Source organism: Nicotiana tomentosiformis, chromosome 2 (genome assembly GCF_000390325.3).
Source record: "Nicotiana tomentosiformis chromosome 2, ASM39032v3, whole genome shotgun sequence".
In the NCBI taxonomy this organism is placed as follows: domain Eukaryota; kingdom Viridiplantae; phylum Streptophyta; class Magnoliopsida; order Solanales; family Solanaceae; genus Nicotiana; species Nicotiana tomentosiformis.
Genome location: NC_090813.1, coordinates 128,586,469 through 128,658,557, shown reverse-complemented (window position 1 = coordinate 128,658,557; position 72,089 = coordinate 128,586,469). Strand labels below are relative to the sequence as shown.

The 72,089-nt window shown below is 38.9% G+C and overlaps 4 protein-coding genes, 1 non-coding gene and 1 pseudogene across 5 annotated transcripts; 3 read left to right on the top strand and 3 right to left on the bottom strand.

Annotated features, from left to right (window-relative positions):
• The first annotated feature begins 606 nt into the window (after positions 1 to 606).
• On the top strand, positions 607 to 4,740 carry LOC104091108 (protein trichome birefringence-like 19). The gene is made up of 2 exons (XM_009596382.3): positions 607 to 1,315; positions 3,744 to 4,740. Exons 1-2 carry the CDS (start codon positions 695 to 697, stop codon positions 4,512 to 4,514), a joined length of 1,392 nt encoding a protein of 463 aa, XP_009594677.1. The 5' UTR covers positions 607 to 694; the 3' UTR covers positions 4,515 to 4,740.
• An 8,561-nt stretch (positions 4,741 to 13,301) lies between these two features.
• Positions 13,302 to 13,407, bottom strand: LOC117275491 (small nucleolar RNA R71). The gene has a single exon (XR_004505673.1). It is a non-coding gene; the product is annotated as a small nucleolar RNA R71 (small nucleolar RNA).
• A 25,845-nt stretch (positions 13,408 to 39,252) lies between these two features.
• LOC104091110 (protein trichome birefringence-like 19) lies at positions 39,253 to 40,900 on the top strand. Its single transcript, XM_033654766.2, has 2 exons — positions 39,253 to 39,599; positions 40,527 to 40,900. The coding sequence occupies exons 1-2, from the start codon at positions 39,253 to 39,255 to the stop codon at positions 40,882 to 40,884; spliced, it is 705 nt and encodes a 234-aa protein (XP_033510657.2). The 3' UTR covers positions 40,885 to 40,900.
• A 7,366-nt stretch (positions 40,901 to 48,266) lies between these two features.
• LOC104091111 (uncharacterized) lies at positions 48,267 to 48,830 on the bottom strand. Its single transcript, XM_009596386.2, has one exon. It carries the CDS (start codon positions 48,828 to 48,830, stop codon positions 48,267 to 48,269), a length of 564 nt encoding a protein of 187 aa, XP_009594681.2.
• Positions 48,831 to 51,423: 2,593 nt separating this feature from the next.
• On the bottom strand, positions 51,424 to 53,989 carry LOC138905592 (uncharacterized). The gene is made up of 4 exons (XM_070194113.1): positions 53,885 to 53,989; positions 52,953 to 53,069; positions 51,958 to 52,119; positions 51,424 to 51,891 (listed from the first exon to the last, which is right to left on the bottom strand). The coding sequence occupies exons 1-4, from the start codon at positions 53,987 to 53,989 to the stop codon at positions 51,424 to 51,426; spliced, it is 852 nt and encodes a 283-aa protein (XP_070050214.1).
• Positions 53,990 to 55,982: 1,993 nt separating this feature from the next.
• LOC104091112 (S-adenosylmethionine decarboxylase proenzyme-like) lies at positions 55,983 to 68,561 on the top strand (annotated as a pseudogene).
• The last annotated feature ends 3,528 nt before the right edge of the window (positions 68,562 to 72,089 follow it).

Below are 72,089 nucleotides of genomic sequence, written 5' to 3'. Positions count from 1 at the left end.
CAGTCCAAAGCAATATATCATTATTATTGTCTTTAAGCTCTCTTATTCTTCTGTGTCTTGATACCGATTGAAGTGCATTCGGCTCAAGGGTGGCTAACCTTCCAAGGCTGAAATTATCCAATTCGTGTGGTTTGCATTTACTTTATCGTTATTTATTTCATTTGCAATCTAATTTATCATTTTGTGTCAAGTTAATCCACGTATCCTTAAAACCACTTACAAATTCAATTGTTATCCGATTTTGAGGGTAAACACAAATAACTATGATTCTAAAAGAAAAATTCAAACTGATATATAGCTTCATAATATAATAAAATAATAATATATATTTAAATATGCAAAAATTAAAGAAAGGAAAATATCCCGTATGATCTATTTGTTCGACCAATAGAACGCATGCTCTTTCTTTTAGTCTAATAAGAAAATGATATTTTAGAAATTCTTTAACTACTTTAAACTTAATCTTTTTAAAATAACAAACATGTGATATTATAAAAAATTAGAAGGTAGGTAAGAATTTCCCGCCTTGGCCATTCTGTGTAACTTTTAGTCAAGACATGGCCATCATTTGCTAATAAATTTAGCAAAACATGCACACTAGCAACTTTTAAAAGCTCTCTTTCTTTCTAATGCTTCTTCACTCACAAGTCACATCTCTATTTCTTCTTTCTTCTATCACTCTCTTAATTTCTCCATGAATTTCCAAGATCTTGAGCTTTCATTAGGGAAACTACAAACACGAAAGAAGAATGCTACAAAGATTGCTCCATTCGTTGCCCTCGCTATTTTGTTCACTCTCATCCCCATTTATTATCCTTCTATGCACCCTAATAAACTCTCACCAGTTCTTTCTTCTTCTTTGGTACCGCTTCCAGATAACGTATCGCAGAAAAAGGAATATTTGACCAGTAGAGAAGAACAACAGGAAAAAACCATAATATCATCACAAGAAAAAGATGAGAAAAGTCTACAAACTAATGTGACCAAAAGTGACTCATATCATTTAGTGGCGCCTCAAGGAATAAATGATAGTACTAAAAACTGCGACTTATTCTCAGGGGAATGGGTAGCAAATACAGAAGGGCCCTACTATACAAATATGACGTGCTTTCAAATTCAAGAACATCAAAATTGCATGAAATATGGGAGGCCTGATACTGGATTCTTGATGTGGAAATGGAAACCAGATGATTGCGAGCTGCCAATATTTGATCCTCGTCAATTTCTGGAACTTGTTAGAGACAAATCTCTGGCCTTTGTTGGAGACTCTGTTGCAAGAAATCATATGCAATCATTGATATGCCTCTTGTCCAGGGTAAGTTCTCGATCATCGCCATCTTTTGTCATTTAATAACAACCCTAATTCTGTAGAGTACTCTTCTTTGTTTTGTTTTGCTTTTTTGTTTGGTGGGGTTGGCCGGTTGGTTAATTTACTAAGTATTCCCTATGTTTAGTTTGGTCCAAAAAAATGAAAAGCTTTCTAACGGGTGCCTGGTTGTCCTTTTTAACTTTAATTTTTTTGTTTAACCCTTAATCAACAATGAAGCTAAAGATAAGGAGGGATTTAATTGCATCTTAATTTTTTTTGCCTAAAAATTGTATTACGCAAGAAGGGCAAGAATAATTATATATATTTGAATTGTTGAATCTCACTACATAATGAAGTAATTTTTAGCGTAGTAGCAAAAATGATTCAAAAGTTATTTTAAAACTTACATAGCTTCAGTTTCCACAGGCAGTGAGGGTTTGATACTTATATTGGAAGTAATTAATAAGATCTGAAATCTTGCATGTCAAAGCCTCGTTAATATGGTGCTTATTTACGCCGCTAGATAATTAATGTGCAAATTCTTGCCTTTTCTACGGCCGACAAGAATTCAAGATTGGATCTTTGCAATTAAATATAACATATATAGTAAATACAGCAAAAATGTAATAATTAAAACTTAGTAAGGTAATCTATACAGTATGTTTTTGCTATAACATTCAAGCTTATGACTTTAATTAGTTATGTTTTGATTTAATTATCCTAGAAGTTCTGTTCTGCATTAATTTACACGTTGTGCATCCTACGAAGTGAGGAATCAAACATTAGAAAATCAATGAAAAGAAACACATGGGGTTGTTTTTAAGGATTAAACAAGTCTATGCTGATGTCAGATTTCGATTATTTTCTTCCTGATGAGTTGGAAATGACATTAGCTTATGCTTACACAACTTAGAGTTGACAATACCTTTCCAGATCCAAGAAACCCTAATATACGCAGTAACACACGGATCTAGAACTATTTAGAATTCCTTTTTTTTTAATCTAGATTTCACCTTATATATTTTCCTCACGTTGACTTGAAATTTTGAAAAGAAAAGCTATAGCCTAATTAAAATACTACTATGTTGCTTAAGAACAAACCAAAAACTTATTCACTTACACCTAATTATACACTATCCTAATTATATTCTGCGCATTAAAGATATATTCAATTTTTATTTGGGTATCCAAGACTTCCCCCACGTACTAGTGTTTTTAATAGACTAAAAGTTGTCATTTATAACTTTTAATAAATTGTCCAAAATTCCCTTACAACAATAAGAATTTTAAAGTAAAATTTGATTAAATTAAAATATTACATCCTTTTACTCCCACAAACAAAATAGAAAGAAACAAAGAAAAAGAAAGTATAAGGAAATATTATATTTCACTAATGTCTTTTTGGACTGAGTGAAACTTTCTCCTCAAGTCTTTCTTTTAAATTTATCTGAAATAGAAGCGATGAGAAATAAAGATAGTACTTGGCTTGTATTTTGCCTCCATAATTTACAATTTTCACTGTAATTTCTTTGGCTAGAAGGGATGAACTATAATATGATGGAGTAAATAAAAAGGCAAAGCTAGATAGTGGAGTAATTGTTACTAGGTTTGAACTAGTGACATATGGTTTGAATGGTGATGATTTCTTGGCCATTGAGGGACGTAGATTTGGTTATTGTCCTTAAAAAGGTCATTGTAATTAAAGTAAATCAGCGCTTGCAAGATCAACGTACATCGGTTTTAACCGGTAATGCTCATAAAGTGATGATTATCTGAAACCATTTAAAATATAACAATTCATATCTTAATTAATAGGGAACTCTAACACCTCATTATATGCTAATGGTTGAATATCTGGTACATGAATAATATATTAAAACAATAAGGATCCAACATTGAGTAAAAAAATATACTGTATTATTTGCATTTATATATTATCAAAACAACGACATGTTTAAATTTGTGGAACACACAAAATTCCCAATTTTAGCATGGAGTTCTATGGATATCTACATAAGTTTATAATGTATTGCCCACTTGAGCTAACCAATGAGAAATTTACGCTGTTTGTGGGTATACTATTATCTTACAAACTAATTTTCAATTTATATAGTGGTTCTATTTTAAGTCTCTCCAAAGGTCAAATGAAATATAAAGCGACTATTCTCGATCTTATGAAATTAGCCTTATTCGTCTTAGGTGAACAAGTTTGTGGGAAAAAAAGCCTAATAAAAAATGATCTGATTGGATATATATTTGCTAAATATATATTGTAAGTGGATAAAATTTAAACACTGTGCTAATCATATTACCACTCTCTGAAATTTTTCCATGGAAGAGCCTATTGCTTTTCCAAATTCCAGGAATGTTGTTTTTCCACCCTTGTACTAGTTAATTCGTAACATTAAATACTTTATCATAATTTTGCTCTCAGGCTGTATACCCAGTAGATGTTTCAAATACAACAGACCTTGAAAACAAACGCTGGGAATATAGAGACTACAACTTCAACATGTCCATGTTTTGGGCACCCTATTTGGTAAGAGCAGAAAAAACCGAGCCCAATAACATATATCAGCCCTTTAATTTATATCTCGATGAACCAGACGAATCTTGGACGACCAAAATCCAAAGTTTCGATTATGTGATCATCTCTGCTGGCCACTGGTTCTTCCGTCCAACTATGTTTTACTTAAACCATAGTCTCATTGGCTGCCTATTCTGTTCACAAGCAAATGTTAGCCAATTGACATCATATTTCAGCTACCAAAGGGCTTTTCAGACGGCTTTTCGGGCTATTAATAGCTTGGAAAATTACAAAGGTGTAACATTTTTGAGGACATTCGCACCATCCCATTTTGAGGATGGAGTTTGGGATAAAGGAGGAGATTGTGTAAGGACCGTGCCGTTTAAGAGGAATGAGAAAGTGTTGGATGAATATAACTTGGATTTTTACAAGATTCAATTGCAAGAACTTGAGGTTGCTCAAAAAGAAGGGGAAAATAGAGGTTTGAAGTTTAGGTTGTTTGATGCAACACAAGCTATGTTGTTGAGAGCAGATGGTCATCCTAGTAAATATGGACATTGGCAAAATCCAAATGTTACTGTGCGTAAGGATTGTGTGCACTGGTGTTTGCCAGGACCTATTGATGTCTGGAATGATTTCTTACTACAACTGTTGAAAAGGGAGGTAACTGATCGGTAATTTGCGTAGGCACTTTATATCTTATAATTGGCCTTTTTCTAAAGGATAACTTCTTCTTTTTTCCAACTATTATTCAGAGTTGTTACTTTGTTTGTTGTGGTATAAAAAGGGGAAATTGCCCTACAAGAAGGAAAAACTGTAAGGGAAAAATTTGGTAGCGCAAAAAACAATTCTATCATTTGTATTTACCCTTTTCTGAAGAAGTAGAACTTTCTCTTTTTAGTTATTATTCAGAGCTGTTTTTTTTGTTCATTTTTGGTATAGAAAGGGGAAATTTCCCTACAAAAAGGAAAAAGTGTAAGGAAATAAATTTGACAGTGTGCAAAAATATTTCTATCTTTAGGATTGGTCTTTTCTGAAGGAGAATTTTTTCTTTTACTCAGGAGAGTTGTAAGTACTTTGTTAGTTTGGTGTAGAATGGGGTCAGGGGAAATTGCCCTAAAGAAGGAAAAAATATGTGATAGTGCAAATAAAAGAACAAGTTACTCATTTCTTGCATAAGGTGGTTTTACTGGAGGCATATCTGGGGGAGAATGGTCAAGTTCATTGCCTTTTGCTAAATAAATTCTCTCTTTTAGACTGTCTTTTGATCTTTGGATAGAAATGAATGCATAATAATACGTTATACATTATTTTTCTGTTTTTTTTTTGTTTTTGTTTTCTTGTTTCAACTGGTTGAGGCTCTGGTTTTTTATGTATAGCAAAAGCAGAAAAATTTTCAGACACAATTACTTGTTTGTCTTACACCACCAAATATTGCACTCCCTTCCTTTTGTCCCAAAATTTATGTGATATTTTTTTTTAGTCAATTCCAAAAAGAACAATACTCTTTTATATTTAGCAGTAATAATTTATTTTTAAATTTTTCTTTTATCCTTAATGAAATGATTTCTTGCCACACAAATTTTTATAACTTATTTTAGGCTACAAATTTTAAAAGTCAAATACTTTTACACAAATTTGGACGGAGGGAGTATGAATTATATATCACACAAATTTGGACGGAGGGAGTATGAATTATATATCACACAAATTTGGACGGAGGAAGTATGAATTATATATCACATAAAGTGAATCGTTTGACGTCTTGAGTCACTAACATTTAAGGCTGTATTATATATGGGCCTATAGTAAATGGATTTGTATCATTCGTTTGACGTCTTGAGTCACTAACATTTAAAAGAGATCCTATCCACCAAAGTCTAGACTCGTTTGAGCACGAAGTTTCCTTCCTTGTTAAAATCAATATCTGAGGGTGATGGGCCCCAGTGTTCGAGGCCGATTTTAGAGAGGGATCAGATACTGTTGATGAGAACCTTGACGCCGGTTCATAGTCGGTCTCCAATTCTAAGTTAGCACGATCCACTGTTGCCTCGTTAAAAAGCTTATCGGAAAACCCATTTGGGACAAAACTGGTTTGAAGGGAAAAAGAGTGCAACGCGTGCTTTTAGGCCTAATAGTCGCATCGTTCCTTGGTCGTTACCGGCAAGTGTCGGCCCAATCCGTAATATATTTAAAGAACGGCAATGAATGTGGTCGTACCTTAGCAGTAGTATCATTTTAAGTGGGTTATGTTCCAGTTGTTTGGTAGCCGTTCACCGTTCACCGTTCACCATTTCGAGTTTGTACGATCCTTTACCGGTGATCTCGATAATTCGATATGGGCCTTCCCAATTCGGTCCCAGCTTCCCTTAGTTCGGGTTCCGAGTGCTCAGCGTAACCCTTATTAACACCAAGTCCCCGACACTGAAGTGTCGAAGGTTGGTTCTTCGATTGTAATACCTTTCGATCCGTTGCTTTTGGTCAGCCATTCCAACGAGGGCGGCCTCGCGCCTTTCGTCTAACAGTTCGAGGTTCGTACTCATAGCCTCGTCGTTTGACTCTTCGGTCGCATTTCGGACCCGAAAACTCGGTTCTCCTACTTCGACCGGTATAAGAGCTTCGACACCGTAGACCAACGAGAACAGAGTGGCCCCGGTACTGGATTTTGAGGTCGTACGATATGCCCATAGGGCTTTAGAAAAAATTTCCTTCCATTTTCTTTTGGCATCGGTCAACCTCTTTTTGAAGTTCTGGAGTATGATTTTGTTCATGGACTCTGCTTGCCCGTTTTCACTAGGGTGATAGGGCGTTGATAGGATCCTTTTGATCTTGTGGTCCTCGAAAAACTTGCTCACTTTGCTGCCGATGAACTGCTTCCCATTATCGCACATGATCTCGGTCGCCATTCCGAATCGGCATATTATGTGGTCCCATATGAAATCAATGACCTCTTTCTCCCTGACTTTCTTAAATGAATGGGCTTCCACCCACTTAGAAAAATAATCAGTCATAAATAAAATAAATTGAGCCTTATTGGGCGCCTAAGGCAAGGGACCAACGATGTCCATCCCCCATTTCATGAATGGCCAGGGCGACAAGACCGAATGCAGCGGCTCCCCGGGCTGGTGGATCATCAGAGCATACCTCTGACACTCGTCGCATTTTCGTACGAACTCCTTTGCATCTTTTTCCATACCGTTCCAGTAATAACCGGCTCTGATTATCTTTCGAACTAATGATTCGACACCCGAATGGTTCCCGCAGGTGCCCTCGTGGACTTCCCACAAAACGTATTTGGTGTCTCCCAGCCCTAAACATATGGCAAGTGGGCCATCGAATGCTCTTCTGAATAGGGTACCGTCTTCGGACAAGTTGAACCGGGCCATTTTTGTACGCAAAGCTCTCGATTCTTTAGGACCCGAGGGAAGTTTTCCGGTCTTCAGGTAATCTATGTACTTGTTTCTCCAGTCCCAGGTTAAGATTGTCGAGTTTATCTCGGCGTGGCCTTCCTCTACTACCGATTTCATGAGTTGTACGACCGTTCCCGAGTTGAATTGATCGTCATCGACAGACGATCCCAAGTTAGCACGAGCATCAGCCTCGTTGTTTTGATCGCGAGGTACATGTTGTAAAGTCTATTCCCTGAACCGATGTATCTTTACTTGTAGTTTATCCACCCTTATGAAATGAGGGATGTAAGGGAGTCATTACGAAGAAGTTCCGGGAGTTACGAGGTATCTTCGCATTTGTTCCTCTTTAACTTTGAACGTTCCATTGACTTGATTCACCACGAGGAGAGAATCGCATTTAGCTTCGACCACCTCGCCCTTAGGAGTTTAGCCAGTTCAAGACCTGCAATCATGGTCTCATATTCGGCCTCGTTGTTAGTCAATATTATAGTTTTAATAGATTTTCTAACTACATTACCCGTCGATGGTTTCAAGATGATGCCAAGTCCGGACCCCTTTGCGTTCAAGGCACCATCCGTAAAGAGGGTCCAGATTCCGGAAGAGGTACCCGGGTTCAATAGCAACTCCTTTTATACCTCAGGAATTAGGTCCAACATGAAGTCGGCCACGAAGTCCGCTAAAATTTGTGATTTAATGGCGGTTCGGGGTCGATATTTGATGCCGTACCCGCTGATCTCCACGGCCCATTTGGCCAATTGTCCCGAGAGCTCGAGCTTATACATTACATTTCTCAGGGGGTAAGTAGTCACAACACATATGGGATGGCATTGGAAATACGACTTTAGCTTCCTAGAGGCACTTAGCAAAGAGAGCGCTAATTTTTCTAGGTGAGGATACCTAGTTTTGGCCTCGCCTAGAGTTCTGCTAACATTATAGATAAGAAATTGCGTACCTTCCGCTTCTCGGACTAGGACTCCACTTACTGCTACCTCGGATACCGCTAGGTACGTGTATAATTGTTCGTCTGCCTTCGGAGTATGAAGCAAAGGCGGGCTCGAGAGGTACTGCTTTAGTTCCTCTAAGGCCTGTTGGCACTCAGGGGTCCACTAGAAGTTATTCTTCTTCTTTGACAGTGAAAAGAAATGATGGCTCTAATCGGAGGACCTCGAGATGAATCGACCCAAAGTGGCTATGCGTCCGGTTAACATTTGTACGGCTTTGACAATATCCACGATGGTGATATCCTCGATGGCCTTGATCTTATCGGGATTAATCTCGATTTCTCGGTTGGACACCATGAACCCAAGGTATTTTCTGGACCCGACTCCGAATGCACATTTCTCCGGGTTCAGCTTCATATTATACTTCTTCAATATGTTGAAGGTTTCCTGCAAATATTTCAAATGGTCCTCTACTTGCAGGGACTTAACTAACATATCGTCAATGTAAATCTCCATTGATTTTCCTATTTGCTCTTCGAATATCCGATTTACTAAGCGTTGGTAAGTGGCACCGGTATTTTTTAGTCCGAATAATATTATATTATAGCATTAGGTACCGTATTTAGTGATGAAGGACATTTTTTCCTGGTCGTCCGGGTCCATCCGAATTTGGTTTTGCCCGAAGTAGGCATCGAGGAAACTGAGGATCTCGTGCCCGACCGTTGCATCGATCATGCGATCGAAGTTTTGCCGGGGGAAATTGTCCTTGGGCATGCTTTGTTAAAGTATTTATAGTCTACACACATTCTTAACTTATCTTTTTTTTAGGGACTACTACGTTTGATAAGAAATCCAGATACTTAACCTCCCGGATGGACCCTAATTTAAAGAGTTTAGATACCTCATCCTTGATGAATGCATGCTTGACTTCAGACTGAGGTCTCCTTTTCTGCTTGACCGGATGGAACTTCGGATCCAGGCTTACCTTGTGAGTGGTTATCTCTGATAGAATCCCTATCATATCGAGATGGGACCAAGTGAAATAATTTATGTTAGCTATAAGGAATTGAATGAGTTTTTTCCTGAGCTCGGGACTTAACCCCGTGCCCAAGTGTACCTTACGATCAGGCAGGTGTTTGATCAATATGACTTGCTCCAGTTCTTTGACTGTTGATTTGGTGGCATGAATCATCGAGGACTATGAAAGATCTGGGAACTCTATAGTCGTCGTCTTCATCTATCCCCTACTTCTCCGATTCCATCGAGGCCGGTATCGGTAATTGCTATTTGGTCTCGTCTTTGGCCATCAAGTTCAGACCCTTCGATGTCAAAAGTGCGGATACCGGGATCAACTCATCGACTGCGAACATCTCCTTTGCGGCCGGTTGCTCTCCATAAACTGTTTTAATTCGTCTAGGCGCTAGGAATTTCAACATCTGATGCAGTGTCGAGGGTATTGCCCTCATAGCGTGAATCCATGGTCTCCCGAACAAAGCATTGTACCTCATGACCCCTCCGATCATGCATAAATTCATTTCCTGAATGGTCTCGACGGTGTTCACCGGTAATGTTATCTCCCCTCTAGTGGTCTCACATGCCATGTTGAATCCGTTTAGAACCCTAACTACAGGCACGATTTGGTCTTGCAAACCAAATTGTTCCACGACCCTTGATCTAATGATATTGGCCGAGCTACCTGGATCAATCAACACATGCTTAACTCGAGATTTATTTATGAGTACAGATATTACCAGTGCATTATTGTAGGGCTGCATGATGCCTTCAGCGTCCTTGTCATTGAAAGACAAGGCCCCTTCTGGTATGTAATCTCGAGTCCATTTTTCTCTGGTGATGGATACTTTGGTGCGTTTTAACATCGGCCCCTGGGGAACGTCGACCCCACCGATGATTATGTTAATGATGTATTGAGGTTCCTCCTGCTCGGTCTGTTTATTAGAATCTCTATTCCTGAAATGATTTTTGGCTCGATCGCTTAGGAACTCCCGGAGATATCCGTTGTTGAATAACCGAGCTACCTCCTCCCTTAATTGTCGGCAAACCTCTATTCTGTGGCCGTGTGTACCATGATACTTGCATATTCAGTTGGGATCCCTTTGGGTTGGATCGAACTATAGAGGTCGAGTCCACTTGGTGTCTCCGATACGTCTGATGGCGGATACGATCTCATCATCGAGGCCACAAGGTCTCCCCTAACATTTTCAACAAGACAGATTTGATCTCATCATCTTCTAGGTCATTCCCCTTGATGGCACACGTGTATGACGTCACATGTTCATTTGGGTCAGTTGTCCCATTATACTTAGGATTTTGAGGCATGCAGAACGTTTTGGGGATCGGCTTTGGGGCCTCGCTCGGAGAGAAAGGTTTATGAACAAACTTTTTGTAGTCTAGGCCTTTCAATATCGGTGGCGCTCCGAGGATTTGGTCGACCCTGGAGTTGTAGGTCTCCATCTTCTTGTCGTTGGCTTCGATTTTCTTTTCTCCTGTTTCTACCCGCTTTTTCAATTCCTCGATCATCTTTATTATCTCGGGGTTGGTCCCAGGTTCAACTTCATTTGGCCTATCTATGGCTAGTTCATTTCTGCGTGTGTTCTCCTGGGATGATTCAGGCTTAATTCTACTAGGAGCACAGTTTCGGTTCTGCAGCTGGGCTATCGCTACTTGCTCAGCCTGCAGTATTTTGACGATCACCCGTAAGTTGATCCCATCTCCTTTACCATCACGAGCATTTTGGGCTACCGACCGGACTCCCCCGCGGACGCTGTTTTGAGGATCGGTGGGCAAATTTGTGTTGATGGCCGCATGTGAGCTGGCGTCGATCGGGTCCGCGACCGGGATTCCGTTGGGATTGGCGGGGGGCAACTCGTTACCGGGCGCTATATTGTTGTTCTCGCCATAGTTTCCAGACTCTGATGGTAGGCTACAAACTCGTGTTTTAGCCGTAGTATTGCACTCTAGTTATTGCATTTTACGTGTGTTTGAGCTTAAACGATAGTGAATTATACTTATTACGTATTTTATGCTTTGTAGGAAATGATTCTGAGCTATTTTGGTAATTTGGAGAGAAATCGAATAAGTTGGAGCTTTGAAGTTTGAGTAGAAGCCCAAGAAATTAAGCCGAGATCACGTTCTAGAGGTCGAGGACCAAGTTCGGATATCAAAATGTGAACACATACATTTACTCTGAGAAAAATCCACTACCTCACCGTACGGGGCGCGGCGAGGCACGGCGCGGCAGTGCAAAATTAGCATGACAAGAAAAATGCGAGCTCTCTGTATTTCCTCACTAGCGCGTCGCATGGGCCGGGTGGCTGTGCAAAATTGTGAGAGTGATTTCCAAGTTCGGCTAGGAAGGGTAGTTTCGTCCGGGCTTGTTTCTACACGGTATAAATACACCAAAAATACGATTTTAAAGGGAATTTTGAGCTACGAAAGATTGGAGAACCAACCAAGGAAAGAAGACTCAAGAATTCATCAATATTACAACCTGCAATCGGTGAAATACGGGAGTTTGTATTGATATCATTAGCTTGATGTTTTCTTTGTTCTTAAACTTATTTGAGATTGAGTCATTTCCATTAGGGTGTTGACAGATACAATGTTTCGATAGCGCGATTAGGGATTCAATTCTTGATAATTGTTAGAATTAATTGATAGAGCTTTAATTTGTATTATGAGTTATTTGTTATTTTGCTTAATTGAAAGAGGAGTTTAATATTGAATTTCTTCACATCTTATGATCTAGTTTAAATTCGTGATTGAAATAGGTAATCGAAATAGCCTCTTGAATTGTTAATCGAAATGAAAAATAGGGAAATATTCATGAGAAGTTACCCTTTAGATCATAACCACCATTTGATTGTTGCAATTGTTTACCGTGCTTCAATTGGATTAATTATTGAATTAACGTCTAATCGAAAGAGGAATAATAACTTCAAGTGCAATATGATTATCGGTTGAATTCGTAAGAATCAACCATATTATAGAGTGAATTAACTCAAGAATTGGATCCCGAGTCGGTTATCTTTCACCTATCTAGTCAAATACCCTTATCCCTCTCATTGATATTTTTTTGTTGCTCATCTGCTGTCTTTTGTGATCAATTATTATTTGCTTAATTGTTAGTAGTTCAATGTAGTAATAGTTATCAAATCAAGTGTTAATCTTCCTGGATAGTAATTAACTGAAGATTATTCGAACACTGTTTAAATCCAATCCTTGTGGATACGATAATTGAACAATACTATCTTTGACTAGCGAGCAATAATTTTGTGTTGTGTTTTGCGCTCATCAAATTTTGACGTCGTTGCCAGGGATTGGCAATCAATAGTGTTTAAAATAGTTTTTTGTACTAATTCAGGAACCAATTTTTACTTTAGTTATTCACGTTTCTCACTTGTGTGTAGGATATAGGTTTGATTTCTCTGGTATATGACTCGATCGTCTTCAAAGGGAGTGATACCCTACGAACCAGAGTTGGAGAAACACTTGTGACAACTGAGAAAAGAAAGAGACTTAATAGAAAAATTCTTGGGTCAAACTTCGACTTAAGATACCATGGCAAACGAAGAGAATGATGGAGTAGACTTATCTGCAAGAGAGGCAGCAAAACTAGAAGCTGCATGGAGAATTGCTGATGAGACCGTCAATGATGACGGGGGTCGAAGATTCAATCTAAACCGAACCTTGGTTGAAGACCAGTTCGAAAATGCAGCACTCAGGCCTGGAAGATCATTGGGTGACTATGCTAGGCCAGTCTATAATCAACGACTGTCAAGTGTTAGACCCTACATATAGCAGCAAACAACTTTGGATTGAAGAAAGGCTTGCTTCAAACTATCCAAAACAACTGCACTTTTAGAGGAAAGGTGAATGAAGATCCTAATACTCACTTGATGGACTTTGAAGATATCATGAACACCTTCCAGTACAATGGAGTATCAAAGGATGAAGTCTACTTAAGGGCATTCCCCTTCTCATTGAAAGATGATGCAAAGCAATGGCTTCGTAGCTTACTCGCAGGTTCTATCAGGATATGGGAAGATATGACCAAGAAGTTTCTTAACAAGTATTTCTCAGCTGCAAAAACACGGAAGTTCAGAAGGGAGATCCAAAATTTCTGCCAGAAGGAGACAGAAATTATTTTGAAGCTTGGGAGCGATTCAAGGAGATAGTGAGAAAGTGTCAGCACAATGGAATCGATTTGTGGATGCAACTCCAGGATTTTTGGGATGGACTGACACCGTCCTCGCGACGAACTTTGAATACTGCATGTGGACGTCCCCTAATAAAGAAAACGCTGGAGGAGGTTGTCTTAATTCTTGATGAATTATCTAAGGATGCTAATCAGTGGCCGGCTGAGAGTAATGATAGAAGAAAATCAGTTGGGGTTCACCAGGTGGGCTCTAACACATCCATGCAAGCCCATCCAGACACCATGGCTAAGGAGATAAAAAAGCTGACATTGGCTAAGGTACAGAATGAGCCGCAAACAGCATGTGACTTTTGTGGATTGGGACACCCTACACATGAGTGTCAAGCATCAGCTGAGGAAGTCAACGTAGTGGGAATTTTTAATAGAGGAAACTATCAAGGTGGGAACAACTATAATGCTATGGGTCAAAGACATCCAGGTTTTTCGTGGAGTTACCTAGTGGAAGCTTGAATTCATGGTAGAAAAATAATCCCATACCCCAGGGTCAAGGACCACCAGGTGTTTAGAACCAACAGAGGCAGCAATACCAGCCACAACAGTTAAATCAGTCTAGTATGGAAGACCTCATGAAGATATTCATCAACGAATCAGACGAAAAATTTGAGACTCAGGGAAAACCATTAGAGACCTGGGCACGGCCATCCGGAATTTAGAAAGACAATTGGGACAAATTGCAAATTTGTTATCTGAGAGGGCTCCTGAGACTTTGCCCTCAGAACCCAAAGGAAATAATCAAAGCTGTATCATTGAGAAGTGGCAAAACTTTGGCTGATTTAGTGGTGAAAGCTAGTTTCGAGTTGGTCAACAAGCAGGCAGAGACACCAACAGAGAAAAAAAGTGAAGAGCAGAAAGGCTAGAGTAGTGGGGTACAAAAGGAGATTGAAGAAAGTAGATATATTCCAGCTCTACCATTCCCTCAAAAGATGAAGCGGGAGACACTTGACAAATATTTTGGGCGATTCTTGGAGATGCTCAAGCAACTTTATGTGAACATTACCTTCACAGAGGTACTCACTCAGATGCCGACATATGCAAAGTTCTTGAAGGAAATCCTGTCTAGCAAGAGAAAGTTAGAGGAAACAGCAATAGTCAAGCTAAATACCCAATGTAGTGCCATATTGAAAAATACAATTTCCCAAAAGTGTGGGGACCTAGGTAGCTTCACCATACCATGCTCGTTGGGAGAGAAAAAATTGACAAGCCCTTCTGTGATTCTAGTGCGTCGGTAAATCTAATGCCTCTGTCTATATTCAAAAAATTGGAAGGTGAGCTCGGAGTGATCAAATCAATACCAGTGACCCTATAGCTGGCCGACTAAACCACCATTGAGGGAATCATAGAGGATATTCTAGTGCGGGTGGACAAGATTGTGTTTCCCGTAGACTTTATTGTGGTAGATATGGAGGTGAACAAGGAGGTGCCTCTAATTCTAGGGAGACCATTCTTATGTACACGTAGAGCTATCCTTGATATCTATGAGGGGCAGCTTATGCTCAGAGTGGGCAACGAAAAAGTAGTGTTCCAGATGAAAAAGATGATGAAATACCCCCAGTGATGAGGCGTCTGCCTACTCGTGTTTCAAACTAGATTTTGTTGGAGAATTGGCTGAAAAATGCAAGTTTGACAAGCTTGTGGGGGATAATCTAGAGAGGTGTATTACTCAGTCTAGCACAATGGAGGATGAAGATCCTGAATTAAAAAAAGAGGCTGAAGCTCTTGAAACTGAGGATCAAGTGGTTGATGAGGAGGAACTAAAAGAGGAGGCTTCTAAACCTAATATGGAATTGAAAGTCCTCCCCACTCACTTAAAATATGCTTTTCTTGAAACTAATAATTTTCCTGTGATTATTTATGCTGACTTGACAGGTACACATGAGCAAAAGCTGGTAGAGCTACTGAAAAAACACAAGAAGGCCATTGGCTGGAGTATAGCTGATATTCAAGGAATCAGTCCAGCCATTTATATGCACAAAACTTTGTTGGAAGAAAATAGAAAGCGAGTGGTGCAACCCCAACGCAAACTGAATAAAAATTTGGAGGAGGTAGTGCACAAGGAGATCATCAAATTGCTAGATGCGGGAGTGATTTTCCCCATCTCTGATAGCCAGTGGATTAGTCCAGTACAAGTTGTACCTAAGAAGGGGGCATGACAGTGATAAAAAATAAAGATAATGAATTGATCCCCACAAGAACAGTCACTGGGTGGAGAATGTGCATTGATTATAGAAGGCTGAATGATGCAATATGGAAGGACCACTTCCCACTCCCCTTTATTGATCAAATGCACGAGAAAGTGGCTAGACATGGATGCTACTACTTCTTGGATGGGTACTCAAGCAACAATCAGATACCCATTGCCCCAGAAGATGTTGAGAAGACCATATTCACTTGACCGTTAGGTATATTTGCTTACAGGAGGATGCCATTTGGGTTGTGTAATGCACCCGCCACTTTTTAGAGGTGCATGATGTCTATATTCTCTGATTTAAATGGGAAGAGTCTAGAAGTATTCATGGATGATTTCACCCTCTTTGGTGATGACTTTGAGGACTGTTTGAAGAATTTGGATCTCGTGCTTGAACGTTGTGATGCCACACACGTTTTTAACTGGGAGAAGTGTCACTTCATAGTGAAAGAGGGAATTGTCTTGGGCCACAAAGTAACTGCACATGGAATTGAAGTTGATAGAGCCAAGGTGGATGTAATTTCTAGGCTCCCTCCACCAACGCCGGTGAAGAGCATAGGGAGTTTCTTGGGACATGTTGGGTTCTATAGGAGGTTCATCAAAAATTTCTCCAGCATTACTAAACCGTTGACTGCATTGCTAGCGAAAGATGTCAAGTTTGTTTTCAACGTGGAGTGCTTAAGAGCATTCGAATTGATAAAGGAAAAGCTTGTAAGTGCTCATATTATGGTGACACCATATTGGAGCCAGCCATTTAAGAGAATGTGTGATGCCAGTGATGTAGCTGTGGGGGAAGTTCTGGGGAAAAGAAAAGAGAAAATGTTTAGGCCCATTTACAATGCCATTAGGACGTTGAATGATGCTCAAGTCAACTATGCCACTACTGAAAAGGAGTTCTTTGTTGTGGTGTTTGCTTTTGACAAGTTTAGATCATGTCTGGTGGGGATCAAAGTGATTGTACACACGGATCACTCAGACTTGAAATATTTGTTGAGTAAGAAAGAGTCCAAGCTGCGTCTGATACGGTGGGTTTTGTTGCTCCAAGAGTTTGACTTAGAGATCAAAGATAGAAAGGGCATAGAAAATCAAGTCGTCGATCATCTATGTCGACTTGAGAGACCTTCGATTGAAACAATTGACGTAAGAGAAGAGTTTCCCGATGAGCAGATTTTCTCCATTGCTGTGGTCTCCGAAAGATCGCCTTAATATGTTGATGTAGCCAACCTTTTGGCTAGTGGATGGTTGCCGCGTGACCTCTCTCGGGATAAAAGAAGGAATCTTCAAGGTGAGGTAAAAAATTATTTTTGGAATGATCCTTTCTTGTTTAAACTGTGTGCAGATGGTATGATTCGAAGGTGTGTGCCTGAAGGAGAGATGGCAATCATTCTTTCTCATTGCCATGATGGAGCAGCTGGAGGACACTATGGTGGCAATCGTACTGCAACAAATGTCATGAAAGCCAGTTTCTATTGGCCTACTTTGTACAAAGACACGGGCGTATGTAGCTGCATGTGACAAGTGTCAAAGGGCAAGTAACATTAGCAAGAGGGAAGAGATTCCACTAAACTCTATTTTAGTATGTGAAATTTTTGACGTTTGGGGCATTGACTTTATGGGTCTCTTTCCCATCGTCTTATTCATATGAGTATATCCTAGTAGCCATTGACTACGTCTCTAAATGGGTCGAAGCAATCCCTACTAGGACCAATGATGTTCGTGTGGTGTATGAGTTCCTACGGAAGAACATCTTTACCCGCTTTGGGACACCTCGAGTGATTATCAGTGACAATGGGTTGCACTTTGTGAACAAACAGTTCGCTGCATCGTTATCTAAGTATGGGGTCACACATAAAACAGGAACCCCGTACCATGCCCAAATTAGTGGGCAAGTTGAAGTGGCTTTTCACACCCCTTTTCTACCCCCAAATGATATGTGTTATGGATTGTGGGTTAAAGAGTTTTTCCAATTAAAGTGATAATTTTTAAATAGGGATTATTTTGTTATTCAGAGTCGCGACTTGGAATTGATTTTTGGTGTTCCAAGTCACCTTTTATTTGAATCCCTACTTAAAGGAAGGTTTGACTCTATCATTATTGGTCTGAGAAAATAAAGTCCGGGTAAGGAATTCTATCGACCGGGGAGAAGGTGTAAGGCATTTCTCGAGTCCCGTGGTTCTAGCACGGTCGCTTTTATTGACTAAAATTGGCTTGAATTAATTTTTGGATAAATTGCGCTTTATTGATTTCCATGTTTTATCTATCCGTTTGGAAATGAGTCACGCGTACGTGTACCCATTTTGTTTGGCACATTAAAAATTATGTCACGCGTGCATGTACACAATTGAAAACACATTTATTATTATTAAAATTGTTCCGTCAAAGTTGCGTGAACGCATACCTTGCCTTTAATTTTGAAAATCATAATAATGTCACACGAACGTATACATAATCACGATAATTTAAAATTAACAGCGTGCCTAAAATCATACTAACGTATTCAAGACTTGTTTCTTCGCTACATTTGAGATTGTTGTGAGACTCAAGAGTTATGGAAATTATTGGAGCTATTTAAAGAATCATCTATTTTGTAAAATAGACCAACTTACTTATTTTAAACCAAATGTTAATGACCCGATTATTAAAGGGTAAGAATAAACTAAAGCCCAAAATTAAATCGATTAACACAAACCCATGAATCTGCAAAGCCCAACATAATTAATTGCCATAAATTTTTAATGAATTCAAACAATAGATTCTTTAATCAAACATGAAGCTAATGTATCAACTATAATGAGGGGGAGATAGCAAATCAACATATCACAAATATTAAATTGTAAATAATGAACTGATCATGAATCTCACAAATCAAGTCATGGCATAAGACAAAAGACTAACTAATTAAGACTACTACGAAAGGCAAACTAACACAAAAGAGCAATAATTAATCAAAACCATTCGCTAAACTAGCAAAATGAATATGGAGATAAAATGAGTGTAAAATAAAGGACCTTTACTGCTTTCAACCATAGCATCTCAATTACATATTGCTTGACCGAGACAGGAACTACGAACGGAGCTTCGCCGGCTAAATCGAACTACGACCTTGAACCCAACTGAAGTTATGGATGAATACGTTAGACTAAAAATATCAGCTGGAACCAATGGGTCTTGGGTTAGTGTTTTGATGGATATAGAGTGTTTTTGGGATGGTTTTCAACTGATTTTTGGCTGGGAAAAGGGGCTGTTTTTCAGCACTTTTTCAACTGAAATTTCAGCTAAGTTTGGGGTAATTTTGGAGCTTGTTCGACAGAAAAGATGGTGGTAACGATCTGGTTGTTTTTGGTGGGTACTTGGAAGAGATGAGGTGAGGAATGTGAGTGTATGATTAGGATGAATAAGAGGAAAACAACTGCTCATTTTTTTTCCTTTCCTTTCCTCACTCGTTTTTTTTGTTTCTCCCTATTCCCGTATCTATATTTTTCCTTCCCCCTTTCGTGTGTTCTTTTGAAGGAGGGATACGTGTGGGGGGAGGGAGGGGGGGTTATGAGTGGGGACAAGCATGGGAGAAAAGAAAAATTGGAGTGGGGACAAAGTGTGGGGAGACAAGGAGTGGGGGGGAGGGGGGCAAGGGAAAGTGGAGTGGAGACACGCATGGGAAGATGGGAGCGGGAAAGATGGAGTGAGAAGTGAGGTATTGGTGAGATGAGTGAAAAAATATTCAAGCACGGTAAAAAATTAGGTGCTCACAGCATACCCCTCTTTGCTTGGAAACATGAAGAGTTTTCAGGCAAAGAAAAGATGAGCGATATGACTAATTTTTGGCCATACCATTATTCAAAAGGAAAGAGATAAGAGAAAAGAGTGTGACCGAGTCTTGGTTATGGACATCTTACATATCCCGGGTTATAAGGGAATCAAGTCGTATGTAGTTTAATAAAAAGGATGGAATGCTGAGTTGGAGAGTCAAGTGAGGTTCCGTCGAGGCTCCAGTCTGTAGTCCAGTTATTACATCAAAATCAAAAGAAACTAAACAAACTTATCAGTTATGAGTTACAAGATTCCTATCTATAAGTCTTCTAAAACTTGATCTTGTGTCTTGACTGGTTCTTCATCCAGACTCTGATATGAACCTTGATGCTTTCTAGCTACATGTGCTAGTTCATTCTTCTACGGCTTCTTCTAATCAAGACGAGAAATGTAATGCTCGTGACTTCAATCGTCTTGAGCAGTCCATATTCTTTCCATCTGCTTCTGCATTGGGATTCACTTCTCTATCTTTTTATTCATTTATTTTGGATTGAGACTTCTTCTTTTGTTCATCTTGAACCTTGTACCTCGAGGTAAAACCTGCTCAGACACCACAACAAACAAACGAACAAAATTCTTCTGCCTCAGTTTTAACTAGGAAAATTTCGTGAGTTATTGTAACAAAATTCTAAACTACTTCTTTATTGAAAGCAATAAAAGATCAGGAATGATGTACCATGAAAAGTTTATGATGATTTGTTTTTTAGATAGTGTTCCTTTATTGTCCAAAGCTATGTCTCAACTAAGGATTAGTGTATCTTATGTTGGAAAAATATGGCCAAGGAATGGGATACCCTATATTGGCAATGATATCAGGGAGTGGTGTATCCTGCATTTAAGATCAAATCAACTAGGGAGTGGTGTACCCTATGTTGGAGAACACAACTAGGGATTGGTGTACCCTATACTGGTAAGGAGATCAGGGATTGGTGTATCCTATACTGGTAAGGAGATCAGGGATTGGTGTACCCTATACTGGTAAGGAAATATAATCAGGGGATGGTTCCCTGTATTACTGAGAAGGAAATGTAATTCGGGGTTGGCGCCCTGTATTACTGAAAAGGAAATGTAACCAGGGGTTGGCACCCTGTATTACTGAAAGGAAAGGTAACCAGGGGTTGGCGCCCTGTATTACTGAAAAGGAAATGTACCCAGGAGTTGACGCCCTGTATTACTGAAAGGAAATGTAACCAGGGGTTGGCGCCCTGTATTACAGAAAAGGAAATGTAACCAGGGGTTGGCGTCCTGTATTACAGAAAAGGAAATATAACCAGGGATTGGCGTCCTGTATTACATAAAAGGAAATATAACCAGGGGTTGACGCCATGTATTACTGAAAAGGCAATGTAACCAGGGGTTGGCGTCCTATATTACTGAAAAGGAAATGTTACCAGGGGTTGGCGCCCTGTATTACTGAAAAGGAAATGTAACCAGGGGTTGGCGCCCTGTATTACTGAAAAGGAAATGTAACCAGGGGTTGGCGCCCTGTATTACTGAAAATAAATGCTGAATCCCCTTGGCGAAAAGGTTCTACCTGGGTTAACTATGAAAAGCAAGCCCGGACAAAGAGTACTTCTACCCGGATTAAGCTACAAAAAGCAAACCTGGGCGAAGAGTACTTCTACCCAGATGTGAGCTGGATCCCCCTAGGTGAAAATGTTCTACCTGGGTTAAGCTACAAAAAGCAAGCTTGGGCGAAGAGTACTTCTACCCAGAAATATAAGCTGGATCCTCCCAGGTGAAAAGGTTCTACCTGGGTTAAGCTACGTAAAACAAGCCTAAGTGAAGAGTACGTCTACTCGAAAATATGAGCTGGATGCCCCTAGGCGAAATGGTTCTACCTAAGTTAAGCTATGTATAAAAACCTGAGCGAAGAGTACTTCTACCCGGAAATATGAGCTGGTTCCCCCTAGGCGAAATAGTTCTACCCGAGTTAAGCTATGTATAAAGAGTGCTTCTACCCGAAAATATGAGCTGGATACCCCTAGGCGAAATGGTTTACCTGAGTTAAGCTATGTATAAACATCCTGAGCGAAGAGTACTTCTACCCGGAACTATGAGCTGGATCCCCCTAGGTGAAAAGGTTCTACCTGGGTTAAGCTACGTAAAATATCCTGAGCGAAGAGTACTTCTACCCGGAACTATGAGCTGGATCCCCCTAGACGAAAAGGTTCTACCTGGGTTAAGCTACGTAAAACATCTTGAGCGAAGAGTACTTCTACCCAGAACTATGAGTTGGATCCCCCTAGGCAAAAAGGTTTTACCTGGGTTAAGCTATGAAAATGAGAGGTATGAGAAGTAGTGATGCATGCTAAAAATAAAGGAAAGTGGATATTTTGAGGAAACTTACCTTTGGTGACATTCGTCCTTTAGGAATCGCCATTCTGCACTGCTTTGTTCCTGCTGCAAATAAAGAAAAATCGTGAGTGTTCAAAGTAGTGGTCAGTTTGTGGCCTTGATGCCCTTACCAAGGTTGGGTGCCTTTTCAAAGTATCTGTTCGCTTCAAACGAGAGCCCTATAATCGGTCTTACCATCCTTTCTTTGCCTTTATTTTGACACGAAGTTATACCGAAAGGGATTCAAAGAAAAACAGTAATGGAATGAAAATTGAGTTTAAACAAGAGGTGTCCCTTTCGGGGAAAGGAAAAAAGGACTTATCTATATTACATGCGGACTTCAATGAATATGACATGCCTTTTGGACTGGATGCCTGATCCGTGTAAACCGTCCGACTCTCAGAAATTCATCACAACTTTTGCCTCGAAACTCAGAAACCTTTCCCCGGACTGTGTCGATGTCAATGGCTGTGAGGAACCTTTTTCGATCAATGGTGCCCTTTGCGGGTTTTCAACAGCTGACCTTTCTTATTTCTTTCCTCACCATCGCCTTATAGTGCTCTTTGCGAGTTTTCACTAACAAGACTCTCTCATTTTAATTTCTGTGCTTACCATCGCCTTACGGTGTCCGTGAGGGTTTTCATCAATAAGACCCTTTTATTTTATTTCTCTCATTTGATTGCATCAGATCCAAGTAGATGTATCCTCCTATTTTGAACATCTTTGCCGATTGATCGGAAGGACTTGAACAGGATTAGGGGTAAAAAGAATTTGGATTGAATTACAACTTTGGAACCTTTCAGACGAAACCATCGCCGAACCATTATAACATCTACCCAGTTTCACTTTTGGGGGAATTTGGATTTTTGTTTTGGTGTGACTGAACCCCAGAGAGAGGCTGCCTACGTATCCTTTCGGAATCAAGTCAAAGTTCAAGGAACATGAACTTGTTTGGATTTTTGTTTTGTTTTCTTTTTCTTCCTCTTTCTATTTTTTTCTTTTTTTCTTTTCCTTCTTTTTTTTCTTTATTATTATTTTTTTCTTTTTTTTAATAACATCTTCAGGTTCCAAAGAGGGTAATCAAAGAAAGGTAACCGACTCAAAAGGGTTAGCAAAGGGTTGATGGTGTTTGGGTAGCGAGAATGAAAGCCTTCATCATCCCAATCAGAGAACATTAATGCTACATTAGAGGGTCAAGCATAGTACCTTTTGATTGCATCCGCATTGACGGTTGTTTCAGGGATATTTCCTTCGATGCTTCCCAGGTACAACGCTCTCTTTTGCAGTACTCTCGTTACAATGTATGGACCTTTCCAATTTGGAGCCAATTTTTCCTTAGCTTCTTCATGAGGTGGGAGGATACGTCTCAGAATTAGTTGTCCTATTCCAAATTTCCTGGGCCGCACTTTCTTATTGTAGACATAAGCCATTCTTTGTTGGTACAATTGCCCATGGCAAACTGCGGCCATCCATTTTTCATTAATCATAGTCAACTATTCCAACCGGGTCTTGATCGATTCATCATCCTCGATCTCGGCTTCAACAATGATCCGAAGAGAGGGAATCTCAACTTCGTTCCAATTTTCTATGTATTTTCTTACAAGCTTTGTCTTCAAAACATTCTGCTTCTTGATTCGTTATTTAGAGGTCTGACAACATCTTAGGATCTGGGCATGAAGTCCGCAGGTATGTCATGTCATCAAAATCTGTATTTAACAGCAATGAAAAGAGAATAAGAAAAGTGACAAGATTAAGAAAAGAGACATTCCCAGATAATGAAATATTTATTTCATTTGATTTTTTTTATTATTTTAAAATTTTAAATATAGAAGGGTTTACATCGGAAAGCAAGACAACAAAGTTAAACATCCGGATCACACCCTAAAATAATCCGAATGTGGAAAGGATAGCAAGACCGACTACTGAGACTCCCGTCTGATATGGAACTTTCAGGTTTGGTGACCATTTTTTGGCTTTTCTTCTGTCTCGGCAATGGCTGCAATGGCCTTCAGTTCCAGATCAAATTCCTCATTTTCACAAATCATTTCGACTACTGGCCCAGTATTGTGAGCAGGCATGAGATTGTTTGTCATATCATGAGCCTCCTCATCCTGAAGAACTATTGCCTTGACCTCGATGAGGTCTTCCACTGCTCTTTTGAGAGTCCAATAATCTTCAGTATCATGTCTCACTACTCCGGAGTGGTATTCACATCTAGCATCAGGTCAGTGCGAGGGGAAGTCGGGGTTTGGCCGTTTCGGGGCCACTGGCTGCAGCAGACTTAGCCTGACTAACCTTTGGAACAAGCTAGAGTATAATTCACCAATAGGGGTGAACTGATTCCTTCTGAGGGGCTCTCTTAGGATAGGATTGTATTGGGGAACATTTGGTTGGGGATTATATGGAGCTTGGTAGGGACGGGTATTTCTGGAAGGTGGAGCTCAGTTTCATGTATAATATTGTGGTTGCGTGTAAGATTGTGCGTTCGTCACCATATAGGGATGCGGTGCCACGACATAAGAAGCATCTTGATGGGGATAATAGTATTGTGGGACCTCAGGAAGCATATATGATTGGTTGAATGCCATGCGGCCCCCCGAGCTGGAAGCTATCATGGCTCTCTCTTCTCTCCTGTTTATGTTCATCAAAACCCCCCGAACTATTCTGAACGGCCTGTGATGTGGCTTTAAAAGAAACTTGACTCAAGATTCGACCCGTTTTCAAACCATTTTCGACCATCTCCCCTATTTTGATAGCCTCAGCGAATGGTCTACCCATAGCAGACATCATGTTCTGGAAATATTCAGGCTCTTGAGCCTCTAGAAAAATAGTGATCAACTCATGATTATCCATGGGTGGCTTAACTCTAGCCGCTTGCTCCCTCCACTTGATGGAATACTCCCTAAAGCTTTTCGTCGGCTTTTCTTCATATTGGACATGGAATTGTGATCTGGTGCAATATCAATGTTGCACTAGAATTGTTTGACGAAGGCCTGTGCCATGTCGTCCCAGACATGTCAGTGAGAGATATCTTAGTCAATGAACCATTCAGAGGCTACCCCGACAAGACTTTCCCCAAAATAAGCCATCAACAATTCTTTTTTTCCACCAGCACCCCTCAGCTAGTTGCAATACCTTTTCAAGTTGGCGATAAGGTCGTCGTGTCCATCATACTTCTCAAATTTTGAGGTCTTGAACCCTGGTGGCAAATAGATGTGAGGGAACATGCATAGATCACTGAGCGAAACACTTTTGTGACCACCCAGTCCTTGTATGTTCTTTATGTTTTGTTTAAGACTTTTCATTTTCCTGGTCATCTCATCCGGCCCACCTATCTTGGTAGGCTTTTTATTTTCCACTGGTGACTCGTATTGAGGAGTCTGATTGTATGTAGTCGAGACCCTGAAAGCCATATTTGGAGAGTTGTATTGGCTATTATAAGCTTGAGGTGGTGGCTCATTTTTTGGCCTCGTCAAAGGAAGTGGTGGCGGGATTGTATATACCGATACGTCAGACACGGCAAAAGGGGTGTTCCTCACCGGTGCGACTGGAGGTCGTATATTAGAGGTACCAGGGACAACATTGAGGCTGTAGTTTGGCACATACCCTGGTGGTAGAATGTGATCGCTCACTGCATGGAGCGGTGGTTGAGTAGCCCTGGGTACGATGGAAGTTTCCTTCGAGGGACCCTGGGGTGGAGGCTGACCGGAAACCCAAGTTTGATATACATCAGACAGTTGTTGTCTCAATTTACTTTTTTCCTCCGATTCTTGCTCAACTGACGGACCCTGGGGATCGTCACTGAGCAACTCGATTTTATCACTGTTATCCATTAGTACCGTTCCCTTTGATCTGGTGAAGTAATGATGTGTTGCCTGTTTCACCTCAAACCAACCACCTTAAGCTTACTGTATAAGAGACAACAAACGTGTTAGAGTTAGGCATTTTATAGATATGAATCACACGTAATATGCCACGCTCCTAACACTAGCACCATTTCTTTTCTTTTCCCTCACACCTCATTTTGATACCTCATCTTAGAATCGTTGAAACATATTTTGATCGAACCTTTTGTGGGTTGCCTACGTATCATGTCGTCGTATGAATCAGATCATTACGTAGTTCAGGGAGATTGGGAATAGACTAACCCATTTTTCTTTTTTTCTTTATATAAAAACTTTTAAATATATATTTTTTTGAGGTTTTTTTCTTTTTATGGAATTTTGATTTTTTTTTTAAAAAAAAGAAGGAATTCTAAAGAAGGAAGAAAATATTTTGGATTTTGATTTGAAATTTTTTTTGTTCTTTTTATTTTTTGAATGAAAAACTTCGGAAAAGCAGAAAAATATTTTTGGATTTCATTTTTTTTTTTGGATTTTCTAAGGAAAGAATTCTAAAGAAGGAATCAAGGAAATGAAAAATATTTTTGAATTTGTTTTTTAAAAATTGGGGCCGGAACCGATGAGGTTTGCCTATGTATCTCACATCCAGTGAGAATCAGACCCGCGTAATTCGGTCAAAATGACTATTTTTCTCCTTTTGATTTTTATGAAAATTAATCTTTACACCTCACGCCAGATTACTATAAAATCTTTTAAAAAAAGATTAGTTGTACTAAACTAGGAGAATTATTTTTCTTTTTTATAATTTCGCTCAACTAATTTTCTAAAGCCGGTCAACAATGCAAGCAAGACTTCCAAATGATGTAGCAAGTAGCACATAAGTGAACATGATGGTCTCAAAGAGGATACCTGTCTTATACGGACCCGGCCCCTGTGCCGAGTTTCGCTAAGTCAAATGCACGTGATACAAATAAATCTAACTTAACTAGGGATATTCATTGCTTGTGGCTTGTCCTTCTGAGTTTTTAAATCCTAAAGGAGATGGTATCTAAACCTGGCTTACCCGGGTAGATAACCCGATCCGAGGAGCGTCAAGCGTCACCAGTAGTAGAACAACACTCGCTAGCTAACGCGTCTCCCGCCTAAACATATGTGACTAAATCCTTCATCAGGTGACAAGCACCTCGGCTATCTCAAAGAAAGAGGGTTATGTCAAGCAAATGCCCAATTTAAATTCAAGAAGACTCAGAGGGGTGCGAGAGAAGATAGTTTATATGTACAGTTCAACAATATCAAAGTGGTAAAAAGCGGAAAAATAGTACATTAGGCCCAAATAAATCACAGTATATAGAAAAATTAATAAAGCCAAATAAAGTCAATGTACAAGCTCGAATTCTTGAGAATCTCCAGCAGAGTCGCCAGAGCTGTCACACCCCTTTTCTACCCCCCAAATGATATGTGTTATGGATTGTGGGTTAAAGAGTTTTTCCAATTAAAGTGACAATTTTGAAATAAGGATTATTTTGTTATTCAGAGTCGCCACTTGGAATTGATTTTTGGTGTTCCAAGTAACATTTTATTTGAATCCTTACTCAAAGGAAGGTTTGACTCTATCATTATTGGTCTGCGAAAATAAAATCCGAGTAAGGAATTTTGCTGACCGGGGAGAAGGTGTAAGGCATTCCCCGAGTCCCGTGGTTCTAGCACGGTCGCTTTTATTGACTAAAATTGGCTTGAATTAATTTTTGGATAAACTGTGCTTTATTGATTTCCATGTTTTATCTATCCATTTTTATAGTTTGATTATTCGTAATTAAGGAATTATCTTGAAACGCGTCATGTGTACGTGTACCCATTTTGTTTGGCGCATTAAAAATCATGTAACGCATGCGTGTACACAATTGATAACACTTTTATTATTATTAAGATTGTTCCGTCAAAGTTGTGTGAACGCATACCTTGCCTTTAATTTTAGAAATCGTAATAATGTCACGCGAACGTATACATACTCACGATAATTTGAAATTAAAAGCGTGCCTAAAATCATACTAACGTATTCAAGACTTGTTTCTTCGCTACATTAGAGATTGTTGTGAAACTCAAGAGTTATGGAGATTATTGGAGCTATTTAAACAATCATCTATTTTGTAAAATAGGCCAACTTACTTATTTCAAACCAAATGTTATTGACCCGATTATTAAAGGGTAAGAATAAACTAAAGCCCAAAATTAAATCGATTAACACAAACCCATGAATCTGCAAAGCCCAACACGATTAGTTGCCGTAAACTTTTAGTGAATTCAAACAATAGCTTCTTTAATCAAACATGAAGCTAATGTATCAACTATAACGAGGGGGAGATGGAAAATCAATATATCACAAATATTAAATTGTAAATAATGAACTAATCATGAATCTCACAAATCAAGTCATGGCATAAGACAAAAGACTAACTAATTAAGACTACTACGAAAGGCAAACTAAAACAAAAGAGCAATAATTAATCAAAACCATTCGCTAAAATAAAAAAATGAATATGGAGATAAAATGAGTGTAAAATAAAGTAATATTACTACTTTCAACCATAGCATCTCAATTACATATTGCTTGACCGAGATAGGAACTATGAACGGAGTTTCGCTGGCTAAATCGAACTACGACCTTGAACCCAACAGAAGTTATGGATGGAGTCGTTGGACTAAACATATCATCTGGAACCAATGGGTCTTAGGTTAGTGTTTCGATGGATACTAGAGTGTTTTTGGGGGGTGGTTTTCGACTAATTTTTGGCTGGGAAAAGGGGCTGTTTTCAGCACTTTTTCAACTGAAATTTCAGCTAAGTTTGGGGTAATTTTGGAGCTAGTTCGACAGAAAAGATGGTGGTAAAGAGATGATTATTTTTGGTGGGTTTTTGGAAGAGATGAGGTGAGGAAGATGAGTGTATGATTAGGAATAAGAAGAGGAAAACAACTGCTCGTTTTTTTTTTCCTTTCCTTTCCTTTCCTCACTCATTTTTTTTTGTTTCTCCCTATTCCCGTATCTATATTTTTCCTTCAACTTTTCGTGTGTTCTTTTGAATGAGCGATATGTGGGGGGAGGGGGGGAGGGGGAGAATTGTGAGTGGGTACAAGCATGGAGGACAAGAAAAAGTAGAATGGGGATAAAGTGTGGGGGGCAAAGAGTGGGGGACAAGGGAAAGTGGAGTGGGGACACGCATGAGAAGATGGGAGCTAGAAAAATGGAGTGAGAAGTAAGGTATTGGTGAGATGAGTGGGAAAAAATTCAAGCACTGTCAAAAATTAGTTGTTCACATGGCTAACCATGAACTTAAACGAATTCTTGAAAAGACGGTTAGTGCTTCTCGTAATGATTGGTCTGCAAAGTTGGATGAAGATTTATAGGCGTATAGTACTGCGTTCAATACAATCATATGGACTTCACCATTCAAATTAGTGCATGGAAAATCGTGTCATCTACCTATTGAGATAGAACATAAAGCTTATTGGGCAATTAAGATGCTTAATCTTGATCTTAGTCTTGCAAGTAAACACAGGTTGGCGCAGATGAATGAATTGGAGGAGTTTAGACTGGACGCGTATAAAAATGAGTGAATTTTTAAGGAAAAGACAAAGAGGTGGCATGATCATCTGATTAAGCCAAGGGAGTTTCATGAAGGAGACATAGTCTTATTATACAATAGTAGACTTAGGTTGTTCCCCAGAAAATTCAAATAAAGATGGACAAGTTCGTATGTGGTGAAACACATCTCACTGTATGGCGCCATTGAAATACAGGATGGAGAAGGAATGGAAGTTTTAAGGTTAATGAGCACAGGTTGAAACATTACCTTGTTGGAGGATTTTGACAAGCAATCCTTCAGCATCGTGATCAAATGACCTTAAGTGACGGAGTCAAGCTGACGATTATAACTTAAAACTACTTATAACCCTCTTTATTGCTTTTGTAGACTAGTTAGATAATGGTAATTTAGTATTATTAGAGTTTAGGAGTTTTGGTAATTATTTTAACAGGTATGAGCATGAATCAAATACAAAATAAGTACAAAATAGTGTCAGCGTGCGACCTGTAGGCTAAAAAAGTAAAAAAATTGGGACTTTGAGAAAATTTGCCTACTGCGTCACGTGGGGCGCCGCGCTTGTTCAAATGAAAAAAATATGTCAGATATGGCTCTCTGAAAAACCCCACTACCACGCCGCGCCCAGCGACTTGGTAGTGTAAAAATTCGGCACTGATATTAAAAAAAGCTTTTAAAATTAAAATCTGATTTTGAAAAAAACGGGACAGACTACTACTACCCCCACCCAGTTTTTTCCACTTTCCACCATCTCTCTCATTCTCTCTCAAACCTCTCTTCTCTAACTCACCCCCAAATCCCCCATTCTTCTTCTTCTTCTTCAAAGTTTTTCACCTCCTATTCTCCCACTTCCATCACTCATCAAGGTAAATTATCCTTCTTGTAGTATTTAATTGTAGATTTTACTTAACTTTAGTTTAAGTTCTCTAACCCTAGGTATTTTTTTTTGAGCTAATATTTTAGCTATTTTTCTTTTATTTTGGCCAAAATTCTTGCAAAAACTTGTGGGATTTTCATTGTTCTTATGATTATGGGTGATTTTTGGTGTGTTTTGATTGTTTTGGAATTAATTTATGTTGAAACTTGGTGGGGGTGCCCAAGTGGCCGAAAATAGGTGAGGTTTTGTGTAAAATTGTGCACTTTGTGCTATTGGGAAGATGTGGTGATGTTATGGTTGTCGTGAGTGGTATTTTTGATATGGTTGTATGATGATTCTAACCCACTTTGAATTGAAATAAGAAGGTGAAAGGTATGCCCACCATGTGTTTGTTGAAATGTCTTAGTGATATAAAATTGTATAGTGTTGCTAATGTTGAAGGAAAATGCTTTGTGGGATGTGATGCTAGATAATAAGTGTGGGGTGAGAGGTCATGTTCGTATGTTGTGAAACTTAATTTGTTAGCCCCGAGTGCTAATTGATTGACCGCCCCATACTAATATGTTGCTAGGTGCTAAATGGGGTGCCCGATTCATGCTAAGTACGTATGTAGTGTTGTATTGTATCGTAATTTTGTTAGTAGTGGATTAGACTAACTTCTTATGCTTCTTTTATTAATTACTAGTTTAGCTTCTTAATTTTGTATTTTACATTAGTATAGTCCGTGGTTATGTTGTTGTAATATTATGTTGGTGGATTGTTGACTGCATAACTTTCAATGGGGTAGTCTCAGTCCCCGATATACATTGTACTTGTGAATTTGTCAATAACATAAGTGTTGAGTGGTTACCCCGTTTGGTCCTGTTTATGTTTTAAGTGTTGTGGCTAATGTTGTTCATCTTGTACAGGTACAATGTCTCGCCGTCCTAGCAAACGTTCTAACACAGGTACCTTAGAGGTTGCCTCTAGTAGCCGTCCAGGAGGTAGGGGCACCTCCCCCTGCCCCAGTGGAGGAGGAAGAGAAGCACATTGATCCTGATGCGAATGTAGTGCCAGGCGGCAAGTATGGCATTTGGGTTGTGCCAGCTCATGCTAGGATGTGGTACCGGACCTTTGTTCCGGAGACAAGTCCCGACCCGAAAGTTGGCATTGATGATGATAAGCTAGCCAGGAAATACTCGAGGATTCACAACAACATCAAATACATGGGTTTTGAAATCTTGTCCTGTCCCGGTGAGTTAGTGAATGTGAACATGGTTAAGGAGTTTTATGCTAACTGGCAACACGAGGCTAGTTTAGATGTAGTGTATGAAGTGGAGGTGTGAGGCAAGATGATTCCATTTTATTCCCGGGTAATAAATCAGATCATGGGATTCACGGAGCATTCACATAAGTTGTTCTTGAGGTTACTGCGTCGACCCCCTTATCCTGATATTAGACGCCAGCTGTGTGGCCCGGGGTCTCTTTCCACATGGACGTGAGATGCTAATGAGTTCCACAAGGACATGAAGAAGTGCCATTTCCAGTGTCCCGCTAAAGTCGTTCTCCGTTTGATTAATGTAAAGATCATACCTACCCAGAACGACACCGATGTCTCCCGGTTGAAGATGTGTCTCATTTATGCTATTCTGACTCGGATAAAGTTTGAACTGGGTAAAATTATGCTTGAGCACATATCTCGAGTATGACCACTTAGGGCCCGCCGCCTATATTTTCTGAGTATGATCATGCAACTTTTGACGACCCACCATGTGGAGGAGGAGTTCCATTATGATAGGGACATTACGGTTTTGTGGCCTCTTAAGCCTTTTGATGTCACATCTGTGACAGACCCCCCTGTTGCTGTTGTTCTTGTAGATCAGAGATTTGTTCGTGTTGAGGAGACATTGCAGCTGCTATTTGCTGATATGTGCCTTCGTGCTGCTCGGGGGAAAGTTCACTTGGCAAAGCTGCAGGCGGACCATCCACTCTCCGCAGTCACGCAATAGTGGTTGGGCTTAGCTGCTGGAGTACAGATGCTACCAGATGAGGACGCCAACTCTATTCCCTCTAATGAAGAAGAGTACGTGCGCACTTTTGAGGGTATTGATGAGGAGTAGGCCATGGGCCTCAGGGAGTTACCTTTTAACTCTTGTTTTACTATTTTGCATTGGGGACAATGCAATTTCTTAAGTGTGGGGTGCTCCTATTTGATTGTATTTGTACTTGTTTTCTATTTGCCGGTTGGTTTTGTTTGATTTGTTTCTTGCTTTCTTAGACTATGGTCTATAATCATAACTCTGAATTCTATCGGCCTGTAATAGTTAGTAATTAACTATTTAGTTTCAAATCTTCCCGATGATGAATTTCGTCGACTTGCTTCTTGAGGGATTTGAAGTCGAACGAGAAAAATACAAAAAAAAAATTAAAATCCAAAAATATATCCTTTGTTTTATTTAATTCTATTTTATTTTACTTTCTTAGGTAGTGTAGTAATTCTCCTTTGGTTTTTTTTTGTGCCGCGTTCTTTTTCAAGGGTTTTACTTGAACAGGATGTAGTTAGTTTTTTGTTTTATAGGAATAAAGAATCTTGAGTCATAGTGCTAATTTGAAGCAATTTTCCTTTACTGCATATGCCTTGAGAGTGGTGAGTACCTTAGTCGTGACGCCTAGGCTCAATTCTTCACTTTTAGATAAGTGCCTTATATTGCTTGATCATAACTCTGCTTAACTGCTTTGACCAGAGAGTCAGGAAAGATCCGATCCTGAGTGAGTTATGTGTCAATGTGTGAGTGAGGTTTTTGTTGATATTATGTGCATGTCAGTTGATGTCTAGAACTTGCCCTGTGAGTTTGCAAAAAGAAATAGCAGTCTTGTTCAGTCTAGAAAGTGATATAGGCATTTCTTTGTTGAGCAAGATATATGCTTTTGTCCACCTAATTAATGTTTATCTTAGTTAGCCCCTTTGAGCCTGCAATCCTATTTCTTTGGCAACCACACTACAAGCCTGTCCTCTTTGTTTGAATTGACTATCTGTTTGAACTGTTAACCTCTCTTGAGCACTTGAGTTTGTTATGAGCTTGTAAAAGCTAGGTAGAGGTATGGTTGGGTTTTGAGCGGAGCTATAGAAAAGGGAAAGGTGCACTGTTGAATTATTTTTATGAGAATCACTTGTAGGGAATTGAAAAAAGAAGAAGAGAAAATCAGAATCTAGAAAAAGAAAAAATATTAGTGTTTGTATATATTATAAAGAAAATTAGTCCTTGCTAGTGGTAACTCTTACTTTGTCTATGCTTAAAGAAATTGGGAGCTTGGTGTTAATATGATGTGAAGGCTGTGACTTGGTTCAACACAAGTGTGGGGTTTAATGTGTTAATGTACATGTATTAAAGTGCTTAAGGAGGTGTAGTCACTATATCCATATGTATCCTACCAGTCCCGCAACCTACATTATAACCAAAATTAAGTCATACTTGATCTTTGACTGAATGAGCTCAAATTAGTAGAGTATTACACTACGGGCAAGCATATGGTACATCTTCTGTGGTGCATGAATTTTATTTCTGAGAGTGAGTGAATTCTTTCTATCTTGAGTTTCTAATTGCTCTTGAACTTTATTGTATATGGAACTACTCTCTATTGTTTGTGTGGGGGCACATGACTTGTGAAGGTAAGGTAAAGTCTTTGACCTCTGTGTTAGAGTAAGTAAACGCAGGTTGTGAAAAGAATGTGTGGTACTTTTGAGTCGAGTCCTGAGGTTAGGATGTTATGATAGGGTGCTTAGTTGATTTTAAACATTCTTGGCACTATGTGTTAGGGATGTTGTTTAATGAAAAGGTCATCCCTAGGTGAAGTGCAGTTTGATTGCTCGAGGACGAGCGATAGTTAAGTGTGAGGTATTGATGGTAGGCTAGAAACCCGTATTTTAACCATAGTATTGCACTCTAATTATTGTATTTTACATGTGTTTGAGCTTAAACGATAGTGAATTATACTTATTATGTGTTTATGCCTTGTAGGAAATGATTCTGAGCTATTTAGGTAATTTGGAGCGAAATCAAATAAGTTGGAGCTTTGAAGTTTCAGTAGAAGCCTGAGAAATTAAGTCGGGATCACATTAGAGGGGTCGAGGACCAAGTCCGGATCTCAAAATGTGAACACATGAATTTACTATGAGAAATAGCCACTACCGCGCTGCATGGGGCGCCGCGAGGCGCAGCGCGACAATGCAAAAGTAGCCTAACAAGAAAAATGCGAGCTCTCTGGATTTCCTCACTAGCATGCCGCATGGGGTAGTTTCGTCTAGGCTTGTTTATACATGGTATGAATAAACCAAAAATACGATTTTGAAGGGACTTTTGACCTACGAAATATTGGAGAACCGACCTAGGCAAGAAGACTCAAGAATTCATCAATATTACAACCTGCAATCGGTGTAATACGGGAGTTTGTATCGAAATCATTAGCTTGATATTTTTTTTGTTCTTAAACTTATTTGAGATGTATTACTCCATTGTTATGCAGTAATTTCCATTAGGGTATTGACAGATACAATGTTTCGATAACGTAATTAGGGATTCGATTCTTGATAATTGTTAGAATTAATTGATGTAGCTTTAATTTGTATTGTGAGTTATTTGTTGTTTTGCTTAATCGAAAGAGGAGTTTGATATTGAATTTCTTCACATCTTATGCTCTAGTTTAAATTCGTGATTCAAATAGGTAATCGAAAGAGCCTCTTGAATTGTTAATCGAACTAGAAAATAGGAAAATATTCGTGAGAAGTTACCCTTTAGATCATAACCATCATTTGATTGTTGCAATTGTTTACTGTGCTTCAATTGGATTAATTACTGAGTTAACGTTCAATCAAAAGAGGAACATTAACTTCAAGTGCAATCTGATTATTGGTTGAATTCGTGAGAATCAACCGTATTATAGAGTGAATTAACTCAAGAATTGGATCCCGAGTCGGTTATCTTTCACCTATCTAGTCAAATACCCTTATCCCTCTCATTGATATTTCTTTGTTGCTCATATGCTGTCTTTTGTGATCAATTGTTATTAGCTCAATTTTTAGTAGTTCACCGTAGTAACAGTTATCAAATCAAGTATTAATTTTCCTGGATAGTAATCAACTGAAGATTATTCGAACACTGTTTAAATCCAATCCCTGTGGAGACGATAATTAAACTATACTATCTTTGACTAGCGAGCAATAATTTTGTGTTGTGTTTTGCGCTCGTCAGACTCAACATCCGTCTTTAGAGGGAAAGATTGGGAGTTCGACATTTTAAACGCAGACCTGAAATCAAAGACACTTCAAGTGTGAAGTAGGGTGTGTTATGGAAATTTGTATCAAATTGCCACTATTATCCTTAGCCCCACAGTGGGCGCTAAACTGTTTACCCTCAAAATCGGATAACAATTAAATTTGTAAGTGGTTTTAAGGATATGCGGATTAATTTGATACAAAACGATAAACTGGATTTAAAGAAACAAATAGAAATATAGTAAATTCAAACCACGCGGGGAAGATGTCTTCAGCCATAGTGAGCTATTTGCCCTCGATCTGGGCTCACAATGGTCAATATTGATGAATGAAAGAAAAACTTAGAATAACAGTGGAAATAATAGTATATTGCTTTGGAATGCGTGTTACAACGTGCTTAATGAATTATCATACCCCCTTTATATAGTAGGGGAATCCTACTCTAAGTATAACTCTATAAAAAGTAAAATATCTTCTATTTTTATTGGTTGTCGGTTTCACATCGATACCTGCCGAGATCCACGCCGTAATATTCGACCAGTCACGAATATTATGGCCTCCTGTTGGCCGCGCTTGATTACCCGACGACGCTCTTCGAAGTCCTTCAGGTTTTAGGTCGGTCTCGAATCATGACCCCGATATTATCGAGGGTAGATGATCGGTCCCCGTACTCTGACTCGAGGATATCCTTTCTTCGATTCCGATCTTTCACAATCATATCTCGAGCTCATTTTACCCTATTGGAGGCTGGAGTGTATCATGAGCCCGAACTTTACCCGTACACATATGGAATTTCCAATCGAAGACTAATGCAAAATTCTTGAAGTGTAAATGGAAACCAGATGCCTATGAAATGTCAATATTTGGAGTCCGAAACCAAAGTGTGGTTCTTTTGGATTCAAACGACATAAATAGGTAAAAAAAACTATGTACCATTTTATGTATAGCGCGGTTATTCACCGCGCTATACCTTAACGGACAAACAATCACGCTATATATAAAATGTCCTGCCCCACCAATAACTCTTATGCACTTAACTGACCACTAATAATTCATATGGGTATAACGCCTATGATATATCCGCTAAATATATAGCGCATACTATGTATGCGCTATACTTCAATTATTGTACCCCCGGACTGGTTTTTTTCTTATTTAAGGAGTTCCAAAATTAGCTAAAAATTAATTCTGGATCCTTCAGGTCTTCAAAAATATTTTTTCGTTAAATTATTTTGCATTTTTTCATAATGTCCGAAGAGCGCAAAATTAGGGTTTCATTATATTGGAGGAAGGGGGAGGGGGGGGGGGGGGGGTTATGGTAAAGAATAACTCAGTACGATATAGTTGTTCTCCACAGGTAATCCATCAACCGGCAGCCCGAAGAGAACCTCCCATCCTCAAGCGTGATGGTAGCCTCGCCTATGGGTAGATGAAACGTGTGCGTCTCCGGTCGCCACTGTTCTATCATAGTTGTGATCAACGCCCAGTCGAACTGCAACCAACCGACCTCTATGATCCTGTAGAAACCCATATCCTGAAGGCGTTTAACTATACAGGGATGGAGTGGGTGGTCCCTAATGAACTCCCACATATCGTCTATACGTCTGGGGCGGAATATCTGGGACAAACACTGCCCATCCCATATGTATGAAGACCTATGGTTGCCCTGTAGCAACAGTAGCTCTCGAGATGCAGGTCCGGAATGTATAGGGTAACCTCCATGACGATATCTACAAATTGAACAATATCAATTAAAGTATTTTTCTTTTTGATTGATTTACATCTTTAAATATATTGCAATATCTTTTATATTAATATTTAATCGATATTTTTACTATATTATTACTTAAGTTGATACATTTTTTATATTATTATTTTATATGTTAATTTATTATTTTATATGTTAGTTTATTATTTTATATGTTAGTTTATTATTTCATATGTTAGTTTATTATTTTATATGTTAGTTTATTATTTTATAACTATACATGATATAATTAATAAGTATTCATACAAAAATACTTAGTTTGACAAATATTGTTAATGTTTATGTTATTTTCTTATATTTGTTAACTAAAATTCGAGAGAGTTTGTGTTTGAACTATCATCTTTTTTTTCCAGATATTTTTAGGGTTAATAGATAATTAAATAATTAATTTCAATAACTACAAAGATACTACGCTAAAGGGCACTACGTTTTACTACGCTAAAGAACACTAGATTACAATTACGGGCATATCATAACACTAAAGGGTACTAAATAATAATAAAGTCACATATTAATATATGTACAATAATAAAATCTAAATAACATTAATTATTCATAAAATAATAATTTATCTATTTTACTAATCTTTTAGCACATAAATAATCTAATCCGAATAAAAAAATAAATTAATTTAATCACAAAACAATCACGAAAATACATATACCACAGTAAAAACAACTAATAAATATTTTTTTATAACAACTAATAACATTAATTATTCATAAAATAATAATTTATCTATTTTACTAATTTTTTACAACAACAATAATCTAATCCAAATAAAAAATAATAAATTAATTAAATCACAAAACAATCACGAAAAAACATAGATCACAGTAAAAAAACTACTAATACGTATTTTTTATACATGAGTTTTAACAAAAAGTAAGTCAGAATACCTCGATTTAAAATTTTTTGAAAGGTGAAGATTTGATGATTTGGGGCAGAAACGAGCAATCCACTACGCAATAACGCCTTAGATCCGGTGTTAGCTTGCCTACAATATAGAGAAGATATACTTTTTGTGGGACGGGTGGGCTCCAATAGAATTTTTTTTATAGAATGTGATCTATCTTATTTTTCAGGTAATCCTACTTCTTATTAAAAGTAAACTTTAGTTACTTTTTAAGTAAAGTGATAGTGTAAATATTTCTTCACAATGAAATACAACAATTTTTGATTTAATCAAAATCAAATTTGAGTTCACACTTATTTATCCTAGACGAGGTGTTTTGCATTAAGTATTAAAAATTTATGCTGATGCAGATTTTGAATATTCTTCTTGAGAGTTGGAAAAAGAAAATAGTTTATATTTCTTCCACTGTATCGACATTGTATTTTACTCCTTCCGTCTCAAATTATTTATCGTATTTCTGATCTCTTTTATACGGCCCTTAAGAAACATTAATTAGAAGGTTTTTTTTTACTAGTTTAACCTTTATTTATATCTTAAGATATAATCTCTCTTCATTGAATATTTATTCTAATATGTGTCATCTTCATCTTCAAGAACAATTAATACTAAGAATAAAATGAGGAAATAATAATTAATTTTGTCTTGAACTTTTAAAATAGTAAATAATTTGAGAAAATTACTTTTAGAAATCACAATAGATAATTTTAGAAGGGAGTAGGGTGTACAATACCTCTTAGATCTAAAAATATTAATGAAGTAGTTTAGGGAAGCCACGTCCTTCAGTTAATCGAGGTTATGGTTGCTTCAAGTCTACTTTCCACATTATTTTAATCATTATTAATTCAAACACTAAATACAGTAGCCTAATTCTAATAGAAATGCATGAATATTTAAAACTAAAAAGAATGCAGACATAATTTCTTTAGGATATGGTTATCTTCATTAATAATGTCTAATAACAGAAGACGAGCTCTTGTAAGATCCTTTTTTTGGGGTTAGTAAAAGACTTATTTAAAATAAAACACATACTAGGACTTTTATTTGTATAGCGTAATTGTTTTTATATGCTATAAGTGCACGTCAGTAGATCACTTACATTATCTTTTTGGTAATTCATCACACTTATCATATATATCCTGTTACCTAATTATTTCTTATATATGTTACCTGATAGTATAAATATATTTTTAGGCCGTCAAGCGATAATTTCTTTCTTTCAGGTGCATGCAAACCCTGTAACATCAGACGAAATGAAACGTTGCGAATACAGAGAATACAACTTCAATATGTCACTGCTTTATTCACCCCATTTGGTTAGTGCAGAAACAGTTTTTGATTTATATCTCGATGAAATAGACGAATCTTGGACGACCAAAATCCAAAGTTTCGATTATGTGATCATCTCCGCCGGCCACTGGTTCTTCCATCCACCCATGTTTTACTTAAACCACCGCCTCGTTGGTTGCCTAGACTGTTCCCAGTCCAATGTTAGCCATTTGACATCATATTTCAGTTATCGGAGGGCATTTCAGATGGCTTTTCGGGCCATAAATAGCCTGCAAAATTACAATGGTGTGATATTTTTGAGGACATTTGCACCATTAATGTTTTAACTTCACTGCCACACAAGAGGGGGTGATTTGTGTGATGTCCAATTTTTCGCGTGCACAGATTATGGAAGGACCTGGTTCTTCTATGTGTTCCTTATACTACTGTTGCGAAATAATAAATGCAGAAATTAAAGAACACAAGTATTTTATGTGGAAAACATCTGGCTCAAAAGGTGAAAAAATCACGACCTACTTCCCAGTAGGATTTTCCCAAAACTCTTCACTAAATCACGGAGCCAAAAACTGCATTTACAAAATACTTTTGTAAACCTAAGATTAACTCTAATTCTGTTGTGGCAACCAGCCTCTAACTGCTGTGACAACTTCAAGTTAACTCTAACTTGAATACTCTGAGTACCTATTACAATTGCCTCTAGATAAAGCTGAAAGGTACAATATGAAAACACCTACTACAATTGAACTAGAATAAAAGACAGACACTTGGAGCTGGTTTCTTCTATCTGGTTCATGTAGTTTCAGGTTCGCACACTTGAATCACACACGAACTGCTTACAAAATGCCTTGCTATTTTGTTCTCAATTCACGTTTAACTTCTGCTTTTGTGCGTCACTTGTAGAATGAGAACATCCTGCGATTTATAGAGTTAGTAGAGTAGAAAATAACTAGATTTCTAATACTACTCTTCCTTGGTGGAAGAGTTCTAGTTAATCTCAACTCCTAACTCCTTCCTTATCTTGGATAATGTTCTCGTTGAGTAAGGAGTCCTTCTCCTTATCAATTATGCAATCTTTTCGATCAGGAGATATTTATTATTACGCCAGATTTCGTTTATCTCCTGCATGTGCATCTCACGTGCTTTGAATATGCCCGTGTCTATGCCTACCAGTAATGGATCTGGTTCATCCTTGAGTTCCTTTGTCAATTTTCAAAACTATTCTTTACTTGGGCCAACAACCATCCCATTTTGAAAATGGAACTTGGAGTAACGGTGGAGATTGCACAAAGACCAGGCCATTTAGGAGGAATGAGATGGTATTGGACAGTCATAACTTGGAGTTTTACAAGATTCAATTGCAAGAAGTTAGGATTGCTCAAAAAGAAGGGAGAAAAAGAGGTTTGAAATTCAGGTTGTTTGATGTAACGCGACCCATGTTGTTGAGACCAGATGGTCATCCTAGTAAATATGGCCGTTGGACAAAGCCGAATGCTACAGTGCTTATTGACTGCCTCCACTGGTGTTTGCCGGGACCGATTGATACCTGGAATGATTTTTTGCTACAACTGTTGAAAAGGGAGGCAGCAGATATATAGATCATGATTTGCATGAACAATATTCATCTTAATTATGTCTTATTGTGTTGGGTCTTTTTCGAAGGACAACCACGTTTAAATGGTTATTGAGGATTGCTGCTCCTGGGTTTAAGTTATCACTACTAGACAAATGATCGATCTATGTCTTTAGTTTAATTGTGCTCAATATCATAGAGAACAAACTATATATGCGACACGAAGGCGACTAAATTTTCACCTTATAAAAAAATATATATAGACTACGCAACATGAATGTATATCTTTCTTTTTAGATACTAACCCAAGCCCCTGAATTATAATGTAAACACTATGGAACCTTGAAAGCTATTCATAAAATGTAATCTATGGCTTTGCCCCAAGAAAAATAAAAGCCAGTAACGGAACCAAGAAATGAAAAAGTTGTACGTTGTGCGATACAAATTATCTTAGCATGCAATTATGAAATCTAATATTTGTTGGTCACTTATTCAATTCTAATCTTTTATACTTTATGTTGATTTTTATTCAAAAGGATTCTATGGACTGTACCGTAATGTCTATAGAAGAGTTCCGGCATTGAAGTAAGGATATGTCACGTTTGCAAGCTATTGAATTGGGTCCGCTGAGAAGCATCATGTTCTTATTGAAGTACGTACATCATATTTTTATAGTTATCCATTGCTTTGTATGAGATAAAGAATTAAATTTTATATTCCAATTCAAGCAGATACATTGTCCTATTTCAATGTTTTCTTTACATGTGTAACACATTCCAGATTCTGCAAAAGTAAGATCTATCTAAGAAAGTTATTTCTCTCATTTTGATACACTGTTCATAGAGATATATGATTTTGACTCTATTGAAGACTATCTTAAATGACTTTGGCAGATCTTTTAAAAGCATCTATTACCCATGATCGCCGATTTTGGCAGATCATTTTTCGTTTTAATTCCTTTTATTGTTCACCAGATAAGCATCTAAATAGGAAAAGTAGTAGACTTAAACATTGCCTTTCTGTCATGAGCCAAAATCCCAAGTGCCATGATGGCTATTGCACCCTATTTTGTACTAGTCAAGACATGATTCAACTTGTGATTTCTCTGTTGTTGATGAAAGAGAGTCGCCACCTAATTTTTAAAGGTATACTAGTGTACCAATTTAATTACTAAGTTATGTTCGTTACAGGTCTGCAAACCGGTGAGATTATGGGTAAGAGTTTTTGTTCTTCTAAGGGGAAGGTGTTAGACACCCCTTAAAATCTACCTGAGGTAGCTCTATAGGACTTAGACTAATTTAAAGGCTCAGTTATTTATACTATGCTTTGATTATTACTAAGACATGGCTCGCTATATACTAAAGGGAATGTATATGTGTAAGACATAAGAAGGGTATGGGATTATAAAAGAGTTATTGAAAGTTAAGAGGGTTTTGAAAGTACTCTAGATTTTAAAGCTGGTAATTATTAAGTCATGAAAGTAAGTACATTGAAGAATAGATGCTAGAGTAATCTTAAGAGTTGTTTGTAAGAAAGATAATTTTCAAATGTACCTTGGTTTTTTCTAAAAAAAAGATTTGAAGAAGCGAGTCTTTGAAAATTTATTTGAGACTGTTCGTTACTGCTTTTTTTATGAAAATCTAATTTCATTCCTTGTTAGTGAAAATCAGTGATTCTTTCCTAATTTTCTTTGAAAACGGGCTCCGTTCTGATTAAGGACCTGAGCTTCAAAAATCTTTAAAAAAAGTGAGTGTGCAAGATGGAAAGTTATAATTAGCAGGAGGCGAAGATTAATTACTAGCTATTCTTTTTAAGTCCTATATTAGTTAAGGTTTGCCTAAGTTTCATGTAATACTATAGCATAAAAGAAAAACACATAATCTAATATATGAGTGTTAAATACAAGAGGACATCATATGATAAAAACAACAACAAGGGCAGTAAGCGAAAGATAATGAAAAGCAGTAAACTAAGCTATGGAAATGAAGAACAGTAACGAAAGAGGTAGGGAGAGAGGACAGGACTCTCATGATTGGGCCCTAATAAGGTAGGCCCAACGACTTGAGAGATGCGGCCATGGCGAGACTAGACTCTTCAAAAATGTAGCAAAAGCTGGTTTGGGCCTTAGTTCCTTAAGAACTGAGCAAAGTCCAAATGTATACATGCCCAAAAGAAATAAAATAAGGTCATTAGAAATATTCCCACACTCTCGGCATATTCAAATACACATGACAGATATATGGATAAATAAATAAAACAAGAAAATAATCAACACAGTAGGAAATTATATTAATGCTGTGGCTTTACTTAGCAAATAATCCACATTGCAAACCTTTCGTTGTCATTAAACATTAAACCCTTAAAGAACTAAATGCGTTAATGAAATAAGGGTTAAGTAGGAAGCCCCACTCAAGGTCGATGCCCCCTTTGGATCCCTGATACTTTAAAATTCCCAAGGGACTCAAGGCCCATGGCAATGTTTGTGCCGGGGAGGGCAGCCCAACATAGAGTCGAACCCCACTCCCAAATACTCTTAAACACTAATAACATATTTTCTTTACAGGTTTGAATGCCAATGAGGCCCTTCCAATGCAAATTAAATGCTAAAGCATTACCTACCACAAAATATACTTTCCTTCCTAACATAAGAATATACAATCTATATTGAATTACTAGACAAACATAAATTCACATGAATTCTAAAGATCTAATTCTGAAACTCATACAGGTGAACATCAGAAATATCATGAACATGTCACAAAAGGCTAAGCCTATAGTAAGGCAATACTCCAAGAAGAGGTAAAGTTATACAACAACAATTCATCATATAAAGAGGTTTCAAAGGTATTTATGACATGATCAACTTTCTCAGTAGGTCCACTAACCTACAGACTACGCCAATGAATTCTTAAGCATCATGCTCCTAATGACATTAACTTCAAGCAAATCATCAAGTTTAGATAGTGTCAGCAAAGATTCTTATGAGACTTTAGGGATTAGACTTGGTTTTAAATTTATCAAGAGAGCAGAGACTAGGATAATTTTGGACAGAATGTATAACCAGGAATTAAGTAATAACATCCAGTAGTTAACTAGTTACTTAAACATCTCAGGCTAGTAATGACCTTATGCAGATAGAGGAATCCTTACATATTTTGAGAGTTGGATCAAGCAAAGTTACAGACAAAGGATAGGCATTTCATCAGGATAGGTTCTAACTCAAACTTAATCCTAAGTTAGCACATAGATACAAAGATGATCATGCTTCCTTTTTTACAAGTTATCACTTAACTATGGTAGAATGACTGGATTCTTTAAAAGATAAAGTTGCATGCCAGCCCTTCCAAAGATGCATGATGACTCTAAAGATAAGAGATATGAGATATAATACTAAATAAGCATATTGCTGAGGGGTGTTGATTAATCAAGAAAATAGTTAAGTTAAGTTTATCAAGTTACCAGCCTCTATAACTGAGAGAAAAGAAGAGAATCCTAATTACATTATGAGAAAAGATGGATTATCCTTAACAGTGTGTACAATAGGATTACAGAGAGAAGAAAGAAGAGGTTTAGTTCAAACAAGATCATATTAACAGAAGCAACAAGTAACTAAATAAAATGAAAGACCATAGTAGTAACTCGGAAATAGTCTAACAGACATGAGTAGGGGAATAACCTATAAATACTTAGAGTTCCTGCTTAAGATTAAAGGATAGGAGATATAAACTGAAACACCTTAAGATTCATTCAATCATAGTTATCAGAATATAGGTTCAACTTTAGAAACTCACAAGATACAAAGATGCAATAGGCAAGGATAAAGGTTACAATATGCCAACAAAGCTTATAAGATTCATGTGAACATGAACATATAACAACTTAAGCATGTAGACTGTTGGAACTCAGGGAATAAGACCAGCAAGAATCAATCATATAGTTTAATCAACCATCATTTAAAGACTCATAGCAAGACAACTAAACACAAGTAGTAATTAAACTAACAGAGGACAAATATTAACATATTAAACACCATAGAATAAATATTAACATATAGTTTGAGCTTTCATATTTAAGTTTAGGGTTAAGCTTTTGGGGGTTACAAATTTGTGTGATGAAATGGGAATGAAATCGGCGAGATTCGCGGATTTAGAAGGCAAAGGAATGAAATCTTTGATCGATTTGTGACTTTGCACTAATTTGTGCAAGGTTTGTGTGACTGATTGAGATCGTAAGGTTGAGAGAAAAGAGAGGCGGCCAGGTCTCTGAGTGAAATGATTAGGATTTGGGGAGGGAGGTTGGTCGGCTCTGAGTTAAGATAGGGAGATGGAATGGGAGCTGTTGGATCTGTTGATTAACGGCTCCGATAATTTTGATAATTAGGAATTTAGAAATAATTTAAATAGGGAAAATCGATGGCCGTTAGATGATAGGATTTGGACGGTCGATATTAGGTCTCTGGGGAGATACAAAAATTAAAGAAAATTGGGGATAAAACGTGGGCCATTGATCTGATAGATCAACGGTCTAGATTTGTTGCGCTTTCTTTGTGAGTAAGAGACATGAGTGATGTGGCACGTTGTGATTGGTTTAGGGAGAGTGGTATGGATTGCCAAAATGGAGAATGAGATGGGTGTTTGGACTGGGTCAGGTCCGAATTGGGCCTTGTATTTGGGCTAAAAATCATTTAAAAGGTAGACATTTTATAATTGATTCAAGAATTGGAATTATGGCCTTTTGGTCTTTAATTCCTTTTGAAATTAAGTTAAATAAACTTAATAGTTTTTAATAAATGTGGTAGAAAATTACATTTGTTAAATACTACTTATTATTGTAGTTAATTGATTATTTGTAAAAATACTTCACTAGTATATTAATTTTGAATTATTGAAATAGTAAACCAATTAACTATTTTAAGAAATAATTTATTAAATTAATCATAGAACTTACATATAGAAATTATTTTAATAATCCTAAAATAGTAAATATAATTTGTAATCACATAATACTAATACTAAATAATTAATTTTGAAATTAATACTGAATTAATTTTTAGAAATAGGTATTCATTACTGAAAAATACTTTGAAAATATTTATTGCAAATCATTAAGTATAAATAAAATAATTTTAAAAGGGAGGGTCAAAATTGGTCGTTAACGGCTGCCCCTATTTGACCGGAAACGATGAAAGAGTTTTCGGGCAAAGAAATTGAACCAAAGCCAATTTCGTCTCGACTTTTAGGCAGGTATTGCAAGAAACGGGAATGGTGAATTGCAATATTGAATTGAGGAAGAATCTAGAAATATTCGGGTGTATTGGGCCGAATTCTGGCTTTGAATTGCTTACATACCTCGGGCTTAATGAGAATCAGACCTCATGTAGTTCTGTAGTAGGAATTTTAGGAAAGCGGCACTCGCAGGAATTGCCCTAGTAACGTATTGCGACGATATGGTGAGACGGAAGGTTTGGCTCTCATGGTAGCTTGAATTTTGCAGCCTGATTTGAATGATTCAAAATTTCGAGCTCGCTAATCGTCATGAGCTGGGATCTTAGGCACGCTACTGGGTTGGATGTCCCCATAGCGTTGTAGTTCGGTCGGCTGCTAAGAAAAAGTTCCACGATAAGGGGTTTGTTCGTGCAAAACAAATGAAATACACGCACACCAATATATTGTAATGTAGAATATATTAAGATGCGATGTAACTGATGCAGGAATGATGATGCCTGGCTACCGACGAACCATTATTTGGGATTAGGATGATGGGATACTAGATCCTAACTCGATTTGTTAGCCGGGCTGTGAACCGTTCCGCAGCTGTCAGAGCATTTGAAAATTGTCTCCATTTATTGGGAGGGCTTGATTGGTAAAGTGCGTCCCCGCTTGTTGGGGGAGCTTTTGCACTGAGAGATGTCTCCTCTTGTTGGGAGAGTTTGATTTGTTAAGCGCGTCTCCTCTTGTTGGGAGAGCTTTGCACTAAAATGTAAATTATTCTCCGTTCGGGAGTGATTGATAAAAATCGTAATCATACCTAAAGTTGCATGAGCAAAACGTCAAAGAATTCAAAGTAATAGTAAAGGAAACGAAAGCATGCCCAAGAGATACTCGTGACTGCGAAGCTAGGTTGTGGCCATCGATTGGCAGGACGTTGGTAACGCGGTTTGCCATTTTCTGTCCAGGTGTACATGATTGATGGAGCGATGCTGCGAATTGCTTTTGCTGGCGAAGTTTGTAGTTTGCTATATACAAGGTCGCCATTTGATTTGTACAAGTCACTCTAATTGCTTGAGCTGACAGTTTGCTATATACAGGACTTCGATTGGCGAAGCCGACGTATGATTTATACAGGGTGCTCCGATTGATTGAGCATGCAATTTTCTATATACAAGACTTCGATTGATGAAGCCGACGATTCATTTTGTACAAGATGCTCCGATTATGTGAGCATGTGGTTTGCTATGTACAAATTTATGTGTCAGCTATCTAATTCCGAGGCACCTGCAGAGGATTCAAGAGTTAGCTTTAAGTGTACTAGAAAATTTTAAGTAAAAATGAGGAGAGATAATCTTAGGCAAGTGGCGGATCCGTCATTTGCCCCAGTGTCGTCCCAGAGTTTCCTTATTCCCTGTTGACCCTCGACTCAAAGAAAACTTTTAGTGTGTGTGTGAGGGGGGAGTTGGTTTGTGTCGACCACAGTGTTGGTTTGCCCGAGCCTTTGACATGATTGCGCCAGGAAGTTCGGTAGATGGAATAAGTTACTGTATACACACACACATACACACACATACACATATACATATATATCTAGAAAACATTTTTAAAGTACTTGTTTCTTTTAAAGAAAATGACGTCGTTCCAGATTATGACATGTTACAAAAAGTTCTACACATGCGAACGTATTCCTTTGAGAACTTCGTTCTGTTGATGTCGATCTTTTGTGATGCCTATGACAACGTGACTACTTATTGTTGTAACCGCATCCTAAATTATAACTAATGCATTACAAAGGATTTTCTAAGGTTATGACTGAACCCTTTCAGGTTGCCTACATGTCCAAAACGGAATCAGGTCGAAGCGTAGTTCGATTACAATAGATGCAAAATGATGAGGCTAAGAATGAAAATGGCCAAGTTTGACTCAAACAGCCTACGTATCCAAGTGGAATCAGGCCAGAACGTAGTACAATTACAAAAGACGACTGAATCCGATGAGGATATCCTACGTATTCCTTTCTGAGGAAATCAAGTCGGCGTAGATCCTGAGCAACATACAAAAGTGATATTTGGTTTTTCTATTACAAGAGAAAGGGGTAGAGAGAAACTGAACCCTATGAAGGTTGCCTACGTATCCCTCCGTGGGAAGTCAGGTTGAACGAGTTCTATTACATCAAAAACCCTAACTCTATTTGTCTTCAGGCATAGTATTTTTTGATTGCGTCTGAGTTGATAGGCTTCGTGTTGACTCTTCCATCCATTTCTGCCAGGATTAGAGCTCCACCAAATAGTTCGGTGAACCACGTAAGGACCTTGCTAGTTTGGTGCAAACTTTCCTTTGGCTTCTTCTTGATAGGAAAGATTTTCTTCAGAACCAACTGCCCTGGTGTGAATTGGAGAGACTTCACTCTTTTGTTAAATGCAATGGCCATCCTGTTCTGATATAGCTGTCCATGGCATACTGCATCCATTATTTTCTCGTCAATGAGCATGAGTTGTTCATGCCTGACCCGTATCCACTCTGCGTCGTCCAATTTTGCCTCTTGAATGACTCTTAAAGACGGTATCTCGACCTCTGCGGGTATCACCGCTCCAGTGTTGTATACCAACATGTATGGCGTTGCCCCAGTGGATGTTCTCATGGCAGTATGATAACCTAATAAAGTGAAGTGTAGCTTCTCATTCCATTGTTTGTTATTGTCCACTATCTTTCGCAGAATCCTCTTAATATTCTTGTTAGCTACCTCGACTTCTCCATTCATTTGCGGTCTGTAGACTGTGGAATTACGGTGGACGATTCTGAACTTCTCACAGATTTCTCTCATGAGGTCGTTATTGAGGTTATGGGAATTGTGAGTGATGATTGACTCCGGTATCCCAAATATGCAAACGATGTTGTTTCAGACAAAATCTGCCACTACCCTCTTCGTGATGACTGTACCGGAGCAACGCCATTCTCGTTGGTTTATGGCGCCGAAGCTCTGATCTCGATTGAGGTCGGAGATCCTAGCGTCAGGTTTCGATATACAACAAAGGAGTCGAATAACGAGACCATGAACACGAGCCTAGAATTATTGGACGAAAGACTAGAGGCCGCTCTCGTCCAATTGGCCACCCAAAAACAACGGATCGAAAGATACTACAATCGAAGAACCAATCTTCGACATTTTAAAATCGGGGACTTGGTGCTAAGGAAAGTCACCCTCAACACCCGAAATACGAATGAAGGGAAACTGGGTCCGAACTGGGAAGGACCATATTAGGTTCTCGAAATCGTCGGAAAATGATCCTACAAGCTCGGCATCATAAATGGCAAATAACTACCGACCAATTGGAATGTGTCGCACCTAAAATGATACTACTGCTAAGGTATGACCCTCCCACATTTATTTGTATTTCGAAATTAACCCTTGCAGGTGTTCAATTAGAAACGGGGATGGACTCTTCAACTCGAAGCCTTTAGGTCTGAAAGCATATGTTGCACTCTTTTTCCCTTAGACCGGTTTTGTCCCAAATGGGTTTTTCGGCAAGGTTTTTAATGAGGCAACCATTGATCGTGCTAACTTAGAACAATTCTACAGTATCCGAGGCCTCTTTAGAATCAACCTCGAATACTGGCGGGCATTGCCCTCAAATATATCAAGTTCGATGCAAGAAAGTTACTTCATGGCAACAGGGTCTCGATAGGAAAAACTTGTAAGGGCCAAATGGTCAAACAAACCATGCACGCGTAGTTTGCTCGAGCCCTAGCACAAAACATGAACACATGTATAATGACTTATAAAGAGAAATTTCTTCTTTACCGATATCTCATATCTCAGAAAGATTCTTCTATTTTATGTTCCCGATCTATTATGTAAACATGCTTAAGGGCCGACCATGACCGGAGTTTGAATAAGTACCCCATAAATCGGGGACCACCAACCGAAAAATCAACAAGATCAAGCTTTACAAAGCCTAAGGGATACTATTACTTCGAGTTCGAGCAAACACTCACTCGACCATTAAGCCTAAGGGCTACTCTTACTTTGAGTTCGAGCGAACACTTACTAGACCATTAAGCCTAAGGGATACTCTTACTTCGAGTTTGAGCAAACACTCACTTGACCATCAAGCCTAAGGGCTACTCTTATTTCGAGTTCGAGCAAACACTCACTCGACCATTAAGCCTAAGGGCTACTCTTACTTCGAGTTCGAGCAAACACTCACTCGACTATTAAGCCTAAGGGCTACTCTTACTTCGAGTTTGAGCGAACACTCACTCGACCATTAAACCTAAGGGATACTCTTACTTTGAGTTTGAGCGAACACTCACTCGACCATTAATCCTAAGGGCTACTCACTCGACCATTAATCCTAAGGCTACTCTTATTTTGAGTTCGAGCAAACACTCACTCGACCATTAAGCCTAAGGGCTACTCTTACTTCGAGTTCGAGCAAACACTCACTCGACCATTAAGCCTAAGGGCTACTCTTATTTTGAGTTTGAGCAAACGCTCACTCGACCATTAAGCCTATGGGCTACTCTTACTTCGAGTTCGAGAAAACACTCACTCGACTATTAAGCCTAAGAGCTACTCTTATTTCGAGTTCGAGCAAACACTCACTCGACCATTAAGCCCAGGGGCTACTCTTACTTCGAGTTCGAGCAAAACACTCACTCGGCCATAAAGCCTAAGGGCTACATTAATTCGAGTTCGAGCAAAACACTCACTTGGCCATAAAGCCTAAGAGCTACATTAATTCGAGTTCGAGCAAATACTCACTCGACCATTAAGCCCAAGGGCTACTCTTACTTCAAGTTCGAGCAAAACACTCACTCAGCCATAAAGCCTAAAGGCTACATTAATTCGAGTTCGAGAAAAATACTCACTCGGCCATAAAGCCTAAGGGCTACATTAATTCAAGTTTGAACAAACACTCACTTTTACCTCAAGTTTGAGCAAATCATTTCATTTGACATCTATATATCAAGCCTAAGGGCCACCTCAAACATTCACTTGAGGACTACCTATAAGAAACGGTCGAGTGCAGTACTTACTATTAGTCCTTACTATCTCAATCTTGGACCTTCGAATAATTATTCAATGCTAAGGCACATTTGACCTTTGTATAAGTTAAAGGCAAAAGATTCAGAAGCCATAAAAGGGAAAGGTTTTATATATATGAATCTTTTACAAAGGCGACTCAGCCCGAAGGAAGTTCTTTGTAGAGGCCGAAAGTAGCCTCAATACAAAATAAGAACTACCTAATATCCTAAGTGTCTTGGTCTTCATCGGAGGCCACGTCCTCGGTATCTTCCCCACCTTCAAATTCGCTCGAGCTATCAGAGTCTTCCTTAGGGAAGGCCAGCCTTCAAGCCTTGTTTTCCTCCACCTTGGCAATTTCAATCTCGGCCTCAACATCAAAGACCTGAGCACTGACCTCCTCGAGAGCTTCCCTCCGAGCCTGCCATTTAGCATGTTCAACCATGCTCTTGGTCTGGTTGACCTCTACATCGATCTTGAACTGGGCCACATTAGCATCAGCTCTTTTATTGGCCTCGGTAACCTTGGATCTGGCCATTTGGAGTTCATTAGCCAAGCTTGCCTTATCGAAAGTGGCCAAATCTAACCGATTCTGAAGCTCTTTAACTCTCTCAATCTGCACCGAGGCATTTTCTTTTGCATCCCGAAGCTTGGCCTCAACCGACTCTAATTGCGCTTGAACGACCTCCTTTCTGGAAGCGAGGGTATCCATATTTTCTTTGAATTTTTCCCCCTTGGCCATTAGCTCATCCACTTGCGAATTGAGCCGTCCAATCTGCTCAAGCCTCTGCCGAACCTATAGATTTAGATTGTTAGTGGTTATCTCCAATTCATCTTCAGTGTCGTGAAGAATTCTAAATACCTTCTCGGCCATCTCCTCGTGCTCGTCCCGAGCCGCTGCCAAATCCACTCGGAGTTTCTCGCTAAGGAATTTATAGGAGTCACTCTTCTTAGTGAGGTTTCGAACTTCGGCCTCATGCTCTTCTCGGATTCGGAGGAAAGCCTCGTGATGCAACACTGAAGCCTACATACATAAGAAACAAATGTTAGAACTATCTACAATTCTAAGTACAAAAATAGCAACAGAGATGCCATCGGAGTTACCCGATTCAGAACATGCTGGGCCTCGTTGAAAAGACAGGCGGGTCCTACCTCATTCATCACTGATTGATCCTCTTCGGTCACCAAAGATCGAAGGTAACTAGCAACCCCCACGGGGGGAGAGAAAATTTGGGTATCCTCCGGGATGGAGAGCACTACCTTTCACCTACGGTCGGGATCAACACTCGGGGCTGGGAATCAGTCCACTAGTTTTAAACTGATGAAGACCCGGTATAGCCCGACCATGATGATTTCTTTGGGATCAGAAATCCAACAAACCCGATAACCTCCTCCGAGGCAGCTGACTCGATCCCATCCAGAAAACCGTGGAGATCGGTCGGCTCCTGAATGCCCTCGTAGGATCGACCTTCCAACATGCTGGCCTCACGAATCATAGCATTCGAAATCTGAGGGGATCCGCTAATATCAACTATTCTGAGCTCATCCCTCGAGATATATTCTACTGCCCGAGAAATCTTACCCTCTGTATCCCCTTCAACCACCTCAGCTCGAGACAGAATAGTATCGTTTTTTTCTTGTTCTGGGATTATGGCCAGGGTTCCTTTATTTACTTCCGCCGATTCGGAAGATTGTTGTATCACAACATTAGCCGTACACAGGCTAATTCCTCTTCTCCTTCTTCGGGCTCGTCCCTTAATCGACGGATCGATTCCAAAAGCATGACACCGGAGCCCCCCCTTTGGCTTACGAGATTTCTTAGCCGGTTTTTTTTTCCGAGACCGGAGAACTCAGTACGTCTTTTCTCTTATTTTCTTTAACCAGCTTCGGGGTAGGAACCTCTTCATCACCAAATGAAGGCCTCATGGCAACATACTTCCCAAGCCCTACAAAGGGAAAAATGGGGATAAGAAACTAAAGAGGAACAAATGACAAATTAAGAAAGAGATTTACCATGGCTACGGGACTCCCATCGACCCTTTGATAATTCCACCCAAGCACGCTCGGAGTACGGTCTCTGCAGCACCAGACCTTCAACTCATTTTTTAAGATTCGGAATCGGTTCCGGCATTCGAGCCACGACTGTGACAAGAAAGGAAAAATGGATCAAGAAAATGAAAGGCAGTCACAACATCAAAACATATGAAGGGAAATAAGCACTCACGGTTCATATTTCATTTCTCAGGAAACGACATGTCGTCGGCAGGGATCAGGTCCGAGGTTTTGACTCGAACAAAACGGCCTATCCAACCTCGGTCACGAGTCTCGTCTATACTCGAGAATGACGCTTTGGTGGCTCGGCGAGCAAACTTGATTAACCCTCCTCGATAAAGTCAGGGACTATAAAGGAGCATAAGGTGATCGAGGGTGAAAAGACACCCCTTGACTTTGCTCGAGAAAAATCGGAGAAGAATCACTATTCTCCCAAAAGAAGGATGGATCTGGCCGAGGGTCACGTCGTACCTCTTGCAAAAGGCGACGATGACAGGGTCTAAAGGATCCAACGTGAAATGATAAGTGTAAATACTTAGAAACCTTTCCACGTGGGTAGTAATTGATTCATCAGGAGATGGGACCACCACGTGCTTATCATCCCAGTTGCATTCTTATTTGACGTTTTCAAGAATTTTCTCGCTAATTGTACACTGGTACCTCGACATCGACTCACATCAGCCCGGTACCGAAGAAGGTTTTTCAACTTTAAAGTCACTAACAGTTGAACACCCTACCAGAACGAATTCCTCAGGGCGAGGCTCCGCCGCATCCTCACCGCCGGCGGGTTGTGGTGAAGAAGCGGCCTCTTTTTGAGGAACGGTTTTAGACGTTTTTGCCATCTAAATTTCTGTGAACAAAGAAAAAGGGAGATTGAAGTATTTGATGTTTTGAGAAGAACAAGAAACTTGGAAATAAGAAGTTTCTGGAGAAGACGAAGGATTGTGAAGATTGGAATAAAAAAGGCTTAAAAGTTTGAAATGATAAAGAAGGAAGGCTATTTATAGATTTTACAGTGACGGTTCAGAATTGGCAGTGGCCGACCATCGTCTGACGCGCATTTAATGCCTTGATAACTGGACCGACGGGACATTTGTCAGATACGTCATAATCGGGCACGATGCAGACGTTAGCGTGTATCTAGTCAAAAGTTAAAAAATTATATCGTTTCTAGCCACATTCTTTCCGAGAAATGAGGAGACTATCTGTATACGGTCAAAATCGAGTTTGCCCTTCGTATATTTAGTCAAGATTGGAACATGATGGACCGAGGGTCGTCATTATAATATCGAGATATGATGTGAAGCCAGGTTATCGAGCTCAAGTTTCATGAGCCGATCAATACCGGGCTTAAGTTAATATCGAGCTCGAGTCGATACCGAGCTATGATGAGAAGTGGTGTTATCGAGATCAAGAGCCAGAGACTGGTCGATACTGAGCTCGAGTCAATATCGAGCTTTGATGTGAAGTTGTGTTATTGAACTCAAGAAATCAAAGACCGATCAATACCGAGCTAGAGTCAATATCGAGCTCGAGATCCAGAGACCGACTAATAATAAGACCGACCAAGATCGAGCCGAGAGACAAAGAGCCGTTGTAGCCGCACTAGCGGAGAGAATCTCGACGGAAATCAAGGAAAAGCTAATTAATTATTCTATCATGGGATCCCCACTATGTATTTTTAATTATATCCAAAATAAAATTTCTCCACTATATTAAGAGCGGCTATTATTTGTGTAAAGGGGGATTGATTCAGACATTGATATACTCTCACATTTCAGAGATTATTGAGATACACACACATATAATAAACATTATCCTTTTTTTGGGCTTTAGACATTGGTTCATCTTGTTCATTTATAAATCATCCTCTACTCAATTTGGGTTTGTATTTATTTCTTTTTTACGGTCAATATTCGATACATTTTTTCTTATTTTTTCGATTTATACCAAGTTATGCTACGTATCCTTAGAACTACGTATAAATTCAACTATATCCGTTTTTTCGGGTGAACAATAACTCATACCACAGAAGACACTTGCGTGTCTGTATAATGTATCGAAAGTAACAGCTACATGAATAATCTGTTCATTCAGAAATGATGTTCTTATTTTTTTTCCGATCCTCACGTTAGAGGTGGTTATAAGTATATTTTGGCAAGTAAAATATGACCAAGTTTTGAGTTATTCTACTAAAATTTCTTCAATAAGGCTTTCCTATTGTTCTAGTGTAAAGAAAGCCAACTGACCAAGCCTACCATGTTCTTACTTGGACCACAGACACATAAATCGGATCATACTAGTTTGTGGCTATTGATATTGTCTTCATAGTTGCTTATGTATTTGCTTGGCGCAGATATCTGTGGAAACTATTATAATGGAACTTTTTTTGTGACTAGTCTTAATTTTTCCCCCTATGGTTTAAACAGGTAGAATTGAATGGTCTAATGGAGTCTAAGGGTGGGAAGAAGTCTACCGGTAGTAAATCTATATTCTATGAAGCTCCCCTTGGTTACACTATTGAGGACGTTCAACCACACGGTGGAATCAAGAAATTCAGATCTGCTGCTTACTCCAATGTGAATTTACCTCTTAATTTTCGCATTCTGAAGTTGTTTGTGAATCCTCTGCAGCCAATTTATGCTAACTGTTTGCTCTGTTCCATTTTTCTCACATGCAGCGCGTGCGCTGGCCGTCCTGAGATTTCTCGTGCAGTCCTACAACTGTAGTCCTAGTTTTGATTTTTAGTCATCTCAACCTTTTCTTAATCCACATCCTCGAGTTTAATCTTTCCTGAATAGTGCACTTTCCTAAACATTTTTCTTTCAAGGCAAGATGGCCTTGCCAGTCTCTGCTATTGGATTTGAAGGTTACGAAAAATGACTTGAGGTTTCCTTCTTTGAGTTAGGAATCTTTGTGGTTACCGTAAAATGGATAAGAATTGAATTTATACGCGGGTATAAGGATATGTGATATAACTTGATACAAACCAAGAAAATGTATATATATCAATGCTGAAATCAACTATAAAAGAGATGCATGCCAACCAAATGAGTCAATTAGCTTTGGCCCTTGAATTTGGTCACCCTTGAAATAAGTAAGTATTCCGCTACTGTAAGAACAGAGTAACAAGATAATCAAGGTTTCAAAGAAGATAATGTGTTGTTTTTATTGCCTCCAGAATGTCCTCTACAAATGATCAAAACCCCCTTTATATTGTGGGGAAGTCCTACTTTGTTTATAATTCTAAATACAAAAGGAATTCCATGATAGATTAATTAATTGGCCTCTCCTTGATATGCGCCGAGATTTGCGCTGAGATTCTCGCCCTAATTACGGATAAAACAACTTTTTTATTTTCTGGTTCTATCTTGATCTTGGCCGATCATGCACTTGATCAGTCTCTATTTTGTTCGATCTCAATCTTGGCCGATCTCGACCGGTCTCTATTCTGCTCGGTCTCTGTCTTGACCGATCTAGATCTGTCTCTATTCTGCTCGGTCTCTGTCTTGACCGATTTTGATCTAGGTCGGTCTCTGGGTCACGAGCTCGGCAACCTAACTTCGCATCATATCATGATATTACACGAAGTTGAACCTTGATCTATCATGTTCCAGTCTTGATTAGTCATATGAAGGGCAAGCTTGGTTTTGACCGTATACAGATAGTCCCTTTGTTTCTTGGAAAGAAGATGACGAGAAACGATATGAATTTTCGAACTCCGATTTGATGGGTAATGACATCAGCGACGAGCCCGATTATGATGTATACGACGAAACGTCCCGTTGGTCCAGTTACCAAGGTATTAAATACATGTCAGTTGTTGGTCAGCCATTATCAGTTCCGAACCGTCGCCAACCACCTATAAGAGCCCAATATTTTCTCATTCAAAGTTTACACTCAAAGCTTCTTCTCTATTCTTGCATCTTCTTCAAAAAAATCCCTTTGCTTCATAATTTTTAGACCCAAATTTCTAGAACTCCAATTAAACGGCATATCATCCTAATTTTCTTTCTTGTTCATCAATGGCGAAAACCTCCAAAACAGTGCCGCAAAAAGAGGTCGCTTCTTCATCACGACCTGTCGGCGGTGAGGATGCGGTGGACCCCCACCCTGAGGAATTCGTTCCGGTAGGGTGCTCTACCGTCATCGACTTTAAGGTCGAAAAATCCTCCTCGATACTGGGCCGATGTGAGCCGATCTTGAGGTACATGTGTTCAATCACCGAGAATATCCTCGACAAAGTAAAAAAAGAATGCAACTAGGGCGAAAAGCATGTGGTAGTCCCATCGCCCGAAGAATCGATCACTACCCACGTGGAAGGGTTCCTAAGTGTTTACACTTACCCCTTCACGTTGGGTCCCTTAGACCGTGTCATCGTCGCCTTCTACAAGAGATACGATGTGATCTTTAACCATATCTATACTTCGTTTTGGAGAATAGTGATTCTTCTCCGATTCTTCTCGAGCAAAATCGAAGGGTGTCTTTTCACCCTCGATCACCTTATGCGACATTACAGTCCTCGACTCTATCGAGGAGGGCTAATAAAACTTGCTCGCCGAGCCAACAAAGCCCCATTCTCGAGCATAGACGAGACCCGTGATCGAGGTTGGATGGGCCGATTTGTTCGAATCAGGACTTCGGACCTAATACCCGCTAAAGACATGCCGTTTTCAGAGAAATGGAATATGAATCGTGAGTAGTATTCCCCTTTGAATGTTCAATTTTGTGGCTTTGCTTTTCATTTTCTTTATCTACTTTTTCTATGTTGTTACAGCTATGGCCCAGATGCCGAAACCGATTCTGAAACTTAAGCAATGGGTTGAAGTTCTAGTGTTGCAGAGACCATACTCCGAGCGTGCTTGGGTGGAATTATCAAAAGGTCGATGGAAGGCCCGCAGTCATGGTAAATTTCTTTCTTAGAACGGTTATCGTTTGGTCTTCTTCTCTTGCTTACTCCCTTTTTTCCTTTGTAGGCCTCGGGAAGGATGTTGCCATGAGGCTCACATCTGGTGACGAAGAAGTCTTTGCTGCGAAGCAGGTCAAAGAGAAGAAGATAAAAAGTGCTCCGAGTTCCCCAGGCTCGGAAGAGAATAAACCGGCGAGGAAGTCTCACAAGCACAAGGGGAGCTCCGGTGTTATGTCCCTGGACTTGATCTACCGATTAAGCGATGAGCCCGAAGAAGGATAAGAGGAAGTAGCCTGTGTGCTGGCTAATATTTTGATACTAAGATCCTCCAAATCGGCAGAGGTTGATAAGGGAGCTTTGGCCATAATTCCTGAACCAGAAAAAGTTGAGGCCACTCCGTCCAATACTGAGATGGTCGAGAGAGAGACCGGGGTTGAGACTTCTCAGGTAGCGAATGATGTCTTGAGAGACGAGCTCGGGATGATCGATATTTCTAGATCCCCTCGGATTTCGGATGCTATGGTCTGTGAGGCCAACATGTTGGAAAGTTGATCTTATAAGGGTAATCAGGAGGCGACTGATATCCATGGCTTTTTGGATGGGCTCGAGTCCGCTGCCTCGGAGGATATTACTGGGTTCGGTGGATTACCTGTACCAAAGAAAGTATCATGGTCAGGCACTATAGGGTCTTCATCGAGCCCGAAACTGGTGGATCGATTCCCGGCCCCGAGTGTTAACCCCGATCGTAGGAGAAAGATAGTGCTTTCCATCCCGAAGGATGCCAGTTTTCTCTCCCACAGTGGGGATTGCTAGCTACCTTAGGTCCTTGGTGACCGGGGAGTATCAAGCTGTGATGAATGCGGTAGGAGCCGCTTGCCTTTTCAATGAGGCCCAACATGCTTTGAATCGGATAACTTCGAGGATACCTCTATTGTTTCTTTTATACTTAGAGTTGTAGACAATTCTAACATCTTTTTCCTTGTTTGCAGGCTTTGGTGTTGCATCACGAGGCTTTCCTCTGAATCTGGGAGGAGCACTTTGCTGAAGTTCGGGACCTCACTGAGAAGGGTGACACCTACAAGCTTCTTAGTGAGAAGCTTCAGGCAGATTTGGTAATGGCTCGGGATGAGCATGCCGAGATGGCTAAGCAGGTATTTCGAGTGCTTCACGATAGTGAATATGAATTGGAGATAACTATAATGATCCGATTCTGCAGGTCCGATAGAGGCTCGAACAATTCAGACGACTCGAAACGCAGGTGAATGTGATACAGGTCTAGGCGGAAGAATTAAAAAAGAACATGTACATTCTAGCCTCGAAAAAGGAGATCGTCCAAGCTCAATTCGTGTCGGTTGAAGCCCAGCTTCAAGCTGCAAAAGAACAGGCCTCGGTGCAGGTCGAGAAGATCAAAGAGCTTCAATGTCGGTTGGATTTGACCGTTTCTGATAAGGTAAGCTTGGCCGATGAATTCGAAGTGGCCAGATCCGAGGTGGCCGTATCTAGATCTGAGGTGGCCGTGGCTAACAAAAGATCTGATGCTAAAGTGGCCCAGTTTAGAGTTAATGTCGAAGTCAACCAGGCTAAGGCCAAGGGCATGGTCGAACATGCAAAATAGCAGGCTCGAAGGGAATCCCTCGAAGGGGTTCAGGCCCAGGGCTTTGATATCATGGTTGAGATCGAGGAGGCCAGAGTAGAGGAAGCCAGGGCTCGGAAGCTGGCCTTCCCTGAGGAAGACTCCGAGAGTTCAGGTGAATCTGAAGATGGAGAAGATCCCGAGGATGGAGATGCGACCTCCGATGAAGACCAAGCCACGTAAGACTTTTTGTTTTTTCTTTTGTATCTTGCCCTTCGAGGCCGTTTTTTGGCCGTTGTAAATTTAGGACGATTTGGCCTTTGTAAAAAACTATTGTGTATAAATATAAGGCTTTTCTTTCCCTTTCGGCTCTCGTATTTTTCGTTTGCTTTATTTGTATATACAAAGGTTGAAAATGTCTTAGCATGAAACAATAAGGTTGTGTTCGAGGGTTCGAACAAACCTTGCCTTTATTTCCTTTTTGGCTTAAGGCGTTATTGGGGTTCGATGTTATCAAATTTTTTTCCAGAAAATATCTTAAGTTCGAGATTTTGCCGAGGGTAGCCTTTAGAACCGGTTGTGAAAGAATTTTTATTTTTCGAAGGCCTATTTTTGTTACGGATTTCGGACGTCTCCCAGCCGTGTTAAATTGGCCGTAGCCTTTTAGTTCGGGAGTTACCTATTGGGTGTGTCTTCCCATTTTATCTGGGTTTGCGCGAGATAATAGTTCTCGAGTTGGGTGGCCTTGACTTTTAGAAATCGGGGCGTTGCCTATTAGGTCTTTTGTTTTTGAGGTCCGATGACAACTTGGGCTGTTTGAGCCAGATGGCAGTCCCCGAGTGAGGGAGGGATCATTCATATTCCGTTTAAGTATTGCCCTTGGGCTTGCTTATATTCTGAAGTACGAAGCTCTTTGTAAAGAGAGAAGATAAAGAAGAAAATTTTTTAAAGCATAAGATGTTTGTAAGGAACATACTTCTCTTTATTCTCGATCAAAACAGGGTTCGAGCAATCTATATGGGCATGGTTTGATTTGACCGTTTGGCCCTTACAATAAATCCTATCTATCGAGATACCCCTTTTATGAAGTAGTTTCCTTTCTAGAGTTGATATTCGAAGATAACGCATATCCGAGGGTAGCCCCTAGTATTCGCGGTTAATTGCAAAGGAACCTCGGATAATGTCGAATGGGTCTCCGATGCCGATTCGTAATCGGACTTGATTCTAAGTTAGCACGATTCATCGTTGCCTCATTAAAAACCTTGCCGAAAAAATTCATTTGGGAGAAAATTGGTCTTAGGAAGAAAGAGTGCAACACGTGCTTTCAGACCTAAAGACTTCGTGTCGTTTGCTAAACAATCTATCGCCGTTTCTTGTCGACCACCTGCAAGCGTTAATCTAAAAATAAAAAAGGAATGAAAAAGGGCGTACCTCAGTAGTAGTACCGTTTTAGGTGAGATATGTTCCAATTGCTAGGCAGTTGTTCCCCATTCATCGTACTGAGCTTGTAGGACCCTTTCCCAATGACCTTGAGAATTTGGTATGGTCCTTCCCAATTCAGACTTAATTTCCCTTCATTGGGATTTCGAGTGTTGAGGGTGACTTTTCTCAGTACCAAGTCCCCGACGTTAAAATACCGAAGATTGGCTCTTCGATTGTAGTATCTTTCGATCCGTTGCTTTTAGGTGACTAGTTGGATGAAGGTTGTTTCGCTCCTTTCATCCAATAGTTCTAGGCTCGTGTTAATGGCCTCGTCAATTGGTTCCTTTGTTGTGTATCGAGACCGGATACTTGGCTCTCCGACTTTGACCGGTATTAGAGCTTCGGGGCCATAAACTTATGAAAATGGGGTAGCCCCGATACTGGACTTTGAGGTTGTGCGGTATGCCCAGAGAATTTTGGGTAGAATTTCCTTCCACTTTCCTTTGGCATCGGTTAGCCTCTTCTTAAGATTTCGGATGATGGTTTTGTTGGTCGATTCAGCTTGCCCGTTCCCGCTGAGATGATAAGGTGTTGATATGATTCTTTTGATCTTGTGATCTTTGAGAAATCTGGTTACTTTTCTGCCGATAAACTGTTTTCTGTTATCACACACAATTTCGGATGGCAACCCGAATCGACATATGATGTGATCCCAAATAAAGTTGATGACTTCCTTCTCCCTAACTTTATCGAAGGCCTGTGCTTCAACCCATTTAGAAAAATAGTCAGTCAAAAATAAAATAAATTGAGCTTTACCTCGTGCCCGTGGAAGAGGGCCAACAATGTCCATTCCCCAATTCATAAATGGCCATGGTGACAAGATCGAACGGAGCGGTTCCCCGAGTTAGTGAATCATTGGTGCATGCCTTTGGCATTTGTCACATTTTCGAACAAGTTCTTTTGCATCTTTTTCCATGTCGATCCAGTAATAACCGGCTCTGATTACCTTCTGAACTAAGGATTCAGCACCGGAGTGATTCCCGCAAGTTCCCTCATGAACTTTCCTCAGAACATACTCGATGTCTCCCAGTCCCAGACATATCGCTAACGGGCCATCAAACATTCTTCTGAACAAGGTTCTATCTTCCGATAAGATGAATCGTGCTGCCTTTGTGAACAGGGCCCTCGATTCTATCGGATCTGAGGGAAGCTTTCCAGTTTTCAAATACCCTATATATTTATTTCTCCAATACCAAGTCAAGCTTGTGGAATTTATCTCGGTGTGTCCTTCTTCGACTACTGACCTCATGAGTTGCACGATGGCCCCCGAATCAAGCTCGTTGTCTTTGATCGATGACCTTAAGTGTGTGAGGGCATCGGCCTCACTATTCTGATCTCGAGGAACATGCTGCAAAGTTCATTCCTTAAATCGGTGAAAAATTACCTATAACTTATCTAGGTATCCTTGAATTTGTCTTCCCTGACTTCGAAGGTTCCATTAACTTGATTCACCACGAGGAAGGAGTCGCATTTGGCTTCGATCACCTATGCTCCCAAGCCTTTGGCTAGTTTGAGACCTGCAATCCTGGCCTTATATTCGGCCTTATTGTTAGTTTATTTCACAGTTCTAATAGTTTGTCTAACCACGTTGCCTGTGAGTGGTTTTAGTACGATGCCGAGCCCGGACCCTTTTGCGTTCGAGGCACCGTCTGTAAAGAGGGTTCAGGTTCCTGAAGACGTACCCGAGTTTATCAACAGTTCTCTTTCGACCTCGGGTACTAGGGCCGGCGTGAAGTCAGCTATGAAGTTTGCCAAAATTTGAGACTTAATTGCTGTTCGAGGTCGGTATTCAGTATCATACCAGCTGATTTCTACGGCCCATTGGGCCAACCGTCCCAAAAGCTCAGGTTTATGCAAAATATTTCTAAGTGGATAAGTTCTTACAACACATCATGTGAATATTGAAAGTGTGGTTTTAGTTTCCTAGTGGCGCTTATCAAAGCGAGAGCCAATTTTTCTAGGTGGGGATATCTAGTTTCGGCCTCACCTAAGGTTCGGCTGACATAATAAATGGGAAATTGCGTACATCATTCTTCTCGGACTAAGACTCCGCTTACCGCTACCTCCGATACTACCAAACACAAGTAAAGTTGTTCGTCTGACCTTAGCGTGTGAAGCAACGACGGGCTTGATAAGTACAGTTTAAGCTCTTCCAAAGCCTGCTGGCATTCTGAGGTCCATGTGAAATTGTTTTTCTTCTTTAGCAACGAGAAAAATCGATGGCCCTTATCGGAGGACCTCGAGATGAATCTCCCCATGGCGTCCATGCGCCCGGTTAACCTCTTCACGGCCTTTACACTATCTACCACTGTGATGCCATCGATGGATTTGATCTTGTCAGGATTAATCTTGATTCCTCGGTTGGATACCATGAACCCGAGAAATTTGCTTGACCCGACCCTGAATACGCATTTTTCTAGCTTTAGCTTCATGTTGTATTTCTTCAATATATTGAGAGTTTCCTGCAAGTATTTTAAATGGTCATCTGCTCGCAGGGACTTAACTAGCATGTCATCAATGTAAACCTCCATAGATTTCCCTATTTGTTCTTCGAATATCCGATTTACTAGGGGTTGATAAGTGGCACCAGCATTTTGTAATCCAAATGGCATTACATTATAGCAGTAGGTACCATATTTAGTGATGAACGAGGTCTTTTCCTGATCATCCGAGTTCATCTGTATTTGATTGTACCCGGAATAGGCATCGAGAAAATTGAGGATCTAGTGGACGACCGTGGCAACGATCATGCGATCGATATTAGACAAAGGAAAAGAATCCTTGGGGCATGCTTTATTTAGATCTTTGTAATCTACACATATTCTAAGTTTCTTTCCTTTTTAGGGACTACTACTACGTTTGCTAACCATTCGGGGTATTTTACTTGACAGATCAACCCTATTTTAAGAAGCTGGGTTACCTCGTCTTTGACGAAAGCATGTTTGACCTCAGACTAGGGTCTTCTTTTTTGCTTCACCGGATGGAACTTCGGGTTCAAGCTTAGTTTATGGTTGGTGATTTCCGGTGGGATACCTGTCATGTCAAGATGGGACCACGCGAAACAATCCATGTTAGCTATAAGAAATTGAATAAGCTTTTTCCTGAGTTCGGGATTTAACCTCGTGCCCAGGTATACCTTTCGTTCGGGCAGATGTTCGATTAGTATGATTTGCTCCATCTCTTCGACCGTTGATTTGGTAGCGTCAAAATTATCGGGAACTATGAAGGATCAAGGGACCCCATAATCATCATCTTCGTCAGTCCCCTGCTTCTCTAGTTGGATCGAGGCCAGTGTTTATGATTGCTATTTGGTCTCCTATTTTCCCTTCGAATTTGACCCCTTTATTGAGGAGGGTGTTGATATCGGAATTACTTCGTCAACGTCAAACATTTCTTTTGCAGCGGGTTGCTCCTCATAGACTGTTTTGATTCTCTCTGGTGTTGGGAATTTCAGGACCTGGTGAAGAGTCGAGGGCATTGCTTTCATGTTGTGGATCCATGGTCTCCCGAATAGGGCGTTATACCTTATGTCGCCTTCGATCATATGGAACTTCGTCTCTTGGATGATCCCGGCCACTTTTACTGGCAAAGTTATCTCGCCCTTAGTAGTTTCACATGCCATGTTGAATCCGTTTAGCACTAGGGCCGCGGGCATAATCCGATCCTATAGGCCTAGTTGTTCTACGACGATCAAATGATATTGGCCAAACTACCTGGATCAATTAACACACGTTTAACTTGAGTCTTATTCATGAGTACAGATATTACCAGTGCACCGTTATGTGGCTGCATGATTCCTTCTGTGTCTTCGTCATTGAAGGATAAAGTTCCTTTTGGTATGTAATCTTGAGCCCGAGATCGCTTCTCACTTATTATTGACACCTTAGTGCATTTTAACACAAGTCCTTGGGGAACATCGATCCCTCCGATAATCATGTGAATAATGTGTTGCGGTTCTTCTTGCTCGTTTTGTATATAGAACTCTTTGCTTTTGAAGTGATTCTTGGCCCGATCACTTAAGAACTCCCGAAGGTGCCCTTCATTGAATAACCGAGCTACTTATTCTCTCAACTGCCTGCAATCTTACGTTCTGTGGCCATAGGTTCCATGATACTTGCATCCTTGATTAGGATTTCTCTGGGCTGGATTGTTCTGTAGAGGTCGAGGCCATTTAGTATCTTTGATGCGTACGATAGCCGATATGATGGCGGATGCATCAATATTGAAGTTATACTCTGACAGTCGTGGTGTTTCCTTAGGTCCGGTATGCCTGTCAAAACCATTCTTGCTCATTAGCCCTCGAGAGCATTGGCCTCTATCACTTCTTCTTTCATATCGTATGGAGTTGTGCCCAGGTCCGTTGCCCCAACGATCTCTATGATACGTCTGGTATCGATCCATGTTCAACCTTGGTTCTCGATCGGCGTCCCTTTTGATAATGGATCCAGAAGGAGCCCCCAGCTGGTCATCTTCGACTCTAATCTTTGATTGATATCGATTATGTATATCGGCCCAAGTAAAAGCCGGGTACTCAATCAAGTTTTGCTTTAATTGTTGTGAAGCCACTGAGCTCCGTTCATTTAGTCTTTGTGTGAATGCTTGAACGACCCAATCGTTGGTGACCAGTGGTAGATCCATTCGTTCCATTTGGAAACGAGATACAAACTCTCCGAGCATCTCGTTATCTTTATGCTTTACCTTGAAAAGGTCCGACTTCCTTGTCTCGACCTTTATGGCTCCGGCATGTGCTTTTACAAAAGAATCTGCAAGCATGGCAAAAGAATCGATAGAGTTAGGTGAGAAATTATGATACCATATCATTGCTCCCTTTGACAGGGTTTTCCCGAATTTCTTTAGTAACACGGATTCGATCTCGTCATCCTCTAAATCATTTCCTTTAATGGCACATATGTAAGAGGTGACATATTCGTTGGGGCCGGTCGTTCCATTATACTTAGAAATCTCGGGCGTGTGAAACTTCTTGGGGATCGGTTTGGGAGCCGCTCTCGGGGGAAGGGCTTTTGTACAAATTTTTTGGAATCCAAACCCTTCAATATTGGTGGTGCCCCCGGGATCTGATCAACCCTGGAGTTATAGGTTTCCACTTTCTTGTCGTTTGCTTTGAACTTCTTTTCCCCTGACTCTATTCGTTTTGTCAGTTCCTCGAGCATTTTTATAATTTCGGGGTTAGTCCTTGATTCTTGTCCATTTGACCTTACCATAGCTGGCCCCGTTCTGGGGGTGACTTCTTGGGGTGGACCGAGCTCAGCCCTTCTCGGTGCCTGGGTTTGGCTCTGCAACTGATCTATTACCACCTATTGAGCTTGCAGCATTTCGAAGATCATACGCATGTTGATCCCGTCTTCTCCAATATTTTGGATATTCCGAACTACAGATTGGGTTCCACCATGGATGCTGTTTTCGGGACCGGAATGTTGGTTTGCTTCGATGGCCACATGCGAATTAACGTCAATTGGATCCATGGCCCGAGTCCCAACGGGGTCAGCGGGTGGCCTTTCATCCCCGGGCGTCATATTGGTATTTTCGCCTTGATGGCCAGATTCGTTGTCGATGTAAAGGGTCATTAATTGAGAGTTCATTATTTTTAGCCTGAAATTAAAAGTACTTCCAAGAGCAAGTGTAAAATAGTGTATTTTACAGAGATTTGTATCAAATAACCACTATTATCCTTAGCCCCACGGTGTGCGCCAAACTGTTTACCCGTAAAATGGATAACAATTGAATTTATATGCGACTCTAAGGATACGTGATATAACTTGATACAAACCGAGAAAATGTATATATATCAATGCTGAAATCAATTATAAAAGAGATAAATGCAAACCAAATGAGTCAATTAGCTTTGGCCCTTGAGTTCGGTCACCCTTGAAACAAGTGAGTATTCCGCTAGTGTAAGAACAAAGTAACAAGATAATCAAGCTTTCAATGAAGATAATGTGTTGTTTTTATTGCCTCTCGAATGTCATCTACAAATGATCAAAACCCCCTTTATATAGTGGGGAAGTCCTACAATGTTTATAATTCTAAATACAGAAGGAATTCCATGATAGATTAATTAATTGGTCTCTTCTTGATATGCGTCGGGATTTCCGTCAAGATTCTCGCCCTAATTACGGATATACCTACTTTTTTGTTTTCTGGTTCGATCTTGATCTTGGCCGATCATGCACTTGATCGGTCTCTATTTTGCTCGATCTCAATCTTGGCCGATCTCGATCGGTCTCTATTCTGCTCGGCCTTAGTCTTGACCGATCTTGATCTGTCTCTAATCTGCTCGGTCTCAATTTTGACCGATTTTGATCTTAGTCGGTCTTTGGGTCACGAATTCGGCAACCTAACTTCGTATCATATCATGATATTACACGAAGTTAAACCTTGATCTATCATGTTCCACTCTTGATTAGTCATATGAGGGGAAAACTAGGTTTTGACCGTATAAGCTTTGATAGCCATAGAAATGGCCTGCCGTCTCTTTCTAAAGACCAGTTGGATGAAATTCTAACACCAGCTGAATGCACCATTGTGTCATCTTTGGCAAATGATGAAGTGGATTCTTATGTCCTTTCAGAATCCAGCCTCTTTGTGTACCCGTACAAGATCATAATCAAAACTTGTGGCACTATCAAACTGCTGTTGTCGATCCCACCCATCCTAAAGTTAGCTGATGCACTTAATCTGACAGTGAAATCCGCGAAGTATACTCGTGGAAGTTTTATCTTTCCCGGGGCTCAACCACATCCACATCGGCATTTTTCTGAAGAAGTAGCTGTTCTCGACGCCTATTTTGGTGAACTTGGTTCAGGCAGAAAAGCCTATGTGATGGGTGATATCAATAAACAACAGAACTGGCATGTATATTCAGCTTCAGCTGCATCTGCAGATAATTCCAATCCTGTTTATACATTGGAGATGTGCATGACTAGTTTGGATCAGAAGAATTTTTCAAGACTCAATCAAGCTCTGCTGCTGCGATGACTGAAGTTTCTGGCATTAGAAAGATTCTTCCAGATTCAAAGATACGTGATTTTGACTTCTACACTTGTGGTTACTCGATGAATGCTATCGAGGGGGATGCAATTTCTACGATTCACGTGACACCTGAAGATGGATTCAGTTATGCAAGTTTCGAAGCAGTGGGATACGATTTCAGAGTAAAGAATTTGACTAACCTGATTAGATGAGTGTTGTCCTGTTTCGGGCCGAAGAGTTTTCAATAGCAATACACTGTGACAGTGTTGGAAAACAAGATCATTCTGAGTTTGGCTTAGATTTAAGTGGATATGTCTGTGGAGAAAGCAATTATGAAGTGCTTGGAGAGGGAGGATCAGTAACGTATTTCAGATTCAGTAGCAGTGGAATATGTGGATCCCCCAGGTCAATCCTTCATTCTTGGAGTGAGAATGAAGATGAGGAAATGGAGAACATATAGTACTGATGAATGATTATTTAGTCTGTTTTCCTTTTAAATAATGCTAACACTATCTCATAGTGAACTCTAAGCTGGGCTTATAGCTTGTTTTGCCTAGCCTTATTTTTTAAGTGTTTGGCCAAATTGTTTTAAGAAAAAAAATATACTTTTGATTAGAAGTAGAAGCATTCTGAGAAGCAGAAAAAAATAATTTCTCCTCAGAAACATTTTATTTGAAAAATATTTTTGAGAAAAATAGACTTAAAAGTACTTTTTAAAAATTTGACAAAATTTTTATGGTACTGAAAATTGTACGTTACTCATATGTTCTGTTGGTTTCGAAATTTTTGATCACCCTTGTAGGGTTGGTCTTTTTTAGGATCCTGCGCGTGGGATGCTTTGGAGTGCTTTGTATCTATCTACCTAAGTGCACCTTTCATCTATCTACCTCCTAACTTTCAATTTTTTTTTCTTTCCAATTTTGACCAAATATTGGCTAAACACCGGCGAAGAGTTCGTTTTATTTTTGAGTCCATTACTTAAATGATACTCAATTATCCTAAATTATTTACTAAAGTCACTTTTCTTTCGTTTGTAACAATAAAGTCACTTAACTATGTCTATAGCACTCAGAAGGTTCCTCAACTAGATTTTTCAAACTTTGGATTGCCAAATACCTATTTTACCCTCTAAATTATAAATATTAGTCTTCTTTTTATTTTTTAAAACTTTTTAATATTATGATTTTTTCTTTTTAATTTATATGATGGACTTACCTATAGAATAAACATATTTTATTTATAAAATAAAAAATAAAAAAAGTTTATGTAAAGGATAGCCAGGTGCACTAAGTTCCCGCTATGTGCGGGATCCGGGGAAGGGCCGGAGAAAAAATAAGTTTATGTAATGTTGGAATAATAATATAATTGAGCATAATTTTCAAGAATATATAATGTATATTATAAAAATATTTTTATTTAAATAATTATTTTTATATTACGTGAATGGAATATATATTTTACAAGCTTTATTTTATTTCATTCTCAATTTTTGTAAATAAAATTTTGAATTTTTGTTGTTAATATTAAAATTATTATTACGAACAAATTATTCTTATTAATTTTTTAATATGCTCAATATTTTTTTATTCCGCATTATATATGCTCAAATACTTTTTATTTTTTAATTTATAAATAAAATTTATTTATTCTATAGGCAAGCCCATAATATAAATTAAAAAGGAAAAAAATCATATTATTAAAAAGTTAAAATAAAAATAAAAATAAGACAAATGTTTATAATTTAGAGGGTAAAATAGGTATTTGGCAATTCAAAGTTTGGAAAATTTAGTTGAATGACCTTCTGAGTGTTATAGGCATAGTTAAGTGATTTTGTTGTTACAAACGATAGAAAAGTAACTTTAGTAGAAAATTTTGGATAGTTGAGTGACCATTTATTCTGGTGATTTATGATCTTTGTTGAATTAATTTGAAGAATGCTAGCGGCTTAGAAAGATGGTTGTCGGAGCTAGATTCGTAAAGAAGTTAATTCGCCAAATCCCACTGTTATGCCCCCCACCATTTTGGGCGCAGCAAAGGGTAGTTTGTTAAGAGGGCACAAAGGTTCCTACCTTTTCATTTAATGTTCCGGATGGGAAAGCCATCTAAGAATTAGATTTGGGTGTAATTGGATATAATTATACAGTTTAACATATTTGTTTGACCAAATAATTACTTGGATTTGGGTGTAATTGGATATAATTATACAGTTTAACATGTTTGTTTGATCAAATAATTACTTGGTCAACATAGATTTGGGTGTAATTGGATATGTGTAATTACACTCTCTAGCTCTTAATTTATTTTCTTTATAACTTTTTATTTCTATTATTTTAATTTCTTTTTTTTTTAAATTTTACTTTTTAATTTTAAATATATTTTTATTTGTGCATTATTTATCTTTTATTTCTCTACCTTTACTTCATGTGATTCCATGTAATTGCTTGTATATTTTATTTTTTATTTATTTTATTTTCTTCTTTTAGTGTAACTGCGTCATTATTCTAGTTTTTGAAACTAAACCTTCTAATATTAGAAATAATGAGTCATTAACAAACTTGGCATATAATGAGTGATGTCATTAAAGTAGAATTTCGTTGTTGAATGAGGTTATAAAGTTATTATATTTCCTGATTTTAAGTTGTATTGGAACTTATTTTTATTATGTTGGAATTCGACATATGTTAAACTTTTTTTAAAATTTTTTTGAAATTGTGTTATATTTATGGTTCCAATTTACTTATTTTAGTAGTATTGGCTTGTTATTTCACATTGCATCCTGTTTATTTTTAGCTAGAATTGATAGATTAGTTTTGTCAAATATTTGAGTAATGTTATGACATTATATTTATAAATATTAATTTATTTTATCAAACATGCATTTCATGATGTTCTTACAAAAACGTATGTTTTTAATTTTTTTAGTTAATTAAACTAAATATTATTAATTTTAAAAATATATACCAATTATTTTTATAAAATATTAGTTGTAAATATATGATATTAATTAATGTATATTCAAGAAAAAATATGCATCTTAAATACCAAACCTAATATCATTTATACTTATAAAAAATTATTTATAGGCATATATTTATTATATTAACTTTAATTTTTAATAATTACTTTATTTAAAATTTAATTTAACCGTGTAATTACAATTATGCAACCAAATAGTACGCTTGTAATTACACTGTAATTAAGTTATGACAAACAAACATGCCATCGTAATTACTATATTGTGTAATTATTAGGCTGCGTAATTACTACCCTAGTAATTATACTAATTTCAATTACCAGGTGGCTTTCCAAATAGACCCTTATAGCAAAATATATTTACGCAATGTTTAAATTGGAATATCATGTAATTAGAGGTAGAATGGTTCTTTTATTCATTTTCACATCTTAAAAACCGGTAATTCATCAGAAAACTTCTACTATATAGATAGAAAAGTAAAAATTACACGGGGCGCCCTATTTGGTCGCCCCCATTTAACCTATACCCATATTTTTAAAATTATTTAACCTATACCCTAATTTTAACAACTTCAGACGCCTCCTCTTCTTCCTGACCTATGCGCTCCTTTCTTCCTCCTCTTCTTGTCTATCAAATTAACTTTTCAACCACTACTTTAATATATTCACTAATAAAATATTTAACAACTTAACCTATATTTGATCAAATACTGTCATAAAATAACAAAATAGAGTATTATTATTGTTCTCTATTTGAATTCAGAACCCCTGTCAACAGAAGGTAAAACGTGGGTTTCTGCAAATTTTACAATCCTTTATTTTGCAAGCTCGAGATACAAATCCAAATACATCGAAAGCGCAACAGATACTCTCTAGTTCATCTTGTTATGTGATTATCTCATACCGAATATACAGAAGTTCCAAATCCAGTATGAAGAACATGAAGAATTCCCCATGAGGTAAAGCCCGATGTGATGCCAAACCAGCTCTTAGTTACACTGAAAAGTTAATTTGT

Excerpts from the sequence above, each read along its gene's own strand:
- LOC138905592 (XM_070194113.1), bottom strand. The coding sequence starts at position 53,989 with ATGGCAAAAACGTCTAAAACCGTTCCTCAAAAAGAGGCCGCTTCTTCA. Across the intron at positions 53,070-53,884 it reads GCCCTGAGGAATTCGTTCTG|TTTCTTATCCCCATTTTTCC; the intron begins GTAGGGTGTTCA and ends GTTCCTCTTTAG. Across the intron at positions 51,892-51,957 it reads ACGAGGAGATGGCCGAGAAG|GTTCGGCAGAGGCTTGAGCA; the intron begins GTATTTAGAATT and ends CTAAATCTATAG.
- LOC104091111 (XM_009596386.2), bottom strand. The coding sequence starts at position 48,830 with ATGAATGGAGAAGTCGAGGTAGCTAACAAGAATATTAAGAGGATTCTG.
- LOC104091108 (XM_009596382.3), top strand. The coding sequence starts at position 695 with ATGAATTTCCAAGATCTTGAGCTTTCATTAGGGAAACTACAAACACGA. Across the intron at positions 1,316-3,743 it reads TGATATGCCTCTTGTCCAGG|GCTGTATACCCAGTAGATGT; the intron begins GTAAGTTCTCGA and ends TTTTGCTCTCAG.
- LOC104091110 (XM_033654766.2), top strand. The coding sequence starts at position 39,253 with ATGAAACGTTGCGAATACAGAGAATACAACTTCAATATGTCACTGCTT. Across the intron at positions 39,600-40,526 it reads ATATTTTTGAGGACATTTGC|ACCATCCCATTTTGAAAATG; the intron begins ACCATTAATGTT and ends CTTGGGCCAACA.